Source organism: Vicia villosa, linkage group LG3, assembly GCF_029867415.1.
Source record: "Vicia villosa cultivar HV-30 ecotype Madison, WI linkage group LG3, Vvil1.0, whole genome shotgun sequence".
NCBI classification, from domain to species: Eukaryota; Viridiplantae; Streptophyta; class Magnoliopsida; order Fabales; family Fabaceae; genus Vicia; species Vicia villosa.
The window spans coordinates 148,891,276-148,963,364 of NC_081182.1; the positions used below are offsets into that span (position 1 = coordinate 148,891,276).

Here is a 72,089-nt window from a genome sequence, read left to right on the forward strand (position 1 = left end):
AAAGATGACTACCGTATCTAATGATCAAGTTCCCACCAATCTTTCAACCCTTGATTCAAAGAACTATGATAAATGGTGCAAACAAAAGTAGGTGTTATTTGGCTATCAAGATGTTCTTGAAGTGGTTAACTATGGTGTTGCACCACATGGGGCAGTAGCTACTGCTGCAGAGAAGACTACGCATAAATAAGGAAGATAAGAAGAAAAATTACAAGGGACTTTTCTTGATTAACTCTTGTGTTGATGGTGACAATTTTGAAAAAGTTAGCGACTGCAATTCGGCGAAGCATTCTTGGGAGATCTTAAGGCAAAGGTGGTGAATGTAGCGGTAAAATTGGTGAGACTAAAGCCATGAGAACGACTTAGCTCGTTTGTTTAAAATAGAGTCGCCACCGCGCTTTATTGTTTCCAAAAGGAATGGGAGAAAGAGCGAATAAAACCCACAGAAGTTTTTAAAATCAAAACTAATAAACTTATCAGAGATTTGGGTACGGAGAATTTGTTACACAAGGGGAAGGTGTAGCAGGGAAAATCTGAGATCGAAGCCATGGGATTGACTCGACTCAATATTTCAGTGAAAGTCACCACCGCGCTTTATTATTTCCAAAGGAAAAGGGAAAAGAACGAAAAAAAACCCAAAGTTTGTTTTAAAACAAAAAGAAGAGATCTTAGGTACGGGTGTTGTTTATACAAGGGGAAGGTTTTAAGCACCCCTCATATCTGTGGTACTCCACAGGAACCTTTTTGAAATATGTGTCGTGTGTGCTAAAAAAGAGTTTTTTTTATTTTTAAAATAAGCTCGGCAAAGCGTTAAGCTTTGTGCCTACATACCTCCTCGGTGCAATGGAGAAGTCAGAGCTAATGTAGTTCTGCTTAAAAGGAAAATGGTTTTTTAAAACGAATAAACACTTTATCGTCGTCGGAGAGAAATACTCAGCCATTGATCTTGAGCATGAGAACAAATGAGTTCTCTGTATCGCAAATGAAAGAAGGGCTCTAACTAGGATAAAAATCAATGAGTATGCCACTAGCTCTCTCACGCGGAAAAGATCTCATTATATCAATCAATTTCAAAATCGTGGGGTATCGCCACTCGTTTCAACAATTAGTCGTGTCTAAACTTTTGAAAAAAAGGGCCACTAAGGGCAAAAGATATTTTTAAAGAAAAGTTTTAAAAAGGTTGCAGACATAAGAATATTTTGAAAAAGGGAGAAGATTTTGAAAATTAAAGGGGAGTGTAATACGGTGAACTGACTTTTTATCGAAATGTATGGTAAGCAAGAGTCGCCACCGACTTTTATTTTATCCAAATTAATTAGAAAGGCTAAAAGAACAGGAAAAACCTTTTAAATAAAAACAGGGTTCGGGGGTAATTTATGCAAAGGGAAGGTGTAAGGCACCCTTTGCATCCATGGTTTTCCATGGGCTCTTAATTGCTTTGCTCTTTTTCGTTCAGAAATGTAGAAGAAGTGAATACGGACTTTAGCTCGTAAATGAGCGTAGCCATTTTGAAGATTTATGAGAAAGAATAAGAAAAAGATTTTTTAAACCAGAGCATGCAATTAAGGGCAAATTACCTTGACATTTGTAAAAAGGTTCTTTTAGCCTTTCAGGGTGAAAGGGTCTATCCATGCCATAAGAGGGCAGGAAGCCTTTCATTTGGAGGTTGAAGGGTCATCGAGAGTTCGTTCGCCATGAGACTGTCCCTTGCCAAAGAGTGGCAGATAGTCTAAGGGAAGGATCAGAATAGCCTTTCGTTTAGGCAGCCAGAGGACACCTCAGCCTTTCGTAGGCAACTTCCGAGGGACGAGATCATATTAGTGTATCGAAGGCAGCATCATTAGGGACTTATGATCTTAATCGAGGCAACATGGCTAAGGTATCCTCGTATTCGAGGGACATGGATATTCTGCAAACAAAAAAACAAGGCAACAAGGCAACAGGCAACAAGAGGGGTTACCAAAAAGTGTGCGTGGGTGCAACAATCACGTGATTAAATTCAGAAATTTTATCTTGTAATTAGGTGATTCTAATTCAGTTCAGGGTTATCACTCCCTAGGATTACTAACCATAACAATTAATATTATACAGTTTTAAGTGCCTTTAAAAGGGCAACCAATACAAGCCAGGAACAGATACATAATAATAAGGGAGGGGAATAAGAAACCAGCGGGTTTGGCATAAGTAATAATTAGGCAGAGAGATAAGAGTTTAGGGTTACCGACTATTTAAGCTTTGGCGGTTGGAAAACCCTGAAAAGGTGGAAAAATAGAAAGCAAAAATAAAAGGAGTGAGTGCATTATCAATTCCTTTGGCAAATACGGTTAACCCTAATCAAAATAAAAAAGGGATAAAAGAAAAGGGAAATAAATATAGAAACTTAGCTTTGGATTTGATCTGATATGGTTCGTAGTCGTGGGAAGCCTCGGGGTCGACCCTGAAAATATATGGCAAAAGCAAAGGCAGAAGAAGGTGAGTGTATGCACAGTTCCAAAAAGGTTTAAAGGGTAAACCCTAAATAAAAGGAAACAAAATAGACTTTGAAATTTAATTGAATACTTAGCTTTGGATTTTGAAGGCGCGTAGTCGGAGAGTGTCTGAAAAGTCAACCCTGAAAAGGCACAGCAAAAGAGGAATATTTTAGTGTAGGGCAAATCCTCGCAAATATTAAACCGAATGAAAATTGAATTGAATAACAATCGGATTTAATTAATTATTGGTCTTCGACCTAACTAATTAAATCGATTAAAAATACGGATTTGTAAAAGGTCAAAAATATATTTTAATTGATTAATCAAAATTAATTTATGAATTAAAACAATTTTAATAATTTTAAACTATTTTAAAACAAATAAAATAAAATTGAATAATCGATGACAAAATAAAATAAAATAATAAAAAAAAATATGATTAAGATAAAAAAGGTTTTTTAGAATTTTTGTAGAAAAAGGAAATTTTTATATAATATATATATTAATAATATAAATTAAATAAAGTTATGTAATTAAAAAGAAAAGAAAATTGGAAGCTTAGCTTGTGATTGGGTGTGGCTGCGTCTTGATTGTACACCATAGACAAGCGTCTCCTGAGCCCTTGGATTGGTCCTCTTGTGAATCTGGCGATGCACGTCTGGGATGCATGGTAGTCACTCAGAGGCGTGTTACATGGAATCTGCGCATGAAGGTTATCAAAGAAAATAAAGAAAAACGAGTGTCTGGAGTGAGGATCGACCCCAGGTCTTTCGCTTTGCCAAGAACGCTCCTTGCCATCTGTGCCACCTCTGTTATGCTGTTTAATAGATTCACACGCACATAATTGAATAAAACAAAGAAGACAATAATTTTCAAAAAAAACTCGCGCGCCAGTAGCATCTTCTTCCTCTTCGTGATTTTTCTGCAACACATGGAACCCTTTGGCAACGGTTTTCATGCGTTTCCTTAGCCCTGCAAGATCATAAAACGCTATGCAAGCAACAAAAATCAAAAAGGAGGTCATGGATCCATTCGTTTTGGTCTCACTAACGTGAAGGAAACAACAATTTGGTCTAATTCGGCCTAGAATAAGAACCCCTCTCTCGGAGCTTCTAAGCCCTAGCCATGGTGACTCTTTCCAACAAGCATCAAAATCAAATTAAATCTCCAGAAACATCAATAGCATCTATCTAAACACAAATCAGCAATCAAATTCAATTTCTAATGCGTGAAAACTCGTAATCGACGCTAAAAAAAACTTAAGCAAACCGTGGGCGTTGCTTGCGATTCTGAACGTTGCAATCGATGGTGATGATACAGACAGCTTCATAGGAGAACGAAGAATCTTCCTGGATGCGTGGGAGAGCTTGAATCGGCCTCAAAATCTGTCTGCCATGGCACTTGAATTTTCGGTTTTGTGGAGCTTTCTTCTAGTTCTTGACGCAGCCACCAATCCCCTAAACCTTGTGGATACACTTTGTACTTATAGCAGATGGTTTTAGGTTAACAAGATTGTGAAGAATCCAATCAAATCTTGTTTCTAGGTGATAGAAATTTTGATTAAAAATTTGATTTGCAAAGGCTTCCAAAATTGATTCAATCTCAATCTTTCCCAACCAATGTTGTCTTGGACGAAATTGGGTTGAATATATGGTATAAATGGTGATTGAATGAAATTGAAGTAAGATTCTTAATTGAAGATTTGAATTTTACATGATTTTTATAAATTAATATCACTTTTTCATGATTTAAAAATTCATATAAAATCATATAAAAATCCAAAAATTCGTGGCAACTAAATTTAGGGCCTTGGATAACTTGAGGATCAAGATTGGATCATTAAAGATTGGGCTCCTTTGCAAAAAAATCTCAATTTGAAGCATTTTGTTTCACATTTTTTCTCTTAAATCGACCAACTTTAACGAGGCATATCTCCCTCAATTTTTAAGATATGAAGGAGTTCGAGGACTTTTTGGAAACCTCAAGATGTCCTCTACAAGCCACTTTGGAAGCTTTTTTCCATTTGAAGAATTTATCTTGATGGTATTGGCTGTGACAAAAAACTGCTTTCGGTTGACTTCCAAAAAGGACCTGTAATCTTTTGATCCATATCTCTCAAACGAAGCATTGTTAGACTTGGCATGTGAGAGTCAAAATTGTAGAGAATTCAATTTTATTCAAAATGAGCTTTGGATGGAAAATTTCTGATGTTCCATGTGAGAGTTATGGCTGGTCAAAGTTCAGTTGACTTTCTCCTGTACAAACCCTAATTTAGAAACTTTTTGATTTGTTGATTTTTGATATTTCCTTGATGAACCATGATCAATTCTTGATCAAATGGTGAATGATACTTCAATATGAGGATCTTGACAAAAAATCAGGAGTTTTGACTTTACTTTGACCGCAGTTGACTTTTAGGTTAACTTAGTCGACGGTTGTCTTTCTGAACAATTGAGTGACCAATCCTTTGAATTGAGACTTGATACTTGTTATAGGGATAATGTAAGATATATTGAGCCATGTGGGATGCCTTGGAGCCATTGATTCACTGATTTTCCTTTGAATCAACCAAACCCTAGTTTCAGAGCCTTGTATAGGAGAGTGTGTCTAGGAGCTTTGTGTATTGATTTGAATTTGTATAAGAGAAATAGTGTGGGAAAATTTTGGGGTATGACAGGGAGGAGATGAAGAGGCTCTCCTATTGCGTAAAATGAAAGCTAAGGAAAGAAACGGTCTAACCGAAAAAGAAGCCAACACTTGACATTATGAGTCAAGGTAGATTTCCCATCCTTTGGACTTATCAATACCAAACCAACACATACTTGGGGATCCAGATGAACTTATTATCTTAGCACCACTTCGCATTAAGCACATTAAAATTCTGACGAAAATCGGGCAGAGTAACGGCTGTTTTCGGGTAAACCTTATATCAATGCCTTGGAATTAACCATCAAGGACTTTAAAGGAAATACCTGCATACACAAACAGACAACAATCCAATGCCAGACAGACAGAATAACAACAGAGTAACTATTAGAACAAGATTTATTCTGATCAATATTCTTAGTTTTGATGATAACAATGTATATGAATTTTGTATGAGATAATGTGGTACTCTAATAATATGCAATTTCCATTTCAGGAATTATATAAAGAGTATGCACAAAATCAGCGCAAGAAGCACTGACTCAGAAGGTTCAGCATGCAACATCAGAACATGGTCTGGCAAGACATCAGAAGATGGTCAAGCAGAATCAGAACATGGTCTATGGAAGCATCAGAAGGACTTGAGATCAGAAGCAGAAGCACTAAAGTTCTCATGGTATCACGCTAAGAAGCACTTCAAGGTCAGAAGACAAGAAGATGCTCTGCACCAAGCTGTTTGACTCTGATGATATTCAAACGTTGTTTACACAAACATCAGATCAGAAGCAAGTACAAGATGGCAGGCTACGCTGACTGACAAAAGGAACGTTAGTAGCTATTAAAGGCAACGTCAGTAGACACAGCGAAAGCAAGGCTCGAGGTAGTTGACAAAAGAGTGAAACATTAAATGCAATGTTGTACGGATCACGTAAAGCATTAAATGCTCCCAATGGTCATCTTCTCAAACGCCTATAAATTGAAGTTCTGAGGAGAAGCAAGTTTACGAATTCTGAATATAACACTTGCGCAAATATACAGAAACGCTGTCAAATTCAAAAAGCTCTCTAACTTCATCTTCAACCTCACTACATTGCTGTTGTAATACATTAGTGAGATTAAGCTTAAACTTAAGAGAAAATCATAGTTGTGATAATAGCTTTATAAGAAGCATTGTAACTCTTAAACGAATTTGTTTACATTAAGTTGTAAGAACTAGAGTGATCAGGTTGTTGATCAGTATACTCTAGAAATTCTTAGAGGGTATCTAAGCAGTTTGTTCCTAGAGTGATCAGGTTGTGATCAGTATACTCTAGAAGACTTAGAAGTTGTCTAAGTGGAAAACCATTTTAATCTTGTATGATTAGTGGATTAAATCCTCAGGTGAGGTAAATCACTCCAAGGGGGTGGACTGGAGTAGTTTAGTTAACAACGAACCAGGATAAAAATCATTGTGCAAATTGTTTTTATCTTACAAGTTTTAAAAGCTACACTTATTCAACGCCCCCCCCCCCTTTCTAAGTGTTTTTCTATCCTTCAATTGGCATCAGAGCGTTGGTTCTAAGGTGCAAGCACTTAACCGTGTTTAGAAAAGATTCAGGAAGAGAAAAACGCTTAAGTCAAGATGTCTGGTGAAAATCCAACAAATACATCTACATCTGGCTCTGCTGAGCAATACAATGGAAATGGTAACAATGGTTATACTAGACCACCAGTATTTGTTGGTGAAAACTTTGAATACTGGAAAGATAAACTTGAAAGTTACTTCCTTGGTCTAGATGGTGACTTATGGGATCTGCTGCTGGATGGTTACAAACATCCAGTGAAAGCTACTGGTGTAAGGCTTACAAGACAAGAAATGAATGATGATCAAAAGAAGCAATTCAAAAATCATCATAAGTGTAGGACTGTTTTGCTGAATGCTATCTCTCATGCTGAATATGAGAAGATATATAACAGGGAAACTGCCTATGACATATATGAGTCATTGAAAATGACCCATGAAGGAAATGCCCAAGTCAAGGAGACTAAAGCTCTTGCCTTGATCCAGAAATATTAAGCCTTCAAGATGGAGGATGATGAGAATATTGAGAAGATGTTCTCAAGATTTCAAACGCTAACTGCTGGATTGAGAGTTCTTAACAAGGGATACACAAGGGCTGATCATGTCAAGAAGATCATCAGAAGCTTGCCAAGAAGATGGGGTCCTATGGTGACTGCTTTCAAAATTGCCAAAAATCTGAATGAAGTCTCTCTTGAAGAATTGATCAGTGCTCTGAGGAGTCATGAAATTGAGCTGGATGCTAATGAACCTCAGAAGAAAGGTAAGTCCATTGCATTAAAATCTAATTATAAAAAATGCACTAACGCTTTTCAGGCTGAAGAAGTAGATTCTGAAGAATCAGAATCAGAAGAAGAAGATGAACTGTCCATGATCTCCAGAAGGGTAAACCATCTCAAGAAGAGCAAGCAAAGGAAGTTCAAGAGCTTCAGAAGTTCAAAGAAGCCTGAAAGAGGAGAATCTTCTGGAGGCAGAAGATCTGACAAGAAAAAGGTCATCTGCTATGAGTGCAATGAGCCTGGACACTTCAAGAATGAATGTCTAAAACTTCAGAAGGAGAATCCCAAGAAAAAGTTTCATAAGAAGAAAGGTCTTATGGCAACATGGGATGATTCAGAATCAGAATCAGAATCAGACTCTGAAGGCGAGCAGGCAAACCTTGCATTGATGCCCACAGTGGATGACGGATCAGAATCTACATCAGAATCAGATTCTGAAGAGGTATTTTCTGAACTATCTAGAGAAGAGTTAGTTTCCAGTTTAACTGAACTTCTGGAACTCAAGGCTCATCTTAGTATCAAATACAAAAAGCTGAAAAAGCCATTTGAATTTGAAACTAAGAAGCTTGAAGTGAAAAATTCTGAACTGAAAAAAAAAGTTTTAAAATTATCCAAAGATATTGGATCTCCTTCTGAATCAAAAAAATCCATTCCTAGCCTCAATCATATTCTGAAAGAATATGACTCGACCTTCAGGAAGTTTCTATCTAGAAGTATTGGCAGAAGCCATCTTGCTTCTATGATATATGGTGTTTCAGGAAACAAATGGATTGGCGTTGGCTATGAGAGTGATATCCCACGTAAATTTGAACCTGTAGATGATTTGAAAATCACATACAAGCCATTGTATGATCAGTTCAAATATGGCCACTCACATGATATTAGGCTCACTTCACATGCCAAAAGTTTTAACACTTCACACACCAAGAAGCATGTGACACAACCTAAAAAATATCAAGCTGCCAAACCTAAAGAATATCATGTTGTTCCTCCTGTTACTTATCATGCTAAACCCAAGTTCAATTAGAACTTGAGGAAAACTAACAAGAAAGGACCCAAGAAACTGTGGGTACCTAAGGAGAAGATAATTTCTGTTGCAGATATCCTTAGCAGCAAAGAAGACAAAGCACAACATGTCATGGTACCTGGACTCTGGGTGCTCGCGACACATGACGGGAAGAAGGTCTATGTTCCAAGACCTGGTGCTTAGATCTGGTGGAGAAGTCAAGTTTGGAGGAGATTAGAAGGGCAAGATTATTGGCTCTAGAACCATAAGTATTAGTAACTCTCCTTCCATAACTAATGTACTTCTTGTAGAAGGATTAGCGCATAACTTATTGTCCATAAGTCAATTAAGTGACAATGGTTATGACATAATCTTCAATCAAAAGTCTTGCAAGGCTGTAAGTCAGAAGGATGGCTCAATTCTATTTACAGGCAAGAGAAAGAACAACATTTATAAGATTGATCTTTCTGATCTTGAGAAGCAGAAGGTGACTTGCCTTATGTCTGTTTCTGAAGAGCAATGGGTCTGGCACAGAAGATTAGGACATGCTAGTTTGAGAAAGATTTCTCAGATTAACAAACTAAATCTGGTCAGAGGACTCCCAAATCTGAAATACAAATCAGATGCTCTTTGTGAAGCATGTCAGAAGGGCAAGTTCTCCAAACCTGCATTCAAATCTAAGAATGTTGTCTCTTCCTCAAGGCCATTTGAACTTCTGCACATTGATCTGTTTGGACCAGTCAAAACAGCATATGTCAGAGGGAAGAAATATGGATTAGTCATCGTAGATGATTATAGCCGCTGGACATGGGTAAAGTTCTTAAAACACAAGGATGAGTCTCATTCAGTGTTCTTTGAATTCTGCACTCAGATTCAATCTGAGAAGGAGTGCAAAATCATAAAGGTCAGAAGTGATCATGGTGGTGAATTTGAGAACAGATTCTTTGAGGAGTTCTTCAAAGAAAATGGTATTGCCCATGATTTCTCTTGCCCTAGAACTCCATAGCAAAATGGAGTTGAAGAGCGAAAGAATAGGACTCTACAAGAAATGGCCAGAACCATGATCAATGAAACCAATATGGCTAAGCACTTCTGGGCAGAAGCAATAAACACTGCATGTTATATTCATAATAGAATCTCTATAAGACCTATTCTAAATAAGACTCCTTATGAATTGTGGAAGAACAGAAAGCCCAACATTTCATATTTTCATCCTTTTGGATGTGTTTGTTTTATTCTGAATACTAAAGATCATCTTGGTAAGTTTGATTCTAAGGCACAAAAATGTTTCCTTCTTGGATATTCTGAACGCTCTAAAGGCTACAGAGTATACAATTCTGAAACATTGGTTGTAGAAGAATCAATCAATATCAGATTTGATGATAAGCTTGGTCTTGAAAAGCCAAAGCAGTTTGAGAATTTTGCAGATATAGATATTGATATATCAGAAGCTGTAGAACCAAGAAGCAAAGTTTCAGAAGCTGAAAATCTCAGAAGCAAATAATCAGAAGATCAAGTTGCTGCATCTTTAGAGAATCTCAGAATTTCTGAAGAGCCAACAGTCAGAAGATCTTCTAGACTCACCTCAGCTCACTCAGAAGATGTGATCCTTGGAAAGAAAGATGATCCTATCAGAACCAGAGCATTCCTTAAGAACAATGCAGAATGTCAATTAGGTCTTGTCTCTTTGATCGAGCCAACTTCTGTTGATCAAGCTCTAGAAGATCCAGACTGGATAATTGCCATGCAAGAAGAACTTAATCAGTTTACAAGGAATGATGTATGGGATCTTGTTCCTAGACCAAAAGGATGCAACATCATTGGTACAAAGTGGGTTTTCAGAAATAAGCTTAGTGAGAAGGGAGAAGTGGTAAGAAACAAAGCCAGACTGGTGGCTCAGGGTTATAGTCAGCAAGAAGGTATTGACTATACAGAAACCTTTGCACCAGTGGCCAGGTTAGAATCTATTCGCTTATTAATTTCTTTTGCCACTCAGCATAACATCACTCTGTATCAGATGGATGTTAAGAGTGCCTTCTTAAATGGTTATATAGATGAGAAAGTCTATGTCCACCAACCTCCTGGTTTTGAAGACTCTAAGTCTCCAGAACATGTTTTCAAACTTAAGAAATCATTGTATGGATTGAAGCAAGCTCCTAGAGCTTGGTACGAAAGATTAATTTCTTTCCTTCTGGACAGTGGTTTCACTAGAGGACAAGTGGATACGACTCTCTTCTGTAAAAAATCTAAGAAAGACATTTTAATTTGTCAAATTTATGTTGATGATATTATTTTTGGAACATCTAATGCTTCACTTGGAAAGGAGTTTGCTAAGTCTATGCAGGCTGAATTTGAAATGAGTATGATGGGTGAACTCAAGTATTTTCTTGGGATTCAAATCAATCAAACTTCTGATGGAACTTATGTTCATCAAAAGAAGTATGTGAAAGAACTTCTAAAGAAGTTTAATCTTTCTGAAAGCAAAGAAGCCAAAACTCCTATGCATCCAACGTGTGTTCTAGGTAAGGATGAGGTAAGTAAGAAGGTAGATCAGAAGTTGTACAGAGGTATGATTGGATCTCTCATATATTTAACTGCTTCTAGACCTGACATTCTATTCAGTGTTTGTTTGTGCGCTAGATTCCAATCAGATCCTAGAGAATCTCACTTAACTTCTGTGGTTTAGTCTACAGAAGATCTAAAGAATACAACTTAGTAGGATTCTATGATGCTGACTATGCTGGAGATAGAATTGAAAGGAAGAGTACTTCTAGAAGTTGTCAATTTCTAGGAAGTCATCTGATCTCCTGGTACAGCAAGAAGCAAGCTACCATTGCCCTCTCAACAACAAAAGCAGAATATGTTGCTGCTGCTGGTTGTAGCACACAAATGCTCTGGATGAAGAGTCAGCTAGAAGATTATCAAATATATGAGAGTAACATTCCTATCTTTTGTGATAATACTTCTGCCATATGTTTATCTAAGAATCCTATCTTACATTCCAAAGCTAAACATATTAAGATTAAACATCATTTCATTAGGGACTATGTTCAGAAGGGTGTTCTCTCTTTAAACTTTGTGGATACAGACCATCAATGGGCTGATATCTTTACAAAACCCCTTGCTGAAGATAGGTTTAAGTTCATTCTGAAGAATATCAGTATGGATTTATGCCCAGAATGAGAAGATGAGAAGATCTTATGTATGGCTACTCTCTGAAATGTGTTGGGATTATGTTTTTATAAGAAGTTCTGATTATGATCAATTAGAAGTTCTGATTCTGTTATTACTAACGTTTCATTATCTAAGATGATTCAGAATCTCTTTTAAAGTAAAACAGCTGTCACCAGTTTTTCCAGAAAAGGAACACGTGTTCACTATTTTTGGACAAGCATGTGTGTAGTTGAGGAGACGCCGCCCTAGGTAACTGTGCAAATCATTTCATTTTGTCACTTTATCTCTCCTAACGTCATATCTCATTAAATGCAAATTGATGTCATGTTTTTCTGAAATCATTTCATTTAAACCATATTGCATTTATTATTTTTCTTTTATTCAATCTTTTAAATACCTCTCTTCATCTTCTTTTCATTCTTTTCACTTTCTCTCTTCATTCGTCCCTCTCTTTTTGCATTCATCACATAAACCCTAGTTTGTGTCTGCAACTTAGAATCTCATCATGAATCCTTCATCAAACTCTTCAAACCAAACAAAAATGTCTTCCACTCAACAGGTTTTGAGCAAGCGTGGTTTCGCTCCTTTGAAGACCTGTTCCATTCCTACTGCAGAGATGGAAGTTCTGTGTGAGTCTTCAGTGGACTTTGAAAATCTGAGAGCACATGGTTTCAAACCTGAAGCAAAGACAATGGCACAAGGATGGTCAAACTACCTTGATAGATTGGTTGGACCAATTTATCCGGCTCTTGTAAAAGATTTCTGGGCTCATGCAACGGTTACTCCAACTGCAATCATCTCCTTCGTGTTAGGGAATGAAGTTGTGATTACAGAGAAGTTGATAAGGAAGATGTACAACCTGGATGATGAAGAAGGATGTACTGGTCCACTTCCTGCCAGAGTTAGTTGGCCACAGGTTGAAGGACAAAATAGATCAAGATCAAGCTTTTTCAATTCATTTTGTAAAACATCAAAAAGCCTTGGCCAGTTGTATTATCCTCATTCATAAATCCTAAAAAATATTCCTCAACACTAATGGAAACTAAAGAAACATTCACATATCGCATTATCAAAGACATGTGCTCTTGGTGACTCACATCAAGAGTACAATCAATTATCACTGAAAAATACTTTGCTTGTTTGATTTTTCTAATGATTTCATTTTTAATTGCGGAAGCAAGCAAAAGTATTATCTTGTTTTGGATGCTATGTCCAAGAAAGTGAACATGAATATTATCATTTGCAATACGTCTAACTTGTTCTTGGATAAATGGGTCAAATTCAGCTAACATTTCAATTAAGCTTAAAAAATTTCCATTGCTATTTTGGTACAATCTCTCATTAGAACCACGGAAGGCTAAATTATGTTTAGCAAGAAATTTCACGATTGAAATAATTCTTTTTAAAACACTTTTCCAATGATCTTATTCTTTGTTAATCAATCTTTGAGATGTTTTATCAATAGTCTCAAAGTTTTTCATTCTATGACGCAACTCATACCAAGTAGTCATATTCTTAATATGTTCCATGCCTATTTCATGCTCTCTAAGTCTTTCACCAACATGTGCCCAGACACTAAAACCCTCATTTGCTAATTGACCTCTACCAGTCCCTTTTTAAAAAGCCTTGCAACAAAAACAAAATGCTCTATTAAGCTCTTTTGAATAAACAGTCCAATCTCTATCACATTTCTCTCCATTTGATAAAACTCTAGTATACAAATTAGTCATAAAGCGTCTAGACGATTTATCTTTAGGACCCTTCACAATAGAGAAATCTCTTTTAGAACCTTTTGTAGCTAATAAATCAATACTTTTGGAATCAAGAGAATCCCAAATTCTCAAATCAAATATATTTTTTCCATTGTCACTAACATTATCAACATTTTCAACATCAACATTTTCAACGTCTAAGATATCATTTTTAGTAGCATTAACATCAACATTATCTTCCATATTTTTAGTAGTAACCACGTTTTCAAGAATTTATAAATCAACATTATCAGCATTCTGATTTTCAACTAAACTTTTTTATTCTTTTATTATGAATTTATCAAGAGCTCCGAATTGAGATTGAGTTAACTCATCAAGTCTTCTTTTTTTCTTACGCTTTTCATATCCAGAATCAAACTTTCTAGTTTTAAGAGGAAATTTAGAAGACATGTTTGAAGAATGAAAAAAATTAAAACCTGAAATTTCTTGCTGTTCTTGATCAAATGCACGGTGTTGAGTTTGAATCAGATAAAGAACGTCAAAGTTGAACCGATAAAAAAATTAAAGACAATGAGTAATCAAAAAATAAAATTATAATTTAACAAATTAACAATTCAAAAAATAAATTTTTATAATTTTCACAAATAAATTATGAAAAAAAAGTTTTATATATATATAAAGATTAATGAGTTTATATAAGTTATGATAAATTAACAATGAAATAAACACTAAAACTTGTACTAAATAATATTAATAAAAAACATTATTTTTAATAGTAAAATTTGTACAATCAATAAAAATATTAAAAAAGTGATGAACCTAGTAATTTAGAAAATGCAAGCGCAGCTTTAACCTTTTTATGCTATCTATTTGCTAATTTTTGAAGGCATTCACTTCACACTATGATGTCGTATTGTCGTGTACGGTGCGTAATCTAATATATATGCATATAACCAATGGTTCAATGCGGTGTGTGTTTTATGGGTCGGGCTAATATATTGTGTGTTTTATTTGACTCTGGTTTGTTTAACTGGGCTGTTATTTTTTTTAAAAGTTATTAATTGATTGGGCTGGATTTAGAAGGTAACATAAAGTAAAAATTTGAGGCCCTGGATTTTTTGAGGCCCTGTGCAGTAGGCTAGACTGCGCAGGCCCAAATCCGGCCCTGAATCTATGGAAGGCTATTCTTGTTCTAATGATGGAGATACATGTGAATATATCATGGATTATGGTCGTGGAACAAAGACAAAAGGATATCTTTGTATGGATACTCTTACATTAGATTTCACCTCTGGCTCTGTTGTCTCATTTTCTAAAATCATAATAGGTTGTGGACACACCAATACAATGACGTTTGAAGGTCAAAGTTCAGGTATAATCAGCCTTGGACCGGGGAATATGTCAATGGTAAATCAATTAGGATCTTTAATTGATGGAAAATTTTCATATTGTTTAGTCGTCAATGATTATTATAGAAAGTTTAGTTTATCTAGCAAACTCAATTTTGGACATGTTGCTGTTGTTTCTGGTGATAATGTTGTTTCAACTCCTTTCGATAAAAAACAACACAGTTACTTTCTAAGCCTGAAAGCATTTAGTGTGGGAAATAAAAGAATAAAATTTGAAGGGTTTAAAGGAGTAAATTCTTCTTATAACATCCTGTTAGACTCTAGTACACCTCTTACTCTTTTACCAAAAGATTATTATTATTATTATAGGCTAGAATCAACTGTTATAAAAGCGGTAGAATTAGAGCGTTTTCAAGATCCTGCTGGTTCATACAGGCTTTGTTATAATACCACATCCTCTCAACATCTAAAATTTCCTGAAATTACTGCACATTTTATTGGTGCAGATGTTAAGTTAGATGTTAGTAGCGCTTTTGAGTTGCTATACAAGGGGATACAATGTTTTGCTTTTTTTCCATTTAAAAATGGATTTGGCATCTTTGGAAACGCGGCACAAGTGAACTATTTGGTTGGTTATGATCTCAAAAAGAATATTGTCTCATTCAAACCTACTAATTGTACTAACTATTGAATGGGTGCAAACTATAATTACCAAAATTACTTGGTAAATTGATAATAAAAATTAGGCTTAAATAATGCTTTCGTCCCTGTAAGTTAGCGTGTTTTGGATTTTGGTTCCTGTATCTTTTTTTTTGGTCCAAGTCCCCATATGTCCATTCCTTGTTCACTTTGGTCTCTGACGTCCAACTTCCGTTAAAAAAATGCTTATAGGTGTTTTTTTAACGGAAGTTGGACGTCAGGGACCAAAGTGAACATGAAATGGACATATGGGGACTTGGACCAAAAAAAAAAGATACAGGGACTAAATTAAAAAACACGCTAACTTATAGGGACGAAAACACTATTTAAGCCTAAAAATTATAATTTGTTTCATATCTCTTTAAGAAAATCTCTAAGTTTCTTTTTAGGTTAGGTTTTTCTTTATTTTCTATGTTTTTTCCAACCTTTTTATTTATTTAAAAAATATTTAGCTTCTTCGAAATTATAAAAATAATAACACATATTATAGACAAAATAATAATAATAATAATAATAATAATAATAATAATACTTATGTTATATGTTGGGTTAAATAAGTTTTTGGTCCCTATAAATATTGCAGTTTCAATTTTAGTTCCTCCTTGGTTTTGGCAACGGTTTTTTTTCATCTTTTTTATTTTCACAACATCACAAATCACAAGGTAACATTGTGAAAGTCATAATAACTTGCCAATCTTTCTTTATGACATCTTAACCCGAAACATTAGTTGGAAAACCTGCTTATGTTTTACCATAAGGGTATATGGGTCAACTCTGAATAATTAGGGTATATGGGTCAACTCTGAATATTTTTTTCTTATCTCTACCGGTATAGTTCGGTTTGAGAGTCAGTTTTGACATCAAGTGGGTCCAACCTCCTCTTGATCGAAGTTGCAGGGGATCGAACCGCAACCCTCTCTACTAAATCCATCGTCAATCATCACTGGACCAATTAACGATTGGTAACTCTGAATGATTTCTCATAGTGACATAATTCAAGTTAAGATACAATTGGATTTAAAAAAGTGATTAAGTTAGAGATTGTCTCATTCCACTCTTTGAAGTATCTCACGATCATGTGTGTTTCCAAAAATATCCTTGTTTTCGGAGGTGTATCTCCAGAAGTACCTTTTTTTTACGTTGATTTGTTTCGTAGATATAAATAAGGAACCTTTATTTAATATTGTTTAAAAGGTCCCGTAGATGTATCGACGAAACAATTCAATGTAAAAAAAATGCTTCCATAGATAAACCTCCGGAAGCGGGGGACAAAAATGAAATTTCGCCAGGTGCGTGAGAGTATTATGGGGTGGATTGAGATATCCTCTTAAGTTACTAAGTAATTAATGAATATCAAAGAATATCAAGTAGATTCATTCTTCGTACACCTTCTTCCCTTTCAGATCCAAATCTCTCAGTCACTATGTAGAGACACGGAGAGGTGGTGCGACGTTCTCAAATCGCATCGCTTTCTAACCCCTTTGGGTTTGTTGTTTCCAACTTAATCACCGATGGAAATGTTCTTTTTTCACAACGGCCTCTGCTCTTCACTTACCGGCGTGTTCAAGATTCTGTCGTGGTTGCAGGTTGGTGTTTATTATCCGAGCCGATTGGCTTTGGATTGTTAGGCTCGAAATGGTCGTTATTGCTTGCTTTTAATTTTATAGTAAGCTGCTAGATTGTGGTTCTGATTTCGTGTAGGCGGTCAGATTCATTCTTCGTACTTTACATACTCCAATCTTTTAATGGTTGCTCTTTTATCAGGCTTCTCCGATAATCTTCGGGTGGTTGCTCTTTTATCAGGCTTCTCCGACAAGTTGGTTGTGTTGTTTTGAGTTCTTCAGGAGCTAGGTTTCTTCAGTCGGTGTTTGGATGGTTCTCTTTTGGCTGGTGCTTTCTCTCATAGTTTTGATCTGGTTTTTTCTCTTCAAAAATTTTGGATCTGACTTGTGATTTTAGATTAGCCGCTACTGAACATTCTGTGTTTGAAACCGATTTTTCATCTTTGTTGATTTTGTGTTGTTTTGGCGATGATGTTCTTCTACATTATCGGTTTCACTGTTTCGGTTTGAAGGACCAAAAATGGTCGCGTTTGCTTGTTGGTTTCAATAGTAAGTTGTTGGTTAAGGACTTTGTTACTGTGTTGACGATCGAGTTCATTCACCATCCATTAATCTGAGTTTGGTTAACAAATCACTTTTTACTTTTCAGTTTCGTATCTGTACGCAGGTTCACTGGATTGTGCCCGGGATGTGTATTTGAACTGAGATTTGTTGTATCTTGTATTTCCTATTGAACTTCTTTAGGTTATTGGTTTTTTTTCTATTCATTGGGTTTAGGCTATATGTCCCCCTGGTTTTATGTACTCTTTTTCTCTTTTCTATATATAATGCTTGTTAAAAAAAAGTAGATTCAACTAATAAAGCAAAACCCATATTGGAAATTCGTGCATTAAGTAAAGTGCACAAAATTAACTTTTTATGTATCTTATATGTAAGTGTTCCGCCTTGTTAGTATTAGTTTTTTCGTCATTTACATCATCTTTTCCCTTGCTAGGAAGAGAGAAAAATATTGATAAGGGAGTGATCGCAAGTCCCCTTTCTTGCTATCATTTTCATCTCTCCATGATCATCAAGAGCAAATGTTAACCCAAACATAATCTATTCCAAGTTCAAAAGCAAGTGTAGGATGGGAAAGAGAAAACTGAAAAAATGAATATCATGTAGAAGGGTCATACAAATTGAGGAAGAAGGGAGAGGTTCAAATTTATTTTAATATCAAACTGAAGTATAAATATTTTGGCTTTAATAATTAAGGGAAACTTTGTGAAACATGAAGCTGACCTTGTGTTGTAGTGTGAAAAATATCCGAGCATAACAAATGCTCGAAATATACAATTTTCACTAAAGTTTATTTATTTCAAAAGGAAAGGGAAAATTTTGATAAAATCCTAAAAGAGAAAAATAATGGTCGTCACAATCTAAATTGGATTCGTTAGTCAATTATGCAAGGGAAAAATATTAGCACCCCTCAAATCGGTTGTACTCAATAGAATTCGTCTAGCTAATTGGTGAATAAGAGTGTTAGCTTAGTGTATTTGACTAAAAATATGTATTTTATTAGGTTGGTTGAGAAGATGTTGAATCTTTCTCCTACGTATCCTCTGGTAAGATGAGGAATTAAAAGCTATGTAGTACTTTGTTAAAAAGAACTAAAGAAAATATTTTTTATTATGTTTCTTGACAAGATTGCGAGTCTTTCTCATATTTATCCTCATGTGCTATAAGGAATTCAAGGTTACGTGGTTCTGGGCAGAAAAACTTTGTTTGTTGGTTGCTTTTAGAGAATGATGCTTAGGTCATATTGAACGGTTAAACATTTCTTGTCGCTCGCACTTGGAGGCTGAAGCATTTGTTTGTTTCACGTATAAATGGATAAAGCACCACTTGTTTGTGAAAGTTTGATTTAAAATGCGCTAGGGAAAAAATAAGTTTGATGCATTGAGATTGTTTTCATGTGAAAGACGAATGCTCGTTTGGAACGAAGCGTGCGCCTCACGTCCGATTATTCGGGGAGCTATAGGATTTGCAAACAATTGTCTTTTTTAATCCAATTTTTTTATAGAAATTAACTATGCGGAAGACGGGTGACCAGTTAGACCAAGTTGTGAGTCTCGGGTTTGATCACTCAGGGATGTTCATCTAATCGTCCTTTTTAGTCCAAATTTTAATTAAGTATTTTAGGCAGAAGATTAATGCTCAGTTAGATGGAAATGTGCGCCTCGGGTCCAATTATTATGGTGCCAAAAGGGTGTACATCTAATTGTCCTTTTTAATTCAACTTTATTAATGAAAAGATTTAACATGTTTGATTTGTCTATGTTTGGAATTGGATTTTCATTTGAATAGTAAATATTGATTAAGTTTTGAAGAATGGTTTGATTATTGAAACTAATTAATTAATTAATTGAGAAACAAAAATTATTTTCTAAATATTTGTTAATCATTTTATTTAATTAAGCTAAACAAAATAAAAGAAATCAAATGAAAATTAGAAATAAAAAGGAATAGAGGGATCCTTGATTTTGGAATGATATTAGTAATTATTTGATATTTGATTTAATATCATTTTAAAATATTTTTTAACTTTATTAAAAAAAGATTATAAAAGAAATAACATAAAACAAACTAAAAATTAACAAATAGAAATAAGACCCAAAGTGTTCAATAAATAAGTTTTTTCCTTTCTCATCAACTTGTCTCTCTATTATTTCTTATCTTTATTCTCGTACTTCTCAATGCTCATAATAAATACAAATTTTGAAGTTCCATCTAAATAAACAATTTTTTTTTTGCATATGCATACATACCCATGGGCCTACGTGCATATACATTTGCATTGAAAATTCATTTATTTCATCTCATCTTCACCAGAACATTGAAAAAGCAAGATGACTTCCCGACCCAAAACTAGAGCTCATCGAAAAAAAGATGATGGAACATATTGAACATAACGAAGTATCCTTAAAGACAAGATAGAAGGGGTAAATGGAAGTGTAGAAGAAATGAAAGGGTCTATGGAGCAAATAATGAATGCCTTGAACAGTCTTTGGTAAAGCAAGATGAAGACTGAAAAGCCTCTCTCAAAGAAACTCTCCACGCTAATGATGTCGGCCCCTCCAAATTTGTTGTTGCTCATCTAGGAGTACCACCTTCTAAAGGGCTTGTTCAACCAAGCCTCTCTCAAAGAAACTCTCCACGCTAATGATGTCGGCCCCTCCAAATTTGTTGTTGCTCATCTAGGAGTACCACCTTCTAAAGGGCTTGTTCAACCTCCTGAAGGGTCTGCTCCACCCCTATAAAGAATAGAGTCAAGATCTTCTCCATTTCCTCCCTTCTCCATTTTGTGCATTACTAAAGTTTTGGAAATATTAATGTAATAATGTGACATTTAATGGGTACAATTATTTTTTATGCACACATATGTCTCTAAAACTATAGTAATGGAAAGGGAAAATGGAGAAAGAAAATGGAGAGGATCCTCTCTCGTTATAATGTTATTTTGCTCACTCCCTATCCCTGTTTTTTTAATTGTTGTTGGAATTCTTATGTTAGTTGAATTTTGTTTTTATGTGCGATGTAACCATCTTCAAATTATTCACTATAAGAATTTGGTTTAAAATAATTTAAAAAAAAAATAGGTTATCTCCTTGAGACACTTACATGTGAGACTAACCGTGTTGGAGTCATTAATGAAATATGATGGAATATACACCAAACGATCGAGTTCAACAACAACAAGTACATGGAATTATCACTAATTATGTTGTTGGATTGCAATTTATGGAATACAACGTCATATGACTTCGATGAATTTTTTTATTTCTTCTAATTACAACTTTAAGGACGAAGTTGTTGTGGACGGATGGAGGGATGATACATCTATAAATAAATTATTAGATATGTAATATATATTATAGATTATTATTATATATATAATTATTAATAGTTTTAGGGAATTAAGATTGGGTTAAGAAACTATTTCATCTCTCTTAATTATTAGGAAGTAATTGTGTTTGTATATATATATATATATATATATATATATATATATATATATATATATATATATATATATATATATATATATATATATATATATATATATATATATATATATATTAGTATTATACAAGTAAATAAATAAAATTATTCATTAAAAAATTCTATTTTTTTTTTATGGAGACATATTTCTTTTCGAATTGGAATAATTAGACATATTAATTTATCACTTTTATCAAATTGCTAGTTAGTTTTCAAAAGGCCTATAATTATGTCTTTTGGAGTTACTTGAGATTCATCACGCTCATAAGGAGATTTGAAACTCTTTGGCTTAAACGGATGGAAACCATGTGGTTTGCTTGTTCTATGTATATTTTAGAAAATTAAAGTTCAATTTTAAATTTTAAACTCAGTAGGGCTTGAGGCAATCTCTTTTCTCTTTTTATTGACCGTAAAGGGTCTTGCTAGAATGGTGCTCAAAGCTTTAAGGTGAGTTGAATTCTAATGAGTCAAGATCTTCTCCATTTCCTCCCTTCTCCATTTTGTGCATTACTAAAGTTTTGAAAATATTAATGTAATAATGTGATATTTAATGGGTACAATTATTTTTTATGCACACATATGTCTCTAAAATTATAGTAATGAAGAGGGAAAATGGAGAAAGAAAATGGAGAGGATCCTCTCTCGTTCACAAGATTCCTCGTGCAAAAGACTTCAACTCTATGGAGTTGTTTTGTTGATTTGTCTCACAGAAAAAGAAGAAAGAGACAAGTATTTATGTTTCACCAAAGTCACACACACATAATACATAAATGGCTATCGAGAAAAAATTTGTCATCAAAATTTAGAATTCTTTTGACCACAAAATTAAAATTTTAAATTTTTATAGGTAAATATTCGGTTGATATGAAAAATTATGATCTAAGAATATGATTTGCGTATATGATTTGCGTGTATTCCTAGAAATACTTGCATGCATACGAATCTAAATCCATTTTTTTAGGTACAACCAATAAAAGGTGAAAAAATTGACATTTTTAAAAAATTTAATTTTATTTTTAATTGATATCATGGGGTGGTTGGTTTAATGGAGGAGAGAGACAATTTTATTTTAATTTTTAATTAATAAAAAAATATGATCGGTTGTGTGTAAATCTATGTATTATGGTTGTGTCCATATAAAAATTGTCCATATTTTCCAGTTTCAGCTAGGGGTGTAATCGGATTGGTTTGGACCGGTTTTTGGTTAAAAAAGGTTCAAACCAATGATATTTTCATCGGTTTGGTTTGGTTCAGTTTTCAACATTTTTTAAAAATGGAACCGAACCAAACTAACTAGTTTGGTTTAGTTTGGTTGATCAGTATACAATGTTTATTTTTTAAAACATTATATTCATCCGTATATTCTCCATTATTGTGTTTTTTTGGTGTATTTTATACTATTATTTTTTAAAACATTATATTCATTCATATATTCTCCATTATCGTATTTTTTGGTGTACTTTATACTATTGTTTTTAAAAAATAATACATTTCATGTTATTTATTTCATGGTATATTTGTTCAAACAAATTACAAGTTGCTCTTATTCCATATAACAAAGCGCACATTCATTAACATGTTTCACACCTCAAACACGCATCAAAATTATTTTGTAACAAGACCTGAATGAATTTTGATGAAGAAAAAGAAGAAAAAAAGATACAAATATATGAAAATCAACAAAGAGAACTTGGACACGAAGAAGATGACCATAACATATCAGAATAACGGTAGTGAAAGGAACAATAGTTGTGGGCAGCAAGAGCAGCAGCTCTGTGGAAGCATATTTTTTGTGACTTATGATTTATACTTTATATGCTTTAGAGTTTGGTTCTTGATGAGTGTTTTGCTTAAAGGAAGGAAGTGTAAACAAAGATGGACAATGGTTGGACCGATAAAAAATTTGAATTTAATGATGGGTAGAATAAAATATTTAGAGCGTCATTATTTCCAGGACGCGCGTCACCTTGTCAGACGCGTGTCTGGACGTGTGTGCACGAGCTGTTATGGGCTTTTGGCCTAAGAAGCCCAGAAACTCATAAATAAAAGAACCCGAATACGTTGGGACAAGGGTTGGACAATTTTTTGTGCGAAAATACATTGGAGAAGGTGGAAAACTCATATTTAATGCAAGGATTAAAGGTTTCTATGAGTTTTTGCCATTGCATATCTGATTCCCTTCATTTATCTGTAATGTCTACAATTCAAACTATGATTTTTGTTATTATTATGAGTAGCTAAACCCCCCCTTGCTAGGGGGTGACCCTGATTCTCAATATTATAACTTTGTTTATCGTATGCAATAACTATTTGGTTTTCATATCTCTGATTTGTTCTACGACTGTTCTTAATGCCTTAACCATCAGAAAAAAGGATATTGAATCTTTATGAATAATTTTAGCTTGAAATCAATTATTTGTTTATATGAGTAAAACATATGGTAATCACTATCACCTAGGACTAGGGATAATTTATCGTAACCAGAAATTCTCGATATTAGAATGCTTGATCATAATTATAATTATCTATGGACATAGTAATTAGGTTGTGGTGTCAAAGATTTATTCACTAAGGAATTAGGATTAGATAATCTTGAGAACTGATAATCAATTGTGATAATTAAGTTGCATTGAGAAAGCAATTTGTTATAGGAAGAATCATTCACCATCCCTAGCAATCTACTCATCTCTCTTCATCGTTCTATTATTCTATATATTTACTTTATTTGCAAAATTGATCAAAACCTTTTGAGCTTTTGTCTGATTGAAATTGTCACGAACTCAATATTGACAAGCAGTCCTTGAGATCAACATTCGGGGAATTTTCTCTTTATTACTACAGAGGCAAAATAGTACACTTGCTATTTTACCGATCAAGTTTTTGGCGCCGTTGTCGGGGACTGTCGAAGATAATTGAGTTTTGATTTTTTTTAATTAGAATTTTATTGCTCTGCAACTAAAATTTTAATTTTCGCATATTTTTGTTTTTAATTATTATTCCTCGATCTAATAATTGTCTAATCTTTTATGTGAGGCAAGACCTCAGCTGAATTTCCCTTTGACGTAGAAATTGAAAGAACGTTGCACGAAAGGCGTAGAAAAGTTCGATTGGCTAAACTGGAATCAGAAGAGGAGAGTAACTCATATAATTCAAGTTCGGAATCTGAAAGTGAACCAGAAATTATGGATGAAAATCCTCCTCCTGAGAGGCTCCTTAGTGACTACGGAGCTGCAAACACACCGGGGGGGAGACAAACAATTATTAACCAACCGGTAAATGCTGCCAACTTTCAATTGCACCCAAGCACCATTAATACTCTTGAAAGGAAACCTTTCACCGAAAAGGTTAACGAAGACGCAAACAAGCATCTGCAGAGATTTTTGACCATGAGTACCACTCTAAAAATTTGACGATAACACTGAAGAAGCAAAGAGGCTTAGGATGTTCCCTTTCGCTCTAGAGGAAGAGGCAGAAGAGTGGTTCTATTCTCTACCTTCCATGGCCCTTAGTCTTTTCTCCAGGATTTGGTATTGTTCTTTGACTTCATCAATATCATCAGCTTCTCTTTGACTTTCACTTTGATGATCTGCAGCATGGTACTCAAAAAGAGGATTTCCATAAGTGGTTTGGGCAGCAGCGTGCAGAATTGGCTGAGATTCAGTGATGATTGGAGCTTGGAATACTGGCTGTGAAGTTTGACCAACCATAGCAGCAGTGGCAAAAGGTGGAGAATAATTCGGAGGCAAACCAAATTCAGGCCATGTAGTGGCTGGCCTCTAAATAGGAGTGGGGTCTTCAACATCGTCGGCGACCTCTTGAATAACAGTCCTTTGAGGTAGTTCTCCTCAAGCAATCAGAACTTGCAACATCTCAGTGAGCCTAGTCATTCCTGACTTCAAATCCTCAATCTCCATTCTGACTTCAGCATTGTGTTGTTCTTGGGCTTCCATTCTTCGCCTGACGTTGGCTCAAGTCTCGTACCCGTGTGGAGGAACCAGCTTGACGGTGAACAGAAGACTGTTGAAGATGAAGACAGGCGATATGAGTTGTCAACTTGTATGAATATGGATGCATGAAATTTTTGTTTATTATTTTTGTGCAAAGAATGAATGCCATGTCATGTCATGTATGGTTTACATGTAATAGATTTCAAATCATATGAAACAGAAAGATTCTGATTTCTTGGCACAAAGTGGCATACCATAGGATAGTTCTAAGGTTTTTTCGACAAGGTTCTAGACACGGTTCTTAGAGTTACGAGCTTCTTTTAAAAACTTAATCATCTAGAAAATAACTTCCCATCCAACCTCTTTTTCAAATGAAGCCTATTCTGAGTGTAATTTTCGCACTTACCCACGGTAATAGTTACATTACGCAAGTTGGGTGCGGAACCACCATTTCCTAAAAAGTCACAGTTTAAGGGTTTTTCTAAAGGTCCCTAGAGTTAACGATCCAAATTGAAAACATCATCGCTCAAGTAAATAACTTACTTAACCAAAGACATCTTCTCATATGACCTACTCTAGGCGGGGTATTAGTATCTCCCACTTGACACTATGTCAAGCAAGTTTAATACTAAACCACCATCTTATCTTATGTGTTTCTTGAGCTCAGGTGTAGAGCTTTATCCATAAAGTGCCAATAATCAAAATATTCCAACCATACAATAAGAAATCAAACAATAAAGGAAATAGATAAGCAAATAAATAAAGCTAACAATAATACAAAAAAAAAACTAAACTAGGGTTGACTCTCTTAGGTAATCCCCAGCAGAGTTTCCAGCTGTTGCGGCCGGCCTAAAAAATTTCGCACATCGAAGGGAGGGAAAAGAACAGAGTCGCCACCGAACTTTATTTATTCCAAAAAGGAAAGCAAAAATATAGATAAAAGCCAAAAAAGAAAAAGAAAACGCATAAGATGGTTGTCACAACCATAAACGGGTCCGAGAATCGATTAAGCAAGGGGAAGGTATTAGCACCCCTCACCTCTATCGTACTCGATGGGACCCATTTAGTTATTCTCGTGATCGATTGTTAGGTAAATATTTACTCGCGTTCTTTATTAAGGAGAAAGAAAGAAAGGAACAAAATATGGTTTTTTAATTATTGTGCTCGCTAAGACATTTGTATCTTGTGCCTACGTATTCCCTCGTGCAATGGGAAAGTCAGAGCAATCGTAGTTCGGGGTAAAGAACCACGAAAGTTGGTTGGTTGATTTTAGCGAGAGGTACTCGATCGCATTCAAACAATACTATGCGCACATGGACAAGAGATTGTTTGCATCACTTCAAGAATGGATAACTAAATCAATAGTAAGACGAGATTTTGGCCATCATCACATTCGAGTGGAAAATATTCGATCTTCACATGTGGAAGTATAATTGCATTTGAATTTGACTAAGTGTCTTGTTTATAAAAAGATTTTTGAAATGAAAAGTCAAGATGACAAAAAGATTTTAATGTTTGAAGTTATTTTTTAGAGAATAAAAGCATTCAAACAAAGGCTTAACGGCCATCGCCTAAATTCTTTAAAGAGCAACTTGCACAAGTACGTACAGCATGGTTCAGCAAATGAAATCAATTGGTCATGGTGGTTTTAAGTGGAATAAGACAAAAGCAATTCAAGAACCAATCAGAACGTGCCAAACAGAATCTCGATCATTTAACAATAATAAAAATAGCAAACAAATGGGAGCCTGAACGAATAATGCTGCGCCACGTAAGCAATCTGAGGGAAGAGAGAGTGAAGCGCAGGCGCCGGAGAAGCTTCCGGTCATCTTCTCCGGTAGGTCTCCGCCGTGGCCAAGGTCCAAAATGCCCAGAAATGAATGATTCCGCCATCGTCCGACTCGGTTTCTCACGTAGATCACGAATCTAGCCTTAGTTTTTCCTGATTCATCCTCTAATTCACAAACCGAAGCAAGTTCAAAAACCCTAACTTGAGCAAACCTTACCAAAACTAAGTCTAAGCACATCAACAAGCTTCTCATGACACGCAGAATTCATATTCGCACAGAGATCAACCAAACAACAAATCAAAACGTTTCAAATGGATTCACAGAAGATTGAATTACTACACATCATACTACACGCTGCTGCGAGTTAAGGAGCATCAATTACCATAGCAAGATCCTAATGAATGCACCTATATGCTTAGGGAGATTCTCGAAGCTTACCTAAATGAATCTTGAGCTGGAAGGTGAGAGAGATCCTCTTCTTGCAAGCTGCTCCTTGCTCCTTCTCTTGCGATGAAGATGATGATGAGTGCAGATGAGAGATGCAGATGGCAACGAGAGATGAAGGCCTGAGTTGAAGGAATGATAGTTAGAGGGAGTTGTGGTGGCCGGAAAAGTTTGTTGGAGTTGGTTAGGGTGGCCGGAGCTATCAGTTATGGTGGTGGAAGGGGTGGCCGGAGTGAAGAAAGAGAGAATGAGGGAGAGTGAGAGTGTGAAGTGAATGAATGAAAGTGAGAGGAAAGGAGAAGTGGGAGGTGAATGAATGGATCGTGAATAGCCTTGAGAATGAAGAGCTTGCTTCTTTATATAGGCCAAGGTGCTTATGATCAAGAGTGGAATCTTTGGAGTGGGGCTTTTTGGTAATGCCTAGTGTACAAGCTTGGCATTTGCAGCATGGTTGTTTTGGGTGTGGGACTTGAAATGCAAGACTTAACAAACAAGCATTGTGCAATTATGGTAGGCTTTGTGTCACCTTTTTGAAATCAGCATGTGCATGAGTTTTAATGGCATAGTGTTGTATGCATGCCTTGCAATTGAATGGAATTCATTGGTATGCTCAGGATGCCTACTTTACACATGCATAGCTCTGGCCATACGTCACCATTCGACATGAATTCAGGCTCAATGAAAAGAGAAGATGGAGTATAAGAGGTTTGGTGTTTGGAGGTTTTTGAAATGAGGCTTGGGAATGGGAGAAAAGTGACTTGAAACATGGTGGAGTAATGCTGCATGGTATGATGCGTGCCTGACCTGACTTGGCTCCAAACTCATGGCAAAGGTGTGGTATTGTCAGGGCACGACTTTGAGTGTCTCTATCTTGCTCAATATGTGCCCAAAATTAATGAAATTGGATTCAATGGGTAGGGAACATGGCAAAAAGTTATTTGAGACCAAGCTTGTTCAATATGGAGACTTGTGAAAGAAGAAATTTGGACTTGAAATTGGTACACCAAGTGTTTGTGCAAATGACGTGTGTGACCTGGATTTCTGCCTTGGCTGGATGCTTTGACTTGGTCAATGCAAGGGTGAGACTTTGAAGACTCATAATCTTCTCAATATTTGTCCAATTGACTCAATTCTTGGCTTGTTGGGAAGAGGACCTGGCAAAGATTAGAATGATACCAAGTTTGCTTCCATGGCATTTTTGTAGAGCTCTAGGGATGGCTTTCAAAATGGCACACCAAGTGTTTGGTGAAATGCTTGGGCATGGCTTGGCTCGTGACTCGCATTATGGCCTAGATCAAATGGATTTTCAGCAACTCCAAACCACTTTATCTCTTCATACAAACCTCAAATGCAGAAACTTCCACTACAAACTTGTAGAGGGCCATGATTTGAACAGCTTTGATGTTGAAATATTTCTGGAATAAAGCCTTTTGACACATGTAAACCAGGGCTGAAGTGGACTGTTCATCAAGATTTAAAGAGCCAAAAAATTTCTAAGTGTCAAAACTTTCCATTTTTGTCATTTTTCTATTTTTGGCAACTTTTTGTCAAACTCCTGATTTTATCCATTCTTTGACTTTTCTTGACTGATTTTCCACCAAAAGTCAATATTTGAATAATTCTTCTGATTTTGACCCAAAAGTCAACTGTTCTGATTTTCCTGATTATTGATGGAATTCTTGATTAAATCTCCTCCAGTCAAATCCAGTCAAATGAAAACATCCACATAGTTAATATGAAAGCTTCTCACTCATAAAATCCATTCCTGATTAAATGTTGACCAGAAAGTCAACTGGTTGACTTTGGTCAAGGATACCCTGATTAAGAGGATCAGATGACCTCTAGACTTGTACACCCCCACCAATGCCTTGAGTTGAGAAAAAACCCTAATCCAGGAAGACTTCAATGAAAACAAAGCCACATAATCACACCTCAGATCCTCACATTTGGTAGGAAATTCCTTGCCATAAAAGCTCTTTCTTGCTAGTCTTTGATTGATACCAATGATATGCATGCATGGGTATGGATTATGACCTAAATGATGTATGTATATGAATTATAAGCCAGATGGATAGGGTAGTACAAATTTGGGGTATGACAATACTCACAATGAGTTTCGCTCATTCATGAAGACGCAGTCAGAAAGCACTTCTGAGATTCAAAACCTTCTGGCCAAAATAGTTTCTAATCTAGGCTAGTCGTATTGTGTCTTGGTCTTAGATGTTTTCTTGTTTCTTGCATCTGTTTTCTTGCATTTGCTTTCAATCCCTTGTATCTTCTGATTAATTCTAAATGAATGAAATCATTATCTTCTTCACTTTGTGTCTTTTATCATCTGAATCTTTAAATGTTTTTTAATATTATGACAAAAAGGGGGAGAAACATGATAATTGATTTTGATTTACTATATCAGTTGATGGGATTAAGTCTCAACATTCCTAACATTATTTGCAAGTTCTATGTCTTTGAAGTTTTTTTTGCAGGATTGAAGATATTCTGAAAAAGCTTAACATGAGAAGCAAATACATGGGGAAATGCAATTCTATTAAGAAGCATGTTCTTGGAAAATTGAAGTAAGATTAGTGTTGTGAAGCTTTGATAGGAAAATAGCAAGTGTACTATTTTGCCTCTGTAGTAATAAAGGGGAAATTCCCCGAATGTCGAATCTCAAGGACTGCTTGACGATACAGAGTTTTATCAGTATTTCAATTAAACAAAAGTTCAAAAGGGGTTTTGGTTGGTTTTGCAAATAAAGTAAATATACAGAATAATAGAACGATGAACAGAGATGAGTAGAATGCTAGGGATGGTGAATGATTTGATCATGCAACAAATATAACTATATCTTGCAACAATGGTTTGCCTAATTGATTATCAGTTCTTAAGGTTTATTATTCCCAAGTCCTCAGGTAATAATTCTTTAATCCCTCAACCTAATCACTATGTCCATAGAAATCACGGCTGACATTAAGCTTTCCAATATCAAGAATATTCTTATTATTAAAGGGTATTCCTAGTCCTAGATAATATCTATTAAAATATGTTCTCAGACAGATCATGAACAACAGCTGGTCCGGCTTAATTGTATCACACAAAATCAATTTCCGTTTGCCCGACAGAAAAAGCATTATAACAGCAAGAGAACAAATCAATATAGAACAAACCAAATTATCATTGCAAAAATATAAATTTATTCATTACAGATCACAATCAGGGTCACCCCCTAGCATTGGGGGGTTTAGCTACTCATAATAAAAACAGAAAATATAGTGTTAATTATAGACATTACAGATAAATGAAGGAAATCCAATATTCAATGGCAAAAGCTCATAGAATTCTTCAATCCTTGCATCAAATCTGAGTTCTCCAGCCTTTCACAGTGTATTTTCGCACCCAAAACTGTCCAACCCTTGTCCAAACGCATTCTGGTCCTTTTATTTCTGTCTGACTGGGCTTTTTAGCAAGAAAGCCCAAATCTTCACGTGCACACGCGTGTGGGGACGCGTTTGGTGCTGGCGACACGCGTCCTGGGACGCGTTTGGGCAGAGGGGCAGTTTTCTTTGCAATTCTGGCTTCTGGAACGCGTTTGGGCACGCGTCTGGTGGTCTGGGACGCGTCTGGGCACGCGTCTGGTGGTCTGGGACGCGTTTGCTCAACAGACCTCAATATTTCACTTCCACACGCGTCTGGGGACGCGTTTGAGCAGCAAGATGTACTTTTACAAGCTCCACACGCGTGTGGAGACGCGTCTAGCCAGGCCATGTGCTTTTTCATCAGTTTCTTCATGTTTCGCACTGATTTTCTCCACTTCATTCATTTGAGTCTGCAAACACTTAAACACATAACTAAAGCATAAAATGCGGAATAATGAAATAAAACATAAAATAAAATACTTCAAAGACAACAAAAAACAACTGTAATTATATGTGTGAAAACCACTGATCAAACTCCCCCAAACTTAAACCGTTGCTTGACCTCAAGCGACAATTACAAGAGTTAATGACCTTTAAGGCACACCGGTGTTCATACGTGAAATATCCGTTTGTATTGATCAAGAAGCACTTGGTCCGGCATTCACATGACGCGACGAGTTTCTGCTACCACTTTAAACCTTTAGCTCCCATTTTAGATACCTCTCCAACTATGCTTTGCACTTAAGTCTCTTTCCGATTTTTCTCCTCTTTCATTCGGACAATCACATTAAGGCACTGTATTTCTTATAATAATCATCACATGCATGAGATAGATCAAGGCTTTTTATTTTCTTTTTCTGCGACCAAACGAGCAGCATTTGCTACCTTTTTATTACCAATGAAATTTTCAAACTTTGCAGTTATATATTGTCCTTTTGGACGACGTTTGGGGGTCAACCTCCTTTGGGCTGAATAGCCGGGTGAGGGTTACCCAACTTAGCGAGCCGGTTTCCTTTTACCGTCTTTTCATCATCTGGTGCCAACTTTTTATATATATTTTTCTTCTCAACCAGTCATCATGCACGTGAATCTGAATTATGCCAGACTGTATCAATAAACTACTCGAGGAGTACTTCTCAGGAGACAAGTACTATGGTGCAAATCTACACGTTAGACTCGTATTTCATTTAGGGAACCAAGGGTGTTTAAACAAACCTCTTCTTGTCACATTATTCCGAACTTCCTTTCCTCAAACAATCCTCCCTTCATCTCTATATACTATTCCCGGTCGCTCTTTAAGATAAAAAACACTTCAAAACAAAAATTTCGGTCAAAATTTGGGAAAAGTATGTTTTGTAGGTCTTACACATATTATAGCAGCAATATAAATTAAAATGCAAAGAGTAAAACCTCCCCCAAACTTGAACGAAACATTGGCCTCAATGTTTTAGAACAAGCTCGAGAGAGGTGACTCACAAAGGGTAATGCACTCCATAGCTTCAACCCGAAATGCCCCTTTTATTTCCTGAAATAAAATAAACAAAAAGACAAAGTAGTTATTAAAAGTGTGGGTTGCCTCCCACGAAGCGCTTCGTTTAACGTCGCATGGCTCGACGGTCCATTACCCTTTATTATGGAGGGTATTTTCTATTCCACACCTGGTTGCTTTTCACCTCCGCAACCAAAAACTCATGAAGATGAAAGGCATGGACAACTTTTCTCTTCAGTTCACTTCCCACTTTCTTCTTGACTTTCTTATCCTTCTTAGGACTTTTGATAGCTCCATGAGTTATTTCCACCCGAGAGGCTATGCTTGAAATTTTTTCTTGGAGCTGTTCAGGCCTTTTGTCTTTTTCCTCACTTTCCGCCATACCTCTAGAAGTTTGATCATTTACAACCGCCCTATGTTTCCTAACTCCTAACATCTTCAAGGTTACTTCTTAATCAAAAGATCTCAGCGTTAGTGTCCCTTTTTCAATGTCAAAGTTGCAGCGGCCTGTCGATAAAAACGGCCTCCCAAGAAGGATAGGAGTTTCTTCGTCTTCCGGAATGTCCATGATGTGGAAGTCAATAGGGAATACAAACTTATCAACTTCCACTAGTACATCTTCAGCTACCCCATATGATTTCTTAATGGTGTGATCAGCAAACCTTAACTGTGTCTTACTCTCACTAATCTTTTCCAATTCAAGCTTTTTGAAAATGGACAGAGGCATTAAACTCACTAGAACCAGAATCGAGGAGTACCTTTTTAAATGTTATATTATTGATAGTGCATGGTATCGCCACCGCTCCAGGGTCTTTCCTCTTTATTGGGATCTTTCTTGCTAACGAGACTATTCCACACTTCTCAGTTGCAAGTTTTGATTCTCCTTCCACTGATCTCTTCTTTGTCATTACCTCCTTCAGAAATTTCTTATACAATGGCATGTGCTCAAGTGCTTCAAAGAAGGGTTACTTCACCTCTAGCCTTTTGAACAATGCAGTAAACTTCTTAAAGTCTTTCTCTTTTGAATTCTTCTTTGTCACTCTGGAAGGGAAAGGTAGTTTGATCACTGGTTCAGCATCTGTCTTTTTTTTTTCTTCAACTGGTTTAATCGGTGGTATCACAACTTCTGGCTCTTTCGGATTCTCTCTTATTTCCAAATCCACCTCTATTACCATAGGGTCATCTATTTCCTCTTTTTCTTTTTCCGATTTTAAAACCTTTTTACTCCTTGTTGTAACAGCATTAATCTTCTCTTGATCTTTCGGATTTTCCACAGTTGCGCTCGGAAAGTTACCTTGTGCCTGTAGAGTGAGATGCTGTGCTATTTGACCCACTTGAACTTCCAGATTTTTTATTGAAGCTGTGGTGTTCCTGTGGTTGTTTCTCGTCTCTTCTTGAAACTGAGAGCATTGTCCAGCCAATCTCTCAATTGCTACTTCCCACTCTGCTTTCTGAGGATTTTGTTGTTGATCTTTCCAAGCGAAGTTGGGATGATTCTTCTTCCCTGGGTTATAGGTGTTAGAATACGGATTATTTTGCCTCAAAAATTTGATTTCTTCAATTTGCTTGGGAGTTGCAACACAACACACAGTTTGGTGAGGGCCATTACAAATTTCACAGATCACAGGTTGAGCTTGTTGGATTTGAGCAACCTGTTGAGTACCTATATTCATAGCCTTTAATCTCTTTTCTACCTCAGCCGCTATTGCATCTTCAACCCGAATTTTTGAAGTTTCGAGCTTAAGATCAATGATTCCTTCTGGTTTGCTAGCACACCTGTCATACAGCTCCAAATGCTCATTTGCAGCTATTGCTTCAATGATTTTTATGATGCCAGAGGCTGTTGTGAAATTGGTTGAACCTCCAGCTGCTGTATCAATCAACTGCTTTGTTTTCATTCTGAGCCCATTGACAAATACTTGCATCTGTTCAGTCTTGTCCATATTATGAGTGGGACATGCTACTAAATTTCTTTTGAATCTTTTGTAGGCATCTCCTAAGGGCTCACATTCCTTCTGCTTGAAGTTCAGAATGTCATACATCTTCCTTATGAATACAGATGCGGGAAAATACTCATTCAAGAAAGCTTTTTCCATCTCTCCCCATGATGTAATGCTGCCCGCTGGAAGAGAATAGAACCACTCTTCTGCTTCTTCGGCCAAAGTAAATGGAAACATCCTTAGCTTCTTTGCCTCTTCTGTATGACCTTCAATTTTTAAGGTTGTACTCATGGTCAAAAACCTCTGTAGGTGCTTGTTTGCGTCTTCGTTAACCTTTCCGGTGAAAGGTTTCCTTTCAAGCTGATTAATGGTGCTTGGGTGCAGTTGAAAGTTGGCAACATTTACCGGTTGGTTGACAATTGTTAGTCTACCACCCGGTGTGTTCGTAGCACCATAGTCTCCAAGAAGTCTCTCAGGTGGAGGTGGATTCTCGCCCATAACTTCTTCTTCACTTTCAGAACCTGAACCTGAATGAACTGTAACAATTTCTTCTTCAGATTCCAGATTAGCTAACCGAGCTTGTCTACGCCTTGCGTGCAAAGTTCTTTCAATTTCTGCGTCAAAAAGAAATTCAGCTGAATTATTGCAATCGAGCCAAATTTCAGAACCACGTACCTGGGCTTATATGGAGAAATTCTGGGGGTGTTGAAGCAGAGCAATGATCCAGACACGTTCAGAATGCCTCAAAGAGTCTTTTGCAACCTTTAATTCTTGTTGAAACTTCCTAAATCTCAGAAACCGAATTCACACTTTTGGAGAATTTTGAGTTCTTGCAAAGTGTGCTCCTGATCCGAATCTCCAACCCCTATTCGTGTGTACTCTCTCCTCTACTTATAATAAGTGAATTAGGTCACAAATTATAGCCCAAGCCTCTTGAAATCCAATCTTGCCAAGTTTGTAAAAATTGATTCAATCTTGAATAGAAACTTTCTATTTTTTGCCAAATCTCATGCCAATCTTTTTCAACCATTTATGCACGAAAATTATATTGTATTTTGATATAAATGCTGATTGAATTTGATCTATATGCATCTTTTAACAAAATATTTGATTTTTCCCTTTAATTAAATCATTTTAAATGGAATAAAAATCATATAAAATCAAATAATAAGCTAAATTTCGTGGCACATGGTTTGGATATTCTATATGACTTGTGGACCAAGTTTAAGTCACAAAATTATAGGCCCATTTACAAGAAATCCAATTTGAACCTCCTTTATTTCACATTTTATCCTCCAAAATTACCCAACTTTGACCAAGCATATCTCACTCAATTTTTAAGCTATGAATGAGTTCTAGGACTTTTTGGAAACCTCAAGAGGTCCTCTATAAGCCACTTTGAAACAAATTTTCATCTGGGGCTTTTATCTTGATCATATCCTCTTTGACAAAAAACTGCTTTTGAATGATGTTTGAAAAGGACCTGTAATCTTTTGTATCATATCTCCCAAATGAAGCATTTCTAGCCTTGGCTTGTGAGAGACAAAGTTGTAGAGAATCCAATTTCCTTCCAAATAGGCTTTGAGTGGGGAATGTTTGATGTTCCATGTGAAAGTTATGGCCAGTCAAAGTTGAGTTGACTTTCTCCTAAAGAAACCCTAATTTGAACCTTTTTGCATTTGTTCATTTCTGAGTTTCTATTGATAAATCATGATCAATCTTTGATCAAATGATGGATATATACTCCTATACTTGATGTTTGACCAAAGATCAGAGGTTTGGGAACATGCTTTGATTATGGTTGACTTTTAGGTCAAACCAGTTGACTGTGGATCATCTGAGCTGTTGAACAAGTAAACTTTGGATTTGGGCCTTGACTTTTGGCATAGAGATATCTTGGATCATAATGGGTCATGGAGAACTTCATTAGAGACCTTGTTTTGCTAATTCCTTCAGGAGAGTACCAAACCCTAGCTTTAGGAGACTCTTGCTCAGGAGAGTGACTGGATGAATCTCTTGAACTTTGAATCATTGTGAATGGAATATGGAAGGCAAATTTTGGGGTATGACAGCTGCCCCTGTTCAATCTTCTTAAACCTGAAGAGGTAGATTGGCTTGTTCGCCTATCGCGATCTGATGGTGGAAGAGGATTGAACACTAGAATACCCAGAAATTTGCGATTGCCGGTGCAGGAAACAATTTTTTGTTTTGAGATGGCTTAAAGATGCCATCCAGTTGTTTGACAAGATGCTTGTCCAGAGCATATGCTCTTCATACCAGGATCATATTGATTGTATCATAAGACTACCTGAAGAGGTTCCTGAATAGGGTATATCAAAGGATGATGCGAAGAAGCTTAGACTTTGAACAAAGCTTAGGAAGAATGTCTTGGAGAAGACTAACTAAGGAGTTCTTTTAAAAGAACTAGGTATGTCTTAGAAAATATTTGGATGAATGTTTTAAAAAGGCTACCTAGAGAGGCATGATGTGTCTTAAACAAGACTGTCCTAAATAGGCTGAGATGTGTCTTAAACAAGATTCACCTGGAGAGGTTTTTTTTTAGAACGGATATGGAATGTCTTAAACAAGACTACCTAGACAGGTTCCTATAAAGGATATGAAACGTCTTAAACAAGACTACCTAGACAGGTTATGGTATGTCTTAAACAAGACTAACCTAGAAAATTTCTCGGGAATGATACGATACGCCTTAAATAAGACTATAAGGTTAACTTGGATATGTCTCAAACAAGACTAACCTATAAAGGCTCCTGGAAAGGATGAGGAGGGATTGGATACATGTTTTAAGAAGATTACCTAGAAAGGTATGATATGTCCTAAACAAGACTTACCTAGCAAAGTTTTTGGAACGGATGTGATGCATCTTACACAAGACTCACCTGGAAAGGTTCTTAGACAGGATATGGGATACCTTAAACAAGACTTACCTAGAAAGGCTCCTAGAAAGGACACGATACGTTTTTTTTATTTTTAAAAAGCAAAACTACCTAGAAAGGTTCCTATAAAGGATATGAGATGTCTTAAACAAAACTACCTAGAAAGGTTCCTATAAAGGTTATGGAATGTCTTAAACAAGACTACCTAGAAAGGTTAAGATACGTCTTACACAAGATTGCCTAGAAAGGTTGGGATACGTCTTACACAAGACTGCCTAGAAAGGTTAGGATACGTCTTACATAAGACTGCTTGGGAAGGTTGATAATCGTTTTGGACAAGACTACCTGGAAAGGTAAGAAATTGTATGATTGCTTATGGGTTGTCTTTGAAGAAAGACTTGGAATGAGGTATTAGAATTGTGTCTGTTAAGATTGAATCTTTGATACGATCGTATTTGCACTGTAATTGGATGATAACATCCTTTTGATTATGAAGTGACCTGAAAAGGCAGCGTTAGTTTTATGCAATGTCATGATGCATGTGTCATGTAATGAGATTCTCAAAATAAATGAGAATTATGTATGTATGATGATCCCACATTGCGGGTCGTAGATAGTACAGGCGTGGGAAGACCAATTACGCAACAATGTTCCTCGTGTGATACAAGTGTGCTTTCCCGAATATCATAATTTTTGAGAGACGTGCCCCTTGATCTGAAGGAGGGATCTTTAGATGGAACTCGAGTTTTACCATGTCCTGCCACAAACCTGATATGTACTGCCCCAGTATTTTAAATTCTTGAAAGATATGCCCCTAGTCAATAGGATCCTTGATGGTAAGTATTGATTTGAATGTGAAGCAGATGCTTTTCAGAGTGAGTCATGCGTTTCGGTCGCATCCGACGGACAGTGATTTGCTGAGTATTCAGAATGAGATGATGTTTTTTATAAGATTACCTGAAGAGGTCCTTGGAAAGAATGGGAAATTGTCTTAAACAAGACTGTGCTTTAAACAAAGCTCAAAGGGACATGTTCGTGAAGAGGGTCAAAAGGAATCCTATAGAGGATAAAGATTGTTTTTAAGGAATGTGGCATTTTAAACAAAACTTAGGAAAAGACATCTTGAAGAAGATTACCCTAGAAAGGATGGTAGACTGTCCTAGAGAAGACTCTGTACTTTTAAACAAAGTTTGACAAGGTTTTTGGAAGCATAAGAGAAGTTTGAATATGTCTTAAAAAAAACTAACTGAAAAGATCGATGAGTATCTTAAAGAAGATTACTTAGAAAGGAATATGTCTTAGAGAAGACTATCTGAAAAGATTCCTGAAAATGAAGAGAGATACCTGAAAAGGCTCATAGAAAGGGTGAGAAATATTTGAACATGTCTTAAAGAAGACTAACTGAAAAGATTGACGGGTATATTAAAGAAGATTACTTAGAATGGAATATGTCTTAGAGAAGACTATCTGAAAAGATTCCTGAAAATGAAGAGAGATACCTGGAAAGGCTCGTAGAAAGGGTAAGAAATATTTGAATCTTGTCTTAAAGAAAACTACTTGAAAAGGGTCTTTAGGAAGGACGCGAGAGTGGTATTAACACCATCTGATACTGAGTGACCTTTGCAACGTGCTCCCAGGTAATGGGCTTGCCCCATGGGCTATTCAGCGTCTTTGAGAGATTCTATGGATCTTGATTAGATTGCTCCATGTAAATGGGATAATGACGGGTTATACCCTGTGTACACATTAGCCATCCCAGTCATCCGTAAGAGATGTTTCTTCCTTTGATAAGCTTTTAAAGCTATTTCGCTTGTCTGTAGGATTTTTTTAGTCATTAGCCATGCCCCATGCAATTTCTCACTGATGCTAAAACATTTGAATCTATATAGACAAGTGTGCTTTATAATGAAATTCATAAGATGCGAATGCATATGTCTTGAAAGCTTAAAAACATTTTTGAATAAAACAAAGTTTTTTTTTGTAATAAAGTGATATCAACTCAAGAGTTATAGTAGACCTTAAGGAGTCGGGATACCTTTTGGTAACCGTATGCTTTCGAACTAACCATGCTTCAGTTAGGACTTTTAAGGGTTGTAACGTGGCCTGGTTCACGGTTTTAAGAAACAAAGGATAATGGCTCAAATTTTATTTGTACCCATCCCCATCTTCGTGATGTTCTCCAGTCCTATGCTCGGTTAACTATGCGTTTAAGCTCCAAAAGACTTTGGGAATACTGATATTTATGGTGTTTAAAAACCAGAGGTTTATTTGCAAAGGCAGTCATCCTCCGTTCTTGTAACATTTTCCTTTTGTCGAGGGTATGTAATGACCTCTTTTTGACTTTGTTATCCCTAACTTTTTCCTGAACTGTTCATTTTAAAACCACAGTCAGCGGGATGCCCCAATTTTGCCTAAGTCTCCTTAATAGGTTTTGACTTAGCAGGCCTTGCATTGCTTTCTCTTTTTCTTCGCGGATATCGACTGCCGGATTTAATGATGACGGGGAACCATCAGTGATTATGTTCAAAGGAACAGTTTGGAATAATTAAGTTAACTGAGCAGCTACCCTACCCCAGGTTATGTATTAAGGGTTTTATTTTATATGAAGGAAAACTCCTACTTCTTTAGGCTCAAAGGGGTTGACGAGGGATTAACATCCTTATATCTCCATTATTTGGGAATTGAAACAATGCCTGTACATCGTCAACACGGTCTGTTCGAAAGTGTAATGTATGAAATTGTGGTATCATTTTCGTCATTCTCCCTATAAAGGTGTACGGCTTTAACGAGAGTTGAATATCACAAAGAAGAAAACCAAGTAAAACACAGTTTTAAATATAGTGAGAACACTAGGAATAAATCAAGACAAACGTAAGCAATGCATTAATGATTATTGTAAAGTACATAGCATATGTCATAAGACTAATGTTTAAATAGACGGAAAGAAATTGTGAATGAAAACAAAACTAATGATCTAAGAAATCCTCCTTCTAGCCACCTATGGCATTAGACTTGCGAGGATCTTCGAACTCAATGAGCCCTTCTTCAATCAAATCTTGGATCTTGTGCTTCAACGGCCCACAATCCTCTGTATCATGACCAGGACTCTCTGAATGATAAGCGCACCTAGCATGATGCTTGTATCCAGGAGCGGGGTTAGCTGGAGCTGAGTATGGAGGTAGCAGAGTTACCAAGTTCTGACTGAGCAGACGTTGCAAAGCTTGAGACAGTGGCATGTACAACATGGTGAATGATCGTTTTGGCTTGGACCTCTAGGGGCGTTGGCCACCCTGTTGCTTTTGCTGATCCTTCTGTTGTAGTGCTGATGTCTAATTAACTAGGATTGCCCCCACAGTGTTGGGTTCCTTTTTTCCATCATACGACTTCTTTGTGTGATAGGAACCTGAGGGTGCCCCTTGTATCTTCCCGTTTTTGATCCCGTCTTCAATTCTCTAACCAATGACTACCAAGTCCGAGAACCCTGAAGATATGCTTCCAACCATTTTGTCATAGTACGGTCCTTGCAAAGTGCTTATGAATATGTCCACTAGTTCTTTTTCCATCAAGGGAGGTTGGACTCGCGAAGCCATTTCCCTCCACCTTTGGGCATACTCCTTGAATGATTCATCCTTCTTCTGTGAGATATTTTGTAATTGCATCCGGTTGGGTGCCATGTCCAGGTTGTACTTGTATTGCTTCAAGAATGTGTTAGCAAGATCATTCCAGCTTCGGATATAGGATTTCTCCAATTGCATGTACCAGTCAACAGATGCCCCGCTTAAGCTATCTTGGAAGAAGTGTATCATCAGCTTTTGATCGTGAGCATAAGCAGCCATTTTTCGCACATACATGCGCAAGTGATTCTTCGGACATGTGAGTCCTTTGTATTTCTCGAAGTCGGGAATCTTGAATTTGTGTGGGATAGTCAAGTCTGAGACCAAGCTCATTTTGAAGGTATCCACGTCGAAGACATCGTATCCTTCTACCACTTTTAGTCTCTCTTCGAGCGCCTTGATTTGTTCACTGTCCTTGGAGTCTTCCCCAGAGTTAGGAATAGACTGTTGTGTCTGAGGTGCTTGGTCTGTGTTGTCCACCTCGTGAACTCCGTATTGTAGATCCCAGTAATCATCATCCTTAGGGACATCGTTAGCAGGAATGCGAACTATGCGGGTTGTCCCTTTCGTTTGTGGAGGAGGGACAAATCCTTCTTGAGAGGTCTCTCCTTTATCTTGGAATTGGATAGCTCTCCTAACAGATCGGGTCTGAGGTCTGTCCTTAGCTGGGCCAAAGCCTGAAATAAATCCTAGCAGCGGGTTTTCGTCGTTAGGGATCTCATCCTGAACCAGGGTATCCCCAGACTGAACCTCTTTTGCATTGTCTTATTTATCTAGGAGGGCCTTCATGAATCCTAGCATCTGAGCCATACCTCCTTTAACCTCTTCCATACTAACCTTTAGTTGATCCACTTCCTCACGAAGGGCGGCTTAATTCTGTTCCAACTGATCCATTGATTTCTTTTGCTGAAATCTGGTTTGATAAGACGGTCGGGATGTTAGGTTATCTTTCCCAATGGTCCCTTGTTCTGGAGATAGAAGAGAAATCTTCTCTCAATGCCATGAAAATGATGTGCATGCCATGCATGATATGCTTTATTCGTATTTATGTCTTTATCCACATCTATGGATTAAATATAATAAATCTGTTTTGTTTTTTTTTCTCTTATTTTTTGAATATGACATGATGCAAGAATGTACATGATGCATGATGAATGAAAAAAAAAACAAACGAATAATAAACAACATATATATATAGCACATAATCACATAGGCCCTAGGTTCATAGGTTCGACGTAGCGGCTTTAGGGGGCCTACCCATTCCATTGGTATGTCCTAGACACGGGTCTCATGGGGTCGTTCGTAGCCTCCGAGACTTTTTGTCTCTTTGGATTTTAGAACAACTCATTTTATCCAATGAGGTTCGAATTTTTGGGGTAGGTTCTCGGAGAGATCAGCTGACTACCAAGTCCTGCCCTCAACAAGGTCAAGCCTCGTATTGGACATTTCTGGATATTCAACCCACTCCGAGTGGAGTTATCAATGAGACTCGTAGGCGATTCAAGTCCCCCCTGATCTCAAGGATAACTCCCACACTTAGGTTTTAACAACAATATAATATACCCAACAGTATAAACAGCAGAATTTATATCAACAACAATAAAAATAAATAAGCAAATATTTATTTAAATTACAGTAAAAATAAATAAATAAAATTACTGTAAATAAATGGAATTGCGGTAAATAGATGAAATGGCAAATAAATAAATAAATAAATAAATAAAAATTAAATATTTATATAAAAAACCATAAACCCTAAAATGGCAATTTAGCCAAACCCTAAAAAGTTTGCCGAAAACCTAAATAGTTTGCCACAAACCAAAACCCTGGCAAAACCTATAGGAGTATAGTAATTCACCAGGAGGTGTATTCCCCAGCAGAGTCGCCAGCTGTAGCAACCTGCCCTAAAAATTAAAGATTAGAGTCACCACCTATTCTACCAAGGCAAATAGGAAACCTCGCGCAGTTGAGAGATCAGGGTAAGATACTATATTCAGATCGAGAGAAGGTGTTAGGCACCCTCAACCCTTTCCTATGGTTTGCATTATAGGGTTAATATAAAGAAGGGTGACAGAAAGTTAATAGGGTAACTAGCAAAAGTCATCAAAGTTAAAGGTTTATGATTAAAGAAACATAATCGGGACAAAATGAGATTTATGGGGAAGGGGACTCGCCTTGTTGCCAAGTGCCTACGTAGCTCCTTATGGAGGATCAGAGTCTACGTAGTTCGGGGACAGGGTTGTATGCCTTAGAATTTGGAATTTGATTTGATATGGTTTTGGAGGCTTTTTGAATGGCCTATCGTAGTTTGAGTAAGGATGAAAATCCGTAGTTTGATTTGAAGTGTTTTGAATGTTTTAGATTTGGGAAGTGTTTTAGGATTGGGCGTACAACCCTGATTTTAATTTGTACTATTAACCGCAATAATCGATTGATTCAATTACCATAGTTAACAGATTAATAGTTGTATCATTACCAATTTTAATCGATTGATTCAATTATCACTAATAATGAATTATAGTATTTTTTAATAATTTTTATGAATTAATTTGCATCGTTATCCCTCGTAATTGATTGATTCGATTAAAAAGAATAACGAATTGGGATGAGAAAAAAAATAAAAGAAAAGTTAATCATCGCAACTAATAAAATAGTTGAAACCATTTAACCAAATAGAAATTAATTACGTTTTAATTAAATAGGCATTTTAGTTAAAATTATTATTGCCCATCGCGATTAATCGATTTAATCGGAACGAACAACAAATTGTGATTTAATATTCATAATATGTCAATTTATTTAAGAAAATAATTTATTATATAATTAATTATTAAAAGTAATTAAGAAAATGTTTGAATAATTAAAGTAAATGAGAATGCTTAGGATTCAGATTCAATATGGCAGTCATTAGGGTGCATGGTATAGGCATCACACTCTGGGTGTTGGATCTAGGTTAGTGGTGATTTAGAAGGCCAGATCAGAAGGGTGCATGGTACGCCCTATGATGATGTACGCATAGGATTAGGAGTTAGAATTTTATGAAAAAATAATAGCAAGGGCCAGGGATCGAACCCTGGACCCTTGAGTGACCAACCAACACACACACCAGCGCATCCACAGACGCTACGTGTTAAGCAAACACATTCAATGATTCAAGTAATATTTTAGAAAAAACATGGTAAGAAACGCGCGCGAAATTTAAACAGCCCAGTGACACGAGGACACATCATCATCGTCCCCAACATACCTGGGAATTTCTGCAACTTTTTGCTACGAATTGGCTAGGGTTTTATTCGTAGCAAACGCACCTGAAAAATAACGAATAGCATATACGCTTATATAAATATTTCGCACCTACTCCAAACACTGCGTTTAGACCATACGAATTCACCTGAACATTCGATTTGACCTGATTTTACCTCTAACGAAAAGCCCTAATTAAAACCCTAAAAAACCTAACTCGGCCTCCAATGTCCGAATACGTTTCAGGCCCTTGAACTTTAATCCAAACATACAGAAACGATCACAGCATCCATATCAATCATAATATGCAAGTAAATTATCATGAGCATGCGTGAATTATTGCAATCGAACCAAATTTCAGAACCACGTACCTGGGATTATATGGAGAAATTCTGGGGGTGTTGAAGCAGAGCAATGATCCAGAAACGTTTTGAATGCCTCAAGGAGTCTTTTGCAACCTTTAATTCTTGTTGAAACTTCCTAAATCTCAGAAACTGAATTCACACTTTTGGAGAATTTTGAGTTCTTGCAAAGTGTGCTCCTGATCCGAATCTCCAACCCCTATTCGTGTGTACTCTCTCCTCTACTTATAATAAGTGAATTAGGTCACAAATTATAGCCCAAGCCTCTTGAAATCCAATCTTGCCAAGTTTGTAAAAATTGATTCAATCTTGAATAGAAACTTTCTATTTTTTGCCAAATCTCATGCCAATCTTTTTCAACCATTTATGCACGAAAATTATATTGTATTATGATATAAATGCTGATTGAATTTGATCTATATGCATCTTTTAACAAAATATTTGATTTTTCCCTTTAATTAAATCATTTTAAATGGAATAAAAATCATATAAAATCAAATAATAAGCTAAATTTCGTGGCACATGGTTTGGATATTCTATATGACTTGTGGACCAAGTTTAAGTCACAAAATTATAGGCCCATTTACAAGAAATCCAATTTGAACCTCCTTTATTTCACATTTTATCCTCCAAACTTACCCAACTTTGACCAAGCATATCTCACTCAATTTTTAAGCTATGAATGAGTTCTAGGACTTTTTGGAAACCTCAAGAGGTCCTCTATAAGCCACTTTGAAACAAATTTTTCATCTGGGGCTTTTATCTTGATCATATCCTCTTTGACAAAAAACTGCTTTTGAATGATGTTTGAAAAGGACCTGTAATCTTTTGTATCATATCTCCCAAATGAAGCATTTCTAGCCTTGGCTTGTGAGAGACAAAGTTGTAGAGAATCCAATTTCCTTCCAAATAGGCTTTGAGTGGGGAATGTTTGATGTTCCATGTGAAAGTTATGGCCAGTCAAAGTTGAGTTGACTTTCTCCTAAAGAAACCCTAATTTGAACCTTTTTGCATTTGTTCATTTCTGAGTTTCTATTGATAAATCATGATCAATCTTTGATCAAATGATGGATATATACTCCTATACTTGATGTTTGACCAAAGATCAGAGGTTTGGGAACATGCTTTGATTATGGTTGACTTTTAGGTCAAACCAGTTGACTGTGGATCATCTGAGCTGTTGAACAAGTAAACTTTGGATTTGGGCCTTGACTTTTGGCATAGAGATATCTTGGATCATAATGGGTCATGGAGAACTTCATTAGAGACCTTGTTTTGCTAATTCCTTCAGGAGAGTACCAAACCCTAGCTTTAGGAGACTCTTGCTCAGGAGAGTGACTGGATGAATCTCTTGAACTTTGAATCATTGTGAATGGAATATGGAAGGCAAATTTTGGGGTATGACAGCTGCCCCTGTTCAATCTTCTTAAACCTGAAGAGGTAGATTGGCTTGTTCGCCTATCGCGATCTGATGGTGGAAGAGGATTGAACACTAGAATACCCAGAAATTTGCGATTGCCGGTGCAGGAAACAATTTTTTGTTTTGAGATGGCTTAAAGATGCCATCCAGTTGTTTGACAAGATGCTTGTCCAGAGCATATGCTCTTCATACCAGGATCATATTGATTGTATCATAAGACTACCTGAAGAGGTTCCTGAATAGGGTATATCAAAGGATGATGCGAAGAAGCTTAGACTTTGAACAAAGCTTAGGAAGAATGTCTTGGAGAAGACTAACTAAGGAGTTCTTTTAAAAGAACTAGGTATGTCTTAGAAAATATTTGGATGAATGTTTTAAAAAGGCTACCTAGAGAGGCATGATGTGTCTTAAACAAGACTGTCCTAAATAGGCTGAGATGTGTCTTAAACAAGATTCACCTGGAGAGGTTTTTTTTTAGAACGGATATGGAATGTCTTAAACAAGACTACCTAGACAGGTTCCTATAAAGGATATGAAACGTCTTAAACAAGACTACCTAGACAGGTTATGGTATGTCTTAAACAAGACTAACCTAGAAAATTTCTCGGGAATGATACGATACGCCTTAAATAAGACTATAAGGTTAACTTGGATATGTCTCAAACAAGACTAACCTATAAAGGCTCCTGGAAAGGATGAGGAGGGATTGGATACATGTTTTAAGAAAATTACCTAGAAAGGTATGATATGTCCTAAACAAGACTTACCTAGCAAAGTTTTTGGAACGGATGTGATGCATCTTACACAAGACTCACCTGGAAAGGTTCTTAGACAGGATATGGGATACCTTAAACAAGACTTACCTAGAAAGGCTCCTAGAAAGGACACGATACGTTTTTTTTTTTATTTTTAAAAAGCAAAACTACCTAGAAAGGTTCCTATAAAGGATATGAGATGTCTTAAACAAAACTACCTAGAAAGGTTCCTATAAAGGTTATGGAATGTCTTAAACAAGACTACCTAGAAAGGTTAAGATACGTCTTACACAAGATTGCCTAGAAAGGTTGGGATACGTCTTACACAAGACTGCCTAGAAAGGTTAGGATACGTCTTACACAAGACTGCTTGGGAAGGTTGATAATCGTTTTGGACAAGACTACCTGGAAAGGTAAGAAATTGTATGATTGCTTATGGGTTGTCTTTGAAGAAAGACTTGGAATGAGGTATTAGAATTGTGTCTGTTAAGATTGAATCTTTGATACGATCGTATTTGCACTGTAATTGGATGATAACATCCTTTTGATTATGAAGTGACCTGAAAAGGCAGCGTTAGTTTTATGCAATGTCATGATGCATGTGTCATGTAATGAGATTCTCAAAATAAATGAGAATTATGTATGTATGATGATCCCACATTGCGGGTCGTAGATAGTACAGGCGTGGGAAGACCAATTACGCAACAATGTTCCTCGTGTGATACAAGTGTGCTTTCCCGAATATCAGAAATTTTGAGAGACGTGCCCCTTGATCTGAAGGAGGGATCTTTAGATGGAACTCGAGTTTTACCATGTCCTGTCACAAACCTGATATGTACTGCCCCAGTATTTTAAATTCTTGAAAGATATGCCCCTAGTCAATAGGATCCTTGATGGTAAGTATTGATTTGAATGTGAAGCAGATGCTTTACAGAGTGAGTCATGCGTTTCGGTCGCATCCGACGGACAGTGATTTGCTGAGTATTCAGAATGAGATGATGTTTTTTATAAGATTACCTGAAGAGGTCCTTGGAAAGAATGGGAAATTGTCTTAAACAAGACTGTGCTTTAAACAAAGCTCAAAGGGACATGTTCGTGAAGAGGGTCAAAAGGATTCCTATAGAGGATAAAGACTGTTTTTAAGGAATGTGGCATTTTAAACAAAACTTAGGAAAAGACATCTTGAAGAAGATTACCCTAGAAAGGATGGTAGACTGTCCTAGAGAAGACTCTGTACTTTTAAACAAAGTTTGACAAGGTTTTTGGAAGCATAAGAGAAGTTTGAATATGTCTTAAAAAAAACTAACTGAAAAGATCGATGAGTATCTTAAAGAAGATTACTTAGAAAGGAATATGTCTTAGAGAAGACTATCTGAAAAGATTCCTGAAAATGAAGAGAGATACCTGAAAAGGCTCATAGAAAGGGTGAGAAATATTTGAACATGTCTTAAAGAAGACTAACTGAAAAGATTGACGGGTATATTAAAGAAGATTACTTAGAATGGAATATGTCTTAGAGAAGACTATCTGAAAAGATTCCTGAAAATGAAGAGAGATACCTGAAAGGCTCGTAGAAAGGGTAAGAAATATTTGAATCTTGTCTTAAAGAAAACTACCTGAAAAGGGTCTTTAGGAAGGACGCGAGAGTGGTATTAACACCATCTGATACTGAGTGACCTTTGCAACGTGCTCCCAGGTAATAGGCTTGCCCCATGGGCTATTCAGCGTCTTTGAGAGATTCTATGGATCTTGATTAGATTGCTCCATGTAAATGGGATAATGACGGGTTATACCCTGTGTACACATTAGCCATCCCAGTCATGCGTAAGAGATGTTTCTTCCTTTGATAAGCTTTTAAAGCTATTTCGCTTGTCTGTAGGATTTTTTTTAGTCATTAGCCATGCCCCATGCAATTTCTCACTGATGCTAAAACATTTTAAGCTATGAATGAGTTCTAGGACTTTTTGGAAACCTCAAGAGGTCCTCTATAAGCCACTTTGAAACAAATTTTTCATCTGGGGCTTTTATCTTGATCATATCCTCTTTGACAAAAAACTGCTTTTGAATTATGTTTGAAAAGGACCTGTAATCTTTTGTATCATATCTCCCAAATGAAGCATTTCTAGCCTTGGCTTGTGAGAGACAAAGTTGTAGAGAATCCAATTTCCTTCCAAATAGGCTTTGAGTGGGGAATGTTTGATGTCCCATGTGAAAGTTATGGCCAGTCAAAGTTGAGTTGACTTTCTCCTAAAGAAACCCTAATTTGAACCTTTTTGCATTTGTTCATTTCTGAGTTTCTATTGATAAATCATGATCAATCTTTGATCAAATGATGGATATATACTCCTATACTTGATGTTTGACCAAAGATCAGAGGTTTGGGAACATGCTTTGATTATGGTTGACTTTTAGGTCAAACCAGTTGACTGTGGATCATCTGAGCTGTTGAACAAGTAAACTTTGGATTTGGGCCTTGACTTTTGGCATAGAGATATCTTGGATCATAATGGGTCATGGAGAACTTCATTAGAGACCTTGTTTTGCTAATTCCTTCAGGAGAGTACCAAACCCTAACTTTAGGAGACTCTTGCTCAGGAGAGTGACTGGATGAATCTCTTGAACTTTGAATCATTGTGAATGGAATATGGAAGGCAAATATTGGGGTATGACACTGGGCACGCGTCTGGTGGTCTGGGACGCGTTTGCTCAGCAGACCTCAATATTTCACTTCCACACGCGTCTGGGGACGCGTTTGAGCAGCAAGATGTACTTTTACAAGCTCCACACGCGTGTGGAGACGCGTCTAGCCAGGCCATGTGCTTTTTCATCAATTTCTTCATGTTTCCCACTGATTTTCTCCACTTCATTCATCTGAGTCTGCAAACACTTAAACAAACAACTAAAGCATAAAATGCGGAATAATGAAATAAAACATAAAATAAAATACTTCAAAGACAACCAAAAACAACTGTAATTATACGTGTGAAAACCACTGATCAAACTCCCCCAAGATCAGAAGCAAGAAGAATGGATGTTCTAATATTCTCGTTGATGAATATGCTCTAATACATTCTCTCTCTCTTTTGCTCTGATATTTATTCTTTCTTATAAGAATATTTTGATTTTTCATTATCTGATTATTTTGTCTAGTATGCTCTGAAACATTTCAGGATGTAAAGATGCTTTGATGATGCTCTGATACATTCAAGAATGTTCTGATACAATCAAGCATGCTATGACTCTAGAAGAAATTCAAAGCTCTGAAGCTGTCCGATGGAAGCAAGAAGCAGAATCTCTGAATGTTCTGAAGTTTTAGGCAATGTGAACGTCTCGACTGAAATGGAAAAATACTCAGGGAAGTCTTTTATTTAAAATTCTTCTAGTATTTATTTCAGGGGGAGATTGTTAATCTCAGGGGGAGACATATTCACACTCCGATTATATGCTTATGCTATATCTGTGTAATTGTCTTTAGTCATCTGATATTCTGATTGCAAATTCATATCAATTATATATGTTTTTGTCATCATCAAAAATGGGGAGATTGTTAGAACAAGATTTGTTCTGATCAATATTCTTAGTTTTGATGATAACAATATATATGAATTTTGTATAAGACAATTTGGTACTCTAATCCTATGCATTTTCCATTTCAAGAAATATATAAAGAGTATGCACAATTCAGCGCAAGAAGCACTGACTCAGAAGGTTCAAGATTGCAACATCAGAACATGCTCTTGCAAGACATCAAAAGATGGTCAAGCAAAATCAGAACATGGTCTATGAAGCATCAGAAGAACTTGAGTTCAGAAGCAGAAGCACTGAAGTTCTTATGGTATCACGCTAGAAGCTCTTCAAAGTCAGAAGACAAGAAGATGCTCTGCACCAAGCTGAATGACTCTGATATTCAAACGTTGTTTCTACAAATATAAGAATCAGAATCAAGTACAAGGTGACAGGCTACGCTGACTGACAAAAGGAACGTTAGAAGCTATTAAAGGCAAAGTCAGTTAAAGCAGGAAAAGCAAGGCTCGAGGTAGTTAGCAAAAGAGTGAAACATTAAATGCAAAGCTGTATGACACACGCAACGCATTAAATGCTCCCAACGGTCATCTTCTCAAACGCCTATAAATAGCGAAGTTCTGATCAGAAGCAAGGTTACGAATTCACGAACTATTCTGCACAAACAAACTCAAACGCTGCTGAATCAAAGTCTTACGAACTTCATCTTCAACCTCACATATCTTGTAATATTTAGTGAGTGTTAAGCTTAGAACTTAAGAGAAATATCACAGTTGTGATTACAGCTTTATAAGAAGCAGATTGTACTCTTGTAAGAATTTGTTTTACATTGATTTGTAAAAGGTTCCTAGAGTGATCAAGTTATGATCAGAATACTCTAGAAGACTTAGAGGTTATCTAAGTGTTGATTTCCTAGAGTGATCAAGTTGTGATCAGAATACTTTAGAAGACTTATAAGGTATCTAAGTGGAAAACCATTGTAATCAAGATTGATTAGTGGATTAAATCCTCAGTTGAGGTAAATCACTCTAAGGGGGTGAACTGGAGTAGTTTCGTTAACAACGAACCAGGATAAAAATCATTGTGCAATTGTTTTTATCTTTAGAGTTTTTAAACTTACACTTATTCAAACCCCCCTTTCTAAGTGTTTTTCTATCCTTCATAAAGAACAACTTGTACATGTACGTACAAACCCTTCTTCACCCATTAAAACTCAAAACTCTATTCAATTAAAAAAGATATTTTTGTATCATTTTGAAATATTTTGGATGAATCCTAAACATACATCTAAAGAAGATATTTTTTGGTCTTTTAATAAATCTAGTAAATAAAATAAACAATAAAACATTTTTATAATAATTAGTTTTTTTAATAAACCAAAGAGAATAGAAAGTAGAACATGAGATATATGGGCCAAGGAGGGTGGTTTGGTTAGGCCCATATTCCCCTAAGCTTATGAAATCGTTTTTTCTAAAAAACCCTAGAGGAAGCGCCTCCTCTTTCATCGTGTAAATATTCTCCCTTTTTTTGAAAATCAAACTCTCTCTTGCGTACTGTTACACGTTCGATCTCAAACCAACAATAAACACGATAACTCAAATCAAACAAACATGAATCTAGCCCTCTCGATTCTCTCTCGGACGTCTCTCAATCTCATGGCTAAACAGATTCGTGAACAACAATAACCATACATAAAAGCAATAACCCTAAACCCCAAATATGATTATTGATGATTACAAGATTATATGAGAAAAATTTAAAGCAAGAATTGAAATAAAATTGAAACAGAATCAAGAGGGAAAATGCAAACTGAGGTATGTTTCTCTTCCTCTTCTAAGCGCTCCTTCTCTCTTTGTTCGTTGTTGTTAAATCTCTGTGTAACTCTTTCCGTTTGCTTCTGCCTATTGTTGTTATGCGGCTGAGTTCTGGTGGTTGTTCTACTTCTGTGGCATGTTGCTGTTAAGAGTACGAGTGAGGTTGTAGTGCGTGTGTGTTTTGGTTGAGTGAGGATTGAGAGTGGTAAGTTTTGAGAAGGGGTTTTTTGAGAGGTAGATTGAGTGTGTGATTTCTGAGTTGAGTGATTCGGGTGGGTTATGTTGAGGATGAGTGGTCTTCACGGCGGATTGAAGGGAAACAACTTAAGGTTAGTTAGATGTATGGTTGTTTGGTGTGAGAGGGTTGTGTCTCGGTTGTGAGGTTAAAAATATGCAGAGTTTCAGTAGGCTAATTCTTGGTTCAATCCCCCCTTGTTATGAGATTGTTGGATGGTAGACTTTGTCAAGCACCCTTAGTCCAGCAGTCAAAGTCTGGAATCTTGAAAAAATTTCTTCGATGTTTTCATCTTCTTCCATCTTGAAAGCTTCATACTTCTGGATCAAAGCAAGAGCCTTAGTCTCCTTGACTTGGGCATTACCTTCATGAGTCATCTTCAAGGATTCAAAGATGTCATGAGCAGTTTCTCTGTTTGTTATTTTCTCATATTCAGCATAAGAAATAGCATTCAGCGGAATAGTCCTTGACTTGTGATGATTCTTGAATTCTTTCTTTTGGTCATCACTCATTTCTTGTCTTGAAACCTTTACTCCATGAGCATTTACAGGATGTGTGTAACCTGTTAGAACAAGATTTGTTCTGATCAATATTCTTAGTTTTAATGATAATAATGTATATGAATTTTGTATGAGATAATGTGGTACTCTAATCCTATGCAATTTCCATTTCAGGAATCACATAAAGAGTATGCACAAAATCAGCGCAAGAAGCACTGACTCAGAAGGTTCAGCATGCAACATCAGAACATGCTCTGGCAAGACATCAGAAGATGGTCAAGCAGAATCAGAACATGGTCTATTGAAGCATCAGAAGAACTTGAGATCAGAAGCAGAAGCACTGAAGTTCTCATGGTATCACGCTAGAAGCACTTCAAGGTCAGAAGACAAGAAGATGCTCTGCACCAAGTTGTTTGACTCTGATGAATTTCAAACGTTGTTCATACAAACATCATATCAGAAGCAAGTACAGGATAGCAGGCTATGCTGACTGACAAAAGGAACGTTAGAAGCTATTAAAGGCAAAGTCAGTAGACGCAGCAAAAGCAAGGCTCGAGGTAGTTGACAAAAGAGTGAAACATTAAATGCAATGTTGTACGGATCACGCAACGCATTAAATGCTCCCAACGGTCATCTTCTCAAACGCCTATAAATAGAAGTTCTGATGAGAAGCTGAATACAACACTTTGCGCAAACATACAGAAACGCTGTCAAATTCAAAAAGCTCTCAAACTTCATCTTCAACCTCACTACATTACTGTTGTAATATCTTAGTGAGATTAAGCTTAAACTTAAGCGAAATATCACAGTTGTGATTATAGCTTTATAAGAAGCATTGTATAAATCTTGTAAGAATTTGTTTTCATTCATTTGTAAAGAACTAGAGGAGATCAAGTTGTGATCGGATTCTCTAGAAAGTCTTAGAGGTTATCTAAGCATTGTGTTCCTAGAGTGATCAAGGTGTGATCAAAATACTCTAGAAGACTTAGAGGTTATCTAAGTGGAAAACCATTGTAATCTTGTGTGATTAGTGGATTAAATCCTCAGTTGAGGTAAATCACCTTGTCAAGGGTGGACTGGAGTAGTTTAGTTAACAACGAACCAGGATAAAAATAATTGTGCAAGTTGTTTTTATCTTAAGAGTTTTAAAACTACACTTATTCAAACCCCCCCTTTCTAAGTGTTTTTCTATCCTTCAATTGGCATCAGAGCGCCGGTTCTAGGTGCAAGCACTTAACCGTGTTAGAAAAGATTCAGGATGAGAAAAACACAAAGTCTAGATGGCTGGTGAAGATCCAACACCTACATCTACATCTGGCCCTGCTGAGCAATATAATGGAAATGGTAACAATGGTTATACTAGACCACCAGTATTTGATGGTGAAAACTTTGAATATTGGAAAGATAAACTTGAAAGTTACTTTCTTGGTTTAGATGGTGACTTATGGGATCTTCTGGTGGATGGTTACAAACATCCAGTGAAAGCTAGTGGTGTAAAGCTCTCAAGACAAGAGATGAGTGATGATCAAAAGAAGCAATTCAAAAATCATCACAAGTGTAGGACTGGTTTGCTGAATGATATCTCTCACGCTGAGTATGAGAAGATATCTAACAGGGAAACTGCTAATGACATATATGAATCATTGAAAATGACTCGTGAAGGAAATGCCCAAGTCAAGGAGACTAAAGCTCTTGCCTTGATCCAGAAATATGAAGCCTTCAAGATGGAGGATGATGAAAACATTGAGAAAATGTTCTCAAGATTTCAAACGCTAACTGCTGGATTAAGAGTTCTTGACAAGGGATACACAAGGGCTGATCATGTCAAGAAGATCATCAGAAGCTTGCCAAGAAGATGGGGTCCTATGGTGACTGCTTTCAAAATTGCCAAGAATCTGAATGAAGTCTCTCTTGAAGAATTGATCAGTGCTCTGAGGAGTCATGAAATTGAGCTGGATGCTAATGAACCTCAGAAGAAAGGTAAGTCTATTGCATTAAAATCTAATTATAAAAATTGCACTAACGCTTTTCAGGCTGAAGAAGAAGATTCTGAAGAATCAGAATCAGAAGAAGAAGATGAACTGTCCATGATCTCCAGAAGGATAAACCAACTCTGGAAAAGCAAGCATAGGAAGTTCAAGAACTTCAAAAGTTCTAAGAAGCTTGAACGTGGAGAATCTTCTGGAAGCAGAAGATCTAACAAGAAGAAGGTCACATTCTATGAATGCAATGAGCCTGGTCACTACAAGAATGAGTGTCCAAAACTTCAGAAGGAGAATCCCAAGAAGAAGTTTCATAAGAAGAAAGGTCTTATGGCAACATGGGATGATTCAGATTCAAAATCAGAATCAGACTCTGAAGGCAAGCAGACAAACATTGCACTGATGGCCACAGTTGATGATGGATCAGAATCTACATCAGAATCAGATTCTGAAGAGGTATTTTCTGAACTATCTAGAGAAGAGTTAGTTTCCAATCTAACAGAACTTCTGGAATTCAAGGCTCATCTTAGTATCAAATACAAAAAGCTGAAAAAGCTATTTGAATCTGAAACTAAGTAGCTAGAAGTGGAAAATTCTGAACTGAAGGAAAAGTTTTACAATTATCCAAAAATATTGGATCTCCTTCTGACTCAGAAAAATCCATTCCTAGTCTCAATCATATTCTGAAAGAATATGACTCGAGCTTTAGAAAGTTCTTATCTAGAAGTATTGGCAGAAGTCATCTTGCTTCTATGATATATGGTGTTTCTGGAAACAAAAGGATTGGCGTTGGCTTTGAGGGTGATACCCCACACAAATTTGAACCAGTAGATGATATGAAAATCACATACAAGCCATTGTATGATCAGTTCAAGTTTGGCCACTCACATGATATTAGGCTCACTTCACATGCCAAAAGCTTTCATGTTACACACACTAAGAAGCATGTGACACAACCTAGAAAATATCATGCTGCTAAACCTAAGGAATATCATGCTGTACCTCCTGTTGTTTATTATGCTAAACCCAAGTTCAATCAGAACTTGAGGAAAACTAACAAAAAAGGACCCAAGAAGTTGTGGGTACCTAAGGAGAAGATAATTTCTGTTGCAGATATTCTTGGCAGCAAAAAAGACAAAGAAAAGCATGTCATGGTACCTGGACTCTGGGTGCTCGCGACACATGATGGGAAGAAGGTCTATGTTCCAAGACCTGGTGCTTAAATCTGCTGGAGAAGTTAAGTTTGGAGGAGATCAGAAAGGCAAGATAATTGGCTCAGGAACCATATGTTCTGGTAACTCTCCTTCTATAACTAATGTTCTTCTGGTAGATGGATTAACTCATAACTTGTTGTCCATAAGTCAATTAAGTGACAATGGTTATGACATAATCTTTAATCAAAAGTCTTGCAGGGCTGTAAGTCAGAAGGATGGCTCAATCCTATTTACAGGCAAGAGAAAGAATAACATTTATAAGACTAATCTTCAAGATCTTAAGAGTCAGAAGGTAACTTGTCTTATGTATGTTTCCAAAGAGCAATGGGTCTGGCACAGAAGATTAGGACATACTAGTTTGAGAAAGATTTCTCAGATTAACAAACTAAATCTGGTCAGAGGACTCCCTAATCTGAAATACAAATCAGATGCTCTTTGCGAAGCATGTCAGAAGGGCAAGTTCTCCAAACCTGCATTCAAGTCTAAGAATGTCGTCTCTTCCTCTAGGCCGCTAGAACTTCTGCACATTGATCTGTTTGGCCCAGTCAAAACAGCATCTGTCAGAGGGAAGAAATATGGATTAGTCATCGTAGATGATTATAGCCGCTGGACATGGGTAAAGTTCTTAAAACACAAGGATGAGTCTCATTCAGTGTTCTTTGAATTCTGCACTCAGATTCAATCTGAGAAGGAGTGTAAAATCATAAAGGTCAGAAGTGATCATGGTGGTGAATTTGAGAACAGATTATTTGAGGAATTCTTCAAATAAAATGGTATTGCCCATGATTTCTCTTGTCCTAGAACTCCACAGCAAAATGGAGTTGTAGAACGAAAGAATAGGACTCTACAAGAAATGGCCAGAACCATGATCAATAAAACCAATATGGCTAAGCATTTATGGGTAGAAGCAATAAACACTGCATGCTATATTCAGAATAGAATCTCCATAAGACCTATTATTAATAAGACTCCTTATGAATTGTGGAAGAACAGAAAGCCTAACATTTCATATTTTCATCCTTTTGGATGTGTTTGTTTCATTCTGAATACTAAAGATCATCTTGGTAAGTTTGATTCTAAGGCACAAAAGTGTTTCCTTCTTGGATATTCTGAACGCTCTAAAGGCTACAGAGTATACAATACTGAAACATTGGTTGTAGAAGAATCAATCAATATCAGATTTGATGATAAGCTTGGTCTTGAAAAGCCAAAGCAGTTTGAGAATTTTGCAGATTTAGATATTGATATATCAGAAGTTGAAGAACCAAGAAGCAAATTTCAGAAGCTGAAGATCTCAGAAGCAAAGGATCAGAAGATCAGGTTGCTGCATCTTTAGAGAATCTCAGAATTTCTGACGAGCCAACAGTCAAAAGATCTTCTAGACTCACTTCTGCTCATTCAGAAGATGTCATTCTTGGAAAGAAGGATGATCCTGAAGGATAGAAAAACACTTAGAAAGGGGGGGGTTTGAATAAGTGTAGCTTTAAAAACTAGACAGATAAAAATAAATTGCACAGTTATTTTTATCCTGGTTCGTTGTTAACTAAACTACTCCAGTCCACCCCCGCAGAGATGATTTACCTCAACTGAGGATTTAATCCACTAATCGCACGGATTACAATGGTTTTCCACTTAGTCAGCAACTAAGTCTTCCAGAGTCTACTGATCACACACTGATCACTCCAGGAACACTGCTTAGATACCCTCTAAGACTTTTCTAGAGTCTACTGATCCACACGATCACTCTAGTTACAATCTGCTTAGTTCACTCCTAAGACTTCCTAGAGTATTCTGATCCACACGATCACTCTAGTTCCTTACAACTTAATGTAATCAATTCTAAGAGTTTACAAATGCTTCTTACAAGCGATAATCACAACTGTGATATTTCTCTTAATCGTTTAAGCTTAATCTCACTAATATATTACAACAGCAATGTAGTGAGCTTTGATGAAGATGAAGATTCTGAGTTTTGGATTTGAACAGAGTTTCAGCAAGTTAATTTGAATTATTTGTTGAGGATCGTTAACCTTGCTTCTCATCAGAACTTCATATTTATAGGCGTTGGAGAAGATGACCGTTGAATGCATTTAATGCTTTGCGTGTTCCGTACAGCATCGCATTTAATGTTATACGCTTTTGTCAACTACCTCGAGCCTTGTTCACGCTGTGTCTACTGACGTAGCCTTTAGTAGCTTTTAACGTTCCTTTTGTCAGTCAGCGTAGCCTGCCACTTGTACTTCCTTCTGATCTGATGTTTGTGAATACAACGTTTGAATATCATCAGAGTCAAACAGCTTGGTGCCTAGCATCTTCTGATCTTCTGACCTTGAAGTGCTTCTGAGCGTGATACCATCAGAACTTCAGTGCTTCTGTTCTCTTGTTCTTCTGATGCTTCCATAGACCCATGTTCTGATTCTGCTTCGACCATCTTCTGATGTCTTGCCAGACCATGTTCTGATGTTGCATGCTGAACCCTTTGAGACAAAGCTTCTGAGCGCTGAATTATGCGTACTCTTTATATATATTTCCTGAAAGGGAAATTGCATTGGATTAGAGTACCATATAATCTTAAGCAAAATTCATATTATTGTTATCATCAAAACTAAGATAATTGATCAGAACAAATCTTGTTCTAACAATCTCCCCCTTTTTGATGATGACAAAAACATATATAAATGATATGAATTTGCGATCAGAAAGAATAGACGGCAAAAGACAAATTACACAACTATAGCATAAGCATATGAATATGTCTCCCCCTGAGATTAACAATCTCCCCCTGAGATAAATAATCTCCCCCTGAAATAAATACTCGAAGAACTTTAATAAAAGACTTCCCTGATTATTTCGGTAGAGACGATCATATAAGCTTCTTGTCTTTAGAGAATTCCTAGCTTCTGACTTCTGCTTCCATTGGACAGCTTCAGAACTAGAATTTCCTTAGATCCCTAGAACACTCACAGCTTCTGATTCCTGCTTCCATCTAGGACAGCTTCAGAACTTGAATTTCTTTGATCTTCTGAACATTCACAGCTTCTGACTTCTGCTTCCATCTAGGACAGCTTCAGAACTTGAATTTCTTTGATCTTCTGAACATTCACAGCTTCTGATTTCTGCTTCCATTCAGGACATCTTCAGAACTTGAGTTTTCTGGATCTTTAGAACATTCGCAGCTTCTGATTTCTGCTTCCCTCGGATAGCTTCAAAGCTTTGAATTTCTACCAACATCACTTCATGCTAGATTTGTATCAGAACATTGTTGAATGTACCAGAGCATCATCTGAGCATCTCTACATCCTGAAATGTTACAGAACAAAAAACTAAACGACAAAAGTCAGCATGAACGAGTTAGAACATAAAATATATGTTTGAACACATTATATGTATCAGAGCAAACAATATATGCAAATAGAATTTTGTCAAATCAAATAGACAAATATGGATCAAATTCTATTATCAGTGCTTCTGATTCATTCTTCTTTCTTGCTTCTGATTTCTGAAGCTTGACAGCATTCGGCTTGCTTCAGTTTCCATGGTTTTGCTTCTTGTGTTTGCTTTGGAGATTCTCTTCACTTCTTTATACCTGCAAAACACTTAAACCATATAGAACTTGCAGTTCTTGTTAGTGAATGTGTGGGAGCTTTACCCAGCAACTGATAGATTTAATCAAATCATTTATCATTTATCTTCTCCCCCTTTTTGTCATAACATCAAAAAGAATATTTCAAAAGATTCAGATGTATAAAACGACAAATAAAATCACTGGAATGTAAATACAAAGAAACTTTTCATTGATTAAAAAAAAATTACAAGAAAGGAATGCAGGAAAACAGATGCAACAAGAAGAGGAAACTACAAAGACCAAAAGACTAAGATCCTAGCCTACGCAAAATCCGCGCCAGAACATCATGAATCCCGTCAGTGCTTGTAGCTTGCCTAGTCATGAAGGAACGAAACTCAGCATTGGCTGCTTCTTGCGCGTCCAAACGAGAAGCCAGCATAGCTTGATTCTGATGAAGAGTTTCCAAGTTCTCCATCAGAGCTGAGGTTTCACCAGAAGAAGAAGCACCAGTATTTCTGCCAAGAGGGACAGCAATCTCAGCAGGGTGATCTACTGGGAGATCTTCAGCTTGTGCATCTTCCATTTCCTCATCTGAGTCTGACTCAGAAGTAGCCTTAGCATATTCTGGTTCAGGCAGCTCAGAAGTTCCATCTTCCAATGCTTGAAGAATAGCTGCTAGGTTTGTTGGAGGAGTAGGACCAGCAACTTCAGCACGATAAACCACTACTGGAAAGACCATGTGAGGTGCTTTTTCAGAAGGGTTCATTCTGAACCAGTTGAACAGCCACTGAAAATCTCCAGTCAGCACAGGAAACCATGGTCTCCACACCACGATGTCTCTGCAGAGATTTTCTTCTTCCAACTCATCTGCTGGTATCTTCCTTTCAAGAACACTTCTGTTCCTGAAGAGATGGTGATGGCTGCTCTCACCAACTTCCAACCGGAGACCACGAACACCAGGAGCTTCAGACATAATCCTTCTCTGAGTGTCTGTAGCCTTATCCAGAAAATCCTGACGAAAGGTATTCCAAAGGTTGTTTGTAGCATACTCATCCAGATGATTAAGGTGAGCAGCACCTAGAATCTCCAACCAGCCATTTACATCAGCATGTAAAAGCTCCAGATATGTTTGAGTGGTAGGAGTTGGAGGATTGACAGTGAACCTTGAGTCGGGAAGAACAACACTATAGGGATTAGGTGTTCTGGTGGGAAAAGGGTATGAGAGAGATGAAGAAATATCTGATGGAAGGGTTGAAGGAGAGGAGATATCAGATGGTGAAGAAGGTGGTTCCGAGAGGATGAATGAGGAGGAAGAGGTGGTGGAGTTCTTTGAAGAGGGAGGTGATTGAGGGGAACCGTCAAGGGGTTGATACACTTTGAGAGGGTCATAGGAGATCCTTACTCTTTTAGGTTTGGTTTCTGGTTCAGCAGTTGCCTTTCTCTTTTGTTTCCTATCATTGTCTTGATTCCCAGAGCTTGACGATGGATTCATGATGAATTTTGCAGATATTGGAAACTGCTAGGGTTTATGATATGAAAAGAGAGAGAGACGAAAAAGAAACCGAACGCAGAGAGAGAGAAATATGAGAGGGAAAAGAAACGTTTGAAGAGTATAAAAAGAAAACTGAAAGAGAGTAAATGATGAAAAGCATTTAATGTTACGTGACATGAGGAGAGATAATAATGACAAAAGACGTGATTTGCACAGTTACCTAAGTAGACGTCCCCTCAACTGCACGCACGCTTGTCCAGGAATAGTGAACACGTGTTTACCATCTGGATAGCCAGTTACAGCTGTTTTACTTTTATAGAGATTCTGAATCAACTTAGACATTGAAACGTTAGTAATAACTGAATCACAATTTCTAATTGATTTCTATCAGAACTTCTTAAAAAAAAATTCATTTCAAAAGATACTCATACATAAGAATTTCTCATCTTCTCATTCTGAGCTTGTTTCTGAAGACCCATTTTGTGCCGATTATATTGAATCCATCTGGTCTAGGAACAAGATCCCAAACATCATTCCTTGTAAACTGATTCAGTTCTTCTTGCATAGCAATTATCCAGTCTGGATCTTCTAGAGCATGATCAACAGAAGTTGGCTCGATCAAAGATACAAGACCTAATTGACAGTCTGCATTGTTCTTAAGGAATGCTCTTGTTCTGATTGGATCATCCTTCTTTCCAAGAATGACATCTTCTGAATGACCAGAAATAAGTCTGGATGATCTTCTGACAGATGGTTCTTCCAAAATGCTTAGATCTTCCAGAGAAGCTGATACTTGATCTTCAGATTCTTTGCTTCTGAGAAGCTCTGCTTCTGATGCGTTGCTTCTTGGCTCAACAACTTCTGATATATCAATATCACAATCTGCAAAATTATCAAACTGCTTTGGTTTTTCAGAACCAAGCTTATCATCAAACCTGATATTGATTGATTCTTCTACAATCAATGTTTCAGTATTGTATACTCTGTAGCCTTTTGAGCGTTCAGAATATCCAAGAAGGAAACATTTTTGTGCTTTGGAATCAAACTTACCAAGATGATCTTTAGTGTTCAAAATAAAGCATACACATCCAAAAGGATGGAAATATGAAATGTTGGGCTTTCTATTCTTCCACAATTCATAAGGAGTCTTATTTAGAATAGGTCTGATAGAGAGTCTATTCTGAATATAGCATGCAGTGTTTATTGCTTCTGCCCAGAAATGCTTAGCCATATTGGTTTCATTGATCATGGTTCTGGCCATTTCTTGCAGAGTCCTATTCTTTCGTTCTACAACCCCATTTTGCTGTGGAGTTCTAGGACAAGAGAAATCATGGGCAATACCATTTTCTTTGAAGAATTCTTCAAAGGATCTGTTCTCAAATTCACCACCATGATCACTTCTAACCTTTATGATTTTACACTCTTTTTCAGATTGAATCTGAATGCATAAATCAAAGAACACTGAATGAGTCTCATCCTTGTGTTTCAAGAATTTTACCCATGTCCAGCGGCTATAATCATCTACGATGACTAATCCATATTTCTTTCCTCTGACAGATGCTGTTTTGACTGGGCCAAACAGATCAATGTGCAAGAGTTCTAATGGCCTTGAGGTAGAAACAACATTCTTGGACTTGAATGCAGGTTTGGAGAACTTGCCCTTCTGACATGCTTCACAAAGAGCATCTGATTTGAATTTCAGATTAGGGAGTCCTCTGACCAGATTCAGTTTGTTAATCTGAGAAATCTTTCTCAAACTAGCATGACCTAATCTTCTGTGCCAGACCCACTGCTCTTCAGAAACAGACATAAGACAAGTCACCTTCTGACTCATAAGATCTTGCAGATCTGTCTTATAAATGTTGTTCTTCCTCTTGCCTGTAAATAGGATTGAGCCATCCTTCTGATTTACAGCCTTGCAAGACTCTTGATTAAAGATTATATCATAACCATTGTCACTCAATTGACTGATAGATAAGAGGTTATGTGTTAATCCTTCCACAAGAAGTACATTAGAAATGGAAGGAGAGTTACCAGACTTTATAGTTCCAGAGCCAATTATCTTGCCCTTCTGATCTCCTCCGAACTTGACTTCTCCTCCAGACTTAAGCACCAGGTCTTGGAACATAGACCTTCTTCCTGTCATGTGTCGCGAGCATCCAGAGTCCAGGTACCATGACATGTTGTGCTTTGTCCTTTTTGCAGTCAAGGATATCTGCAATAGGAATAATCTTATCCTTAGGTACCCACATTTTCTTGGGTCCTTTCTTGTTAGATTTTCTCAAGTTCTGATTGAACTTGGGTTTAACATTGTAAGCAATAGGAGGAACAACATGATAATTCTTAATATGAGTTTCATGATATTTCCTAGGTTGTGTCACATGCTTTTTGATGTGTGTTATGTGAAAACTTTGAGCATGTGAAGTGTGCCTAATATCATGGGAGTGGCCATACTTGAACTGATCATACAATGGCTTGTATGTGATTTTCATTTCATCAACAGGTTCAAGTTTGTATGGGGTTTCACCCTCAAAACCAATGCCGACTCTTTTGTTTCCAGACACAGCATATATCATAGAAGCTAGCTGACTTCTGCCAATACTTCTAGATAAGAACTTCCTGAAGCTTAAATCATATTCTTTCAGAATATGGTTTAGACTAGGAGTGGATTTTTCTGAATCAGAAGGAGATCCAACATTATTGGATAATTTTAAAAGTTTTTCTTTTAATTCAGAATTCTCCAACTCAAGCTTCTTTGTTTCAAATTCAAATAGCTTTTTCAGCTTTTTGTATTTGAGACTAATTTGAGACTTGAGTTCCAGAAGTTCAGTTAGACCGGAAACTAACTCATCTCTAGTAAGTTCAGAAAATACCTCTTCAGAATCTGATTCTGATGTAGATTCTGATTCGTCATCTTCTGTCGCCATCAGCGCACAGTTGGCCTGCTCATCTTCAGAGTCTGAATCATCTTCTGACTCATCCCAGGTTGCCATAAGACTTTTCTTCTTATGAAACTTCTTCTTGGGATTTTCCTTCTGAAGATTTGGACATTCATTCTTGTAGTGTCCAGGCTCATTGCATTCATAGCACATGACCTTCTTCTTGTCAAATCTTCTGTCATCGGAAGATTCTCCACGTTCAAATTTCTTTGAACTTCTGAAGCCTCTGAACTTCCTTTGCTTGGTCTTCCAGAGTTGATTTAGCCTTCTGGAGATCAAAGACAGTTCATCTTCTTCTTCAGATTCTGATTCTTCAGGATCTTCTTCTCTAGCCTGAAAAGCGTTAGTGCATTTCTTGATATTTGATTTTAATGCAATAGACTTACCTTTCTTTTGAGGCTCATTTGCGTCCAGCTCTATTTCATGACTCCTCAAGGCACTGATAAGCTCTTCCAGAGAAACTTCATTCAGATTCTTTGCAATCTTGAATGCAGTCACCATAGGACCCCATCTTCTGGGTAAGCTTCTGATGATCTTCTTTACGTGATCAGCCTTGGTGTATCCCTTGTCAAGAACTCTCAATCCAGCAGTAAGAGTTTGAAATCTTGAAAACATCTTTTCAATGTCTTCATCATCCTCCATCTTGAAGGCTTCATACTTATGGATTAACGCTAGAGCTTTAGTCTCCTTGACTTGAGCATTTCCTTCATGAGTCATTTTCAAGGACTCATATATGTCATAGGCCGTTTCCCTGTTAGATATCTTCTCATACTCAGCATGAGAGATAGCATTCAGCAAAACAGTTCTGCATTTATGATGATTCCTGAAAAGCTTCTTCTGATCATCATTCATTTCTTGCCTTGACAGCTTTACGCCACTGGCATTTACTGGATGTTTGTAACCATCCATCAGAAGATCCCATAGATCACCATCTAGACCAAGAAAGTAACTTTCCAGTTTATCTTTCCAGTATTCAAAGTTTTCACCATCAAATACCGGCGGTCTAGTATAACCATTGTTACCGTTGTATTGCTCAGCAGAGCCAGATGTAGATGCAGGTGTAGGTGTAGACTTTTCACTTTCATCAACCATCTTTTACTGAAGCGTTTTTCTCTTCCTGAATCTTTTCTAAACACTGTTAAGTGCTTGCACCTTAGAACCGGTGCTCTGATGCCAATTGAAGGATAGAAAAACACTTAGAAAGGGGGGGGGGTTTGAATAAGTGTAGCTTTAAAAACTAGACAGATAAAAATAAATTGCACAGTTATTTTTATCCTGGTTCGTTGTTAACTAAACTACTCCAGTCCACCCCCGCAGAGATGATTTACCTCAACTGAGGATTTAATCCACTAATCGCACGGATTACAATGGTTTTCCACTTAGTCAGCAACTAAGTCTTCCAGAGTCTACTGATCACACACTGATCACTCCAGGAACACTGCTTAGATACCCTCTAAGACTTTTCTAGAGTCTACTGATCCACACGATCACTCTAGTTACAATTTGCTTAGTTCACTCCTAAGACTTCCTAGAGTATTCTGATCCACACGATCACTCTAGTTCCTTACAACTTAATGTAATCAATTCTAAGAGTTTACAAATGCTTCTTACAAGCGATAATCACAACTGTGATATTTCTCTTAATCGTTTAAGCTTAATCTCACTAATATATTACAACACCAATGTAGTGAGCTTTGATGAAGATGAAGATTCTGAGTTTTGGATTTGAACAGAGTTTCAGCAAGTTAATTTGAATTATTTGTTGAGGATCGTTAACCTTGCTTCTCATCAGAACTTCATATTTATAGGCGTTGGAGAAGATGACCGTTGAATGCATTTAATGCTTTGCGTGTTCCGTACAGCATCGCATTTAATGTTATACGCTTTTGTCAACTACCTCGAGCCTTGTTCACGCTGTGTCTACTTACGTAGCCTTTAGTAGCTTTTAACGTTCCTTTTGTCAGTCAGCGTAGCCTGCCACTTGTACTTCCTTCTGATCTGATGTTTGTGAATACAACGTTTGAATATCATCAGAGTCAAACAGCTTGGTGCCTAGCATCTTCTGATCTTCTGACCTTGAAGTGCTTCTGAGCGTGATACCATCAGAACTTCAGTGCTTCTGTTCTCTTGTTCTTCTGATGCTTCCATAGACCCATGTTCTGATTCTGCTTCGACCATCTTCTGATGTCTTGCCAGACCATGTTCTGATGTTGCATGCTGAACCCTTTGAGACAAAGCTTCTGAGCGCTGAATTATGCGTACTCTTTATATATATTTCCTGAAAGGGAAATTGCATTGGATTAGAGTACCATATAATCTTAAGCAAAATTCATATTATTGTTATCATCAAAACTAAGATAATTGATCAGAACAAATCTTGTTCTAACAGATCCTATCAGAACAAGAGCATTCCTTAAAAACAATGCAGAATGTCAATTAGGACTTGTCTCTTTGATCGAGCCAACTTCCGTTGATCAAGCTCTAGAAGATGCAGACTGGGTAATTGCCATGCAAGAGGAACTAAATCAGTTTACAAGGAATGATGTATGGGATCTTGTTCCTAGACCAAAAGGATTTAACATCATTGGTACAAAGTGGGTCTTCAGAAACAAGCTAAGCGAAAAAGGAGAAGTGGTAAGAAACAAAGCCAGACTGGTGACTCAGGGCTATAGTCAACAAGAAGGTATTGACTATACTGAAACCTTTGCACCAGTGGCCAGGTTAGAATCTATTCGTCTTTTAATTTCTTTTGCCACTCAACATAACATCACTCTATATCAGATGGATGTTAAGAGTGCCTTCTTAAATGGTTATATAGATGAAGAAGTCTATGTCCACCAACCTCCTGGTTTTGAGGACGCTAAGTCTCCAGAACATATTTTTAAACTAAAGAAGTCATTATACGGATTAAAGCAAGCTCCTAGAGCTTGGTATGAAAGATTAAATTCTTTCCTTCTAGATAATGGTTTCACTAGAGGAAAAATGGATACTACTTTCTTTTGTAAAACCTTTAAAAAGGATATTTTAATTTGTCAAATTTATGTTGATGATATTATCTTTGGAACAACTAATGCTACACTTGGAAAGAAGTTTGCTAAGTCTATGCAGGCTGGGTTTGAAATGAGCATGATGGGAGAACTCAAGTACTTTCTTGGGATCCAGATCAATCAAACATCAGAAGGAACTTATGTTCACCAAACCAAGTATGTGAAAGAACTTCTGAAGAAGTTTAAGCTTTCTGAAAGCAAAGAATCAAAGACTCCTATGCATCCAACGTGTATCTTAGGTAAGGATGAGGTAAGTAAGAAGGTAGATCAGAAGTTGTACAGAGGTATGATTGGATCTCTTCTATATCTTACTGCTTCTAGGCCTGATATTTTATTCAATGTTTGTCTGTGTGCAAGATTCCAATCAGATCCTAGAGAATCTCACTTAAGAGTTGTTAAGAGAATTCTGAGGTATCTGAAAGGTACTACTAATGTTGGTTTAGTCTACAGAAGATCTAAAGAGTACAACTTAGTAGGTTATTGTGATGCTGATTATGCTGGAGATAGAATTGAAAAAAAGAGTACTTCTGGAAGTTGTCAATTCCTTGGAAGTCATCTGATCTCCTGGTATAGCAAGAAGCAAGCTACCATTGCCCTCTCTACAACAGAAGCAGAATATGTTGCTGCTGCTGGATGTAGTACCCAGATGCTCTCGATGAAGAGTCAGCTAGAAGATTATCTGATATATGAGAGTAACATTCCTATTCTCTGCGATAATACTTTTGCTATTTGTCTATCTAAGAATCCTATCTTACATTCCAAAGCTAAACATATTGAGATCAAACATCATTTCATTAGGGACTATGTTCAGAAGGGTGTTCTCTCTTTGAACTTTGTTGATACAGACCATCAATGGGCTGATATCTTTACAAAACCCCTTGCTGAAGATAGGTTTAAGTTCATTCTGAAGAATATCAGTATGGATTTTTGCCCAGAATGAGAAGATGAGAAGTTCTGATGTATGAATTAGTTCTGAAACGATCTTGTTTTATCTTCTATAAGAAGTTTTGATGATGATCAATTAGAAGTTCTGATTCAGTCATCTCTGACGTTTCATTATCTAAGTTGATTCAGAAGTTCTTTTAAAGCAAAATAGTTGTCACCAGTTTTCCAGATGCTGAACACGTGTTCACCCTATTTGAACAAGCACGCGTATAGTTGAGGAGACGCCTCCCTAGGTAACTGTGCAAATTCACCTTCAATCCTCCTGAACCTCCCTCTCATATCTACTTTGAGTTGTTCAAACTTGAATTCACCAGAAGGATGGAAATCTTGTCAGATGCCTTCTATAACAACCTAGATGATGTTTCTACTCGAAATCTTTGGAAAAGCTTTCGACAGGATTTTCAGGTTGCAGCTATGGAAGTCCAGAGAAGATTCGTGGCTGATGCACCTGGTTCTTCTGGATACTTCCTGGAAGTTGATGATGGCAGATATTATCACCCCATCAGAAGCTGGAGATCTCTTGATGAGAAGATGTATGTAGACGAGCTGGATGGTAACCCTTGTAGAGAGATTGTGGTTTTCAAGCCTCATTATTCTGTGCTGACTGGAGACTTCAAGTGGCTGTTTGACTTTCTAAGGGAGAACCCTTCTGAGAAGTCCCCAAATATAGTCATTCCAGAAGTTGTCTATCCTTCAGAAGTTGATGCTCCCACTCCTCCAAGGAATCTAGCTGCCATTCTTCAAGCCCTTGAGAATGGAGATTCTGATCTTCCTGCTCCTGTGTATGAAGAAGATGCTTCTATGGAAGAAGCTGGTGCTGAGATACATCCTGCTGAGGATATTCTTGCTGAGGAAAATAATGATGATGATCTTACAATAGATGCTGCTGTTGAGAATGTTGTTCCACTGGACAGAAGTTGTGAAGCTTCTTCTGGAGAAACCTCTCTTCTGGTGAAGACCTTAGAGGTTATTCAAAAGAATCAAGCTGACCTAGCTTCTCGCCTGGAAAAGCAAGAAGATACCAACAATGAGTTTCGCTCATTTATTCAGAAGCAGACTGAAAGCAACAATGAGATTCAAGGCCTTCTAGCAATGATAGTTTCTAAACTAGGCTAGTCGTAGTCGTTTGGTCTTAGATGTCTCCCTTTCTTGCATCTGTGTTTTGTGCATCTGCCTTCTCATCCCTTGTATCTTCTGATCAATTCTGATGAATGAAATCTTTTATCTTCTCTCATATTGTTTGTTTTTCATCTGAATCTTTTATGCTTTTTGATGTTATGACAAAAAGGGGGAGAAAATGTGATAATTGATTTGATTAACTATATCAGTTGCTGGGAGTAAGTGTCTCCACATTTCTAACAGAATTTGCAAGTTCTATGTCATTGAGTGTTTTGCAGGATTGAAGACATTCTAAAAAGCTCAACATGAGAAGCAAAGACATGTGGAAAATCAATTCTATATAGAAACAAGCTCATGGAAATTGAAGCAAGCTGAGTGCTGTGAAGCTTCAAGATCAGAAGCAAGAAGGAAGAATGTTCTGATATTCTTGTGATAGAATATGCTCTAACACATTCTTACTCCTTATATGTTCTGATACATATTTTATGTGCTCTGATACATATTTTATGTTCTGATGCATGTTTTTTTTATGCTCTGATACATACTATATGCTCTGAAACATATTTTATGTTCTGATTCATTCATGCCTTGACTCTTGTTGTCTAGTTTGTTTCTGAAACATTTCAGGATGTAGAGATGCTCTGATGACGCTCTGGTACATTCAAGAATGATTCTGATACAATCAAGCATGCAATGATTCAAGAAGAAATTCAAAGCTCTGAAGCTGTCCTGTGGAAGCAAGAAGCAGAAGCTCTGAATGTTCTGAAGTTCTAAGCTTATATGAACGTCTCAACTGAAATGGAAAATACTCAGGGAAGTCCCTTATTTATAAATTTCTTACAGTATTTATTTCAGGGGGGGATTATTCATCTCAGGGGGAGATTGTTAATCTCAGGGGGAGACATATTCACACACTATGTTTATATGCTTTTGTTAAAACTGTGTATTTGTCTTTAGCCATCTGATATTCTGATTGCAAATTCATATCAATTATATATGTTTTTGTCATCATCAAAAAGGGGGAGATTGTTAGAACAAGATTTGTTCTGATCAATATTCTTAGTTTTGATGATAACAATGTATATGAATTTTGTATGAGATAATGTGGTACTCTAATCCTATGCAATTTCCATTTCAGGAATCACATAAAGAGTATGCACAAACTCAGCGCAAGAAGCACTGACTCAGAAGGTTCAGCATGCAACATCAGAACATGCTCTGGCAAGACATCAAAAGATGGTCAAGCAGTATCAGAACGTGGTCTATTGAAGCATCAGAAGAACTTGAGATCAGAAGCAGAAGCATTGAAGTTCTCATGGTATCACGCTAGAAGCACTTCAAGGTCAGAAGACAAGAAGATGCTCTGCACCAAGCTGTTTGACTCTGATGAATTTCAAACAATGTTCATACAAACATCAGATCAGAAGCAAGTACAGGATAGCAGTCTACGCTGACTAACAAAAGGAACGTTAGAAGCTATTAACGGCAAAGTCAGTAGACGCAGCAAAAGCAAGGCTCGAGGTAGTTGAAAAAAGAGTGAAACATTAAATGCAATGTTGTATGGATCACGCAACGCATTAAATGCTCCCAACGGTCATCTTCTCAAACGCCTATAAATAGAAGTTCTGATGAGAAGCTGAATACAACACTTTGCGCAAACATACATAAACGCTGTCAAATTCAAAAAGCTCTCAAACTTCATCTTCAACCTCACTACATTACTGTTGTAATATCTTAGTGTGATTAAGCTTAAACTTAAGCGAAATATCATAGTTGTGATTATAGCTTTATAAGAAGCATTGTATAAATCTTGTAAGAATTTGTTTTCATTCATTTGTAAAGAACTAGAGGAGATCAAGTTGTGATCGGATTCTCTAGAAAGTCTTAGAGGTTATCTAAGCATTATGTTCCTAGAGTGATCAAGGTGTGATCAGAATACTCTAGAAGACTTAGAGGTTATCTAAGTGGAAAACCATTGTAATCTTGTGTGATTAGTGGATTAAATCCTCAGTTGAGGTAAATCACCTTGTCAAGGGTAGACTGGAGTAGTTTAGTTAACAACGAACCAGGATAAAAATAATTGTGCAAGTTGTTTTTATCTTAAGAGTTTTAAAACTACACTTATTCAAACACCCTCCTTTCTAAGTGTTTTTCTATCCTTCATAACCATCCAAGACTAGATCCCATAAGTCACCATCTTGACAAAGAAAGTAACTTTCGAGTCTATCCTTCCAATACTCAATGTTTCCTCCATCAAAGATAGGAGGTCTGTTGTAACCATTGAAGTTACTGCTTCCATTGTTACTATTATTGTTGTTGTTGTGCTCAGTAGGAATAGATGTGGATGTTGTTTCAACCATTTTGACTTTGTGTTTTTCTCCCTGAATCTTTGTCTAACACGATTAAGTGCTTGCACCTAGAACCGGCGCTCTGATACCAATTAAAGGAGTGAAAAACACTTAGAAAGGGGAGGATTGAATAAGTGTAACTCAAAAACTTGGAAGATAAAAACAATCAACACAATTATTTTTATCCTGGTTCGTTGTTAACAAAACTACTCCAGTCCACCCCTGACAAGGTGATTTACCTCTACTGAGGATTTAATCCACTAATCCAACTGATTACAATGATTTTCCACTTAGATAACCTCTAAGTCTTCTAGAGTCTACAGATCACAACTTGATCACTCTAGGAATCCTTTTACAATCAATGTAAAAATACAATGTTTACAAGAGTATAGATTGCTTCTAAAAATCTGTAATCACAACTGTGATATTTCTCTTAAGTTCTATGCTTAACACTCACTAAAATATTACAAGAGTTTGTGAGGTTGAAGATGAAGTTCTTTAGCTTTTGAATTTGACAGCGTTTTTGTAAGTTTAAACAAGTGTTCTTCTTTACTTCTGATTAGAACTTCTATTTATAGGCACTGAGAGGAAATGACTGTTGGGGTGCATTTAATGCTTTGCGTGAATAGTACAACGCTGCATTTAATGTTTCACACTTTTGTCAACTACCTCGAGCCTTGCTTTTGCTGCTATTACTGACTTTGCCTTTTGTAGCTTCTAACGTTCCTTTTGTCAGTCAGAGATTTGACGTTTAGCCTTTCATCTTTGTACTTTCTTCTGGACTCAGATTTGTTGAATAACAACGTTTGAATATCAGAGTCAAGCAGCTTTGGTGCAGAGCATCTTCTGTCTTCTGACTTTGAAGAGCTTTTAGCGTGATACCATCAGAGCTTCAGAGCTTGTGCTTCTGACTTTCATTCTGCTGATGCTTTCCAGTTCATGTTCTGATTCTGCTTGATCATCTTCTGATGTCTTGCCAGAGCATGTTCTGATGAAGCCATCAAGAACCTTCTGAGTCAGTGCTTCTGAGCGTTGATTCGTGCATACTCTTTATAT

The 72,089-nt window shown here is 36.8% G+C and overlaps 2 protein-coding genes across 2 annotated transcripts; one reads left to right on the forward strand and one right to left on the reverse strand.

The window, feature by feature from the left end:
* Positions 1-13,250: 13,250 nt before the first annotated feature.
* LOC131659147 (uncharacterized) lies at positions 13,251-13,589 on the reverse strand. The gene has a single exon (XM_058928379.1). The coding sequence runs from the start codon at positions 13,587-13,589 to the stop codon at positions 13,251-13,253; it is 339 nt and encodes a 112-aa protein (XP_058784362.1).
* A 930-nt stretch (positions 13,590-14,519) lies between these two features.
* On the forward strand, positions 14,520-17,661 carry LOC131659148 (aspartic proteinase CDR1-like). The gene is made up of 4 exons (XM_058928380.1): positions 14,520-15,372; positions 17,159-17,210; positions 17,354-17,505; positions 17,624-17,661. The coding sequence occupies exons 1-4, from the start codon at positions 14,520-14,522 to the stop codon at positions 17,659-17,661; spliced, it is 1,095 nt and encodes a 364-aa protein (XP_058784363.1).
* Positions 17,662-72,089: the final 54,428 nt, after the last annotated feature.

What these genes read in the sequence shown, in the direction of transcription:
- LOC131659147 (XM_058928379.1), bottom strand. Translation starts at nt 13,589, where the DNA reads ATGGAAGATAATGTTGATGTTAATGCTACTAAAAATGATATCTTAGAC.
- LOC131659148 (XM_058928380.1), top strand. Translation starts at nt 14,520, where the DNA reads ATGGAAGGCTATTCTTGTTCTAATGATGGAGATACATGTGAATATATC. An exon ending in TTATCAGGCTTCTCCGACAA is followed by an intron (nt 17,211 to 17,353) that starts GTTGGTTGTGTT and finishes TTGTGATTTTAG; the next exon opens with ATTAGCCGCTACTGAACATT. An exon ending in TTTGCTTGTTGGTTTCAATA is followed by an intron (nt 17,506 to 17,623) that starts GTAAGTTGTTGG and finishes ATCTGTACGCAG; the next exon opens with GTTCACTGGATTGTGCCCGG.